Source organism: Zootoca vivipara, chromosome Z, assembly GCF_963506605.1.
Source record: "Zootoca vivipara chromosome Z, rZooViv1.1, whole genome shotgun sequence".
Classification (NCBI taxonomy): domain Eukaryota; kingdom Metazoa; phylum Chordata; class Lepidosauria; order Squamata; family Lacertidae; genus Zootoca; species Zootoca vivipara.
This window is the reverse complement of record NC_083294.1, coordinates 44,572,549-44,642,067: the sequence shown is the minus strand read 5'-3', so window position 1 is coordinate 44,642,067 and position 69,519 is coordinate 44,572,549. Positions and strand designations below refer to the sequence as shown.

The 69,519-nt window shown below is 49.2% G+C and overlaps 4 protein-coding genes across 8 annotated transcripts in view; 2 read left to right on the top strand and 2 right to left on the bottom strand.

Annotated features, from left to right (window-relative positions):
- LOC118084394 (myelin proteolipid protein) overlaps positions 1-8,853 on the top strand; it is an 18,989-nt gene extending 10,136 nt beyond the window's left edge. For 2 of the 3 annotated variants that reach the window (XM_060270117.1, XM_060270116.1), the window contains 5 exons: positions 1,525-1,780; positions 4,917-5,085; positions 6,404-6,477; positions 7,938-8,003; positions 8,286-8,853. In XM_060270117.1, the coding sequence (XP_060126100.1) occupies positions 1,525-1,780; positions 4,917-5,085; positions 6,404-6,477; positions 7,938-8,003; positions 8,286-8,357 (637 nt within the window). In that variant the 3' untranslated portion in view covers positions 8,358-8,853. The remainder of the gene's footprint in view (positions 1-1,524; positions 1,781-4,916; positions 5,086-6,403; positions 6,478-7,937; positions 8,004-8,285) is intronic. The other variant, XM_060270118.1, reaches the window with a different exon arrangement.
- A 5,533-nt stretch (positions 8,854-14,386) lies between these two features.
- LOC118084236 (ribose-phosphate pyrophosphokinase 1) lies at positions 14,387-27,932 on the bottom strand. Of its 2 annotated transcripts, none has more exons than XR_009556993.1 (7): positions 27,588-27,932; positions 25,082-25,265; positions 23,359-23,457; positions 22,083-22,207; positions 19,484-19,657; positions 18,640-18,842; positions 14,387-15,137 (listed from the first exon to the last, which is right to left on the bottom strand). XR_009556993.1 is itself a non-coding variant. In XM_060270115.1 (7 exons), the coding sequence occupies exons 1-7, from the start codon at positions 27,707-27,709 to the stop codon at positions 15,045-15,047; spliced, it is 957 nt and encodes a 318-aa protein (XP_060126098.1). In that variant the 5' UTR covers positions 27,710-27,932; the 3' UTR covers positions 14,387-15,044. The 2 variants fall into 2 exon arrangements, 1 of the variants encoding a protein (XP_060126098.1); XM_060270115.1 differs by having other exon boundaries at positions 18,640-18,799.
- Positions 27,933-31,340: 3,408 nt separating this feature from the next.
- LOC132591542 (FERM and PDZ domain-containing protein 3-like) lies at positions 31,341-52,824 on the bottom strand. The gene is given in 17 exon segments (XM_060270584.1): positions 31,341-33,133; positions 35,147-35,674; positions 35,761-35,797; positions 38,292-38,512; positions 39,272-39,451; positions 43,326-43,460; positions 43,512-43,629; positions 45,044-45,180; positions 45,705-45,824; positions 46,965-47,096; positions 47,718-47,758; positions 47,761-47,824; positions 49,096-49,182; positions 49,290-49,335; positions 49,533-49,635; positions 49,765-50,016; positions 52,761-52,824. Coding segments are annotated over 16 exon segments (3,582 nt in total). The 5' UTR covers positions 49,913-50,016; positions 52,761-52,824; the 3' UTR covers positions 31,341-31,648.
- A 1,912-nt stretch (positions 52,825-54,736) lies between these two features.
- On the top strand, positions 54,737-68,199 carry LOC132591132 (gamma-aminobutyric acid receptor subunit beta-4-like). Of its 2 annotated transcripts, XM_060270290.1 has the most exons (9): positions 54,737-55,626; positions 56,894-56,982; positions 58,479-58,546; positions 60,104-60,324; positions 62,247-62,329; positions 62,999-63,136; positions 63,656-63,808; positions 65,942-66,159; positions 66,755-68,199. In XM_060270290.1, the coding sequence occupies exons 1-9, from the start codon at positions 55,559-55,561 to the stop codon at positions 67,070-67,072; spliced, it is 1,356 nt and encodes a 451-aa protein (XP_060126273.1). In that variant the 5' UTR covers positions 54,737-55,558; the 3' UTR covers positions 67,073-68,199. The 2 variants fall into 2 exon arrangements, with proteins under 2 accessions (XP_060126273.1, XP_060126272.1); XM_060270289.1 differs by lacking the exon at positions 54,737-55,626 and having other exon boundaries at positions 56,593-56,982.
- The last annotated feature ends 1,320 nt before the right edge of the window (positions 68,200-69,519 follow it).

Below are 69,519 nucleotides of genomic sequence, written 5' to 3'. Positions count from 1 at the left end.
CTTAAGATGCCTTCTAAAGGTCTGATAATTGTTATTCTCATTGACCTCTGGTGGGAGGGCATTCCACAGGGTGGGTGCCACTACCGAGAAGGCCCTCTGCCTGGTTCCCTGTAACTTGGCTTCTCATAGCGAGGGAACCGCCAGAAGGCCCTTGGCGCTGGACCTCAGTGTCCGGCAGAACGATGGGGGAGGAGACGCTCCTTCAGTTATACTGGACCAAGGCCGTTTAGGGCTTTCAAGGTCAGCACCAACACTTTGAATTGTGCTCGGAAGCGTACTGGGAGCCAATGTAGGCCTTTCAGGACCGGTGTTATGTGGTCTCAGCGGCCGCTCTCAGTCACCAGTCTAGCTGCCGCATTCTGGATTAGTTGTAGTTTCCGGGTCACCTTCAAAGGTAGCCCCACGTAGAGCGCATTGCAGTAGTCCAAGCGGGAGATAACTAGAGCATGCACCACTCTGGTGAGACAGTCCGCGGGTAGGTAGGGTCTCAGCCTGCGTACCAGACGGAGCTGCCCTGGACACAGAATGGACCTGCGCCTCCATGGACAGCTGTGAGTCCAAAATGACTCCCAGGCTGCGCACCTGGTCCTTCAGGGGCACAGTTACCCCATTCAGAACCAGGGAGTCCTCCACACCTGCCTGCCTCCTGTCCCCCACAAACAGTACTTCTGTCTTGTCAGGATTCACTCTCAATCTGTTAGCCACCATCCATCCTCCAACCGCCTCCAGACACTCACACAGGACCTTCACCGCCTTCACTGGTTCTGATTTGAAAGAGAGGTAGAGCTGGGTATCATCCACCTACTGGTGAACACCCAGCCCAAACCCCCTGATGAGCTCTCCCAGCGGATTCATATAGATGTTAATAAGCATGGGGGAGAGGATGGAACCCTGAGGCACCCCACAAGTGAGAGCCCAGGGGTCTGAACACTCATCCCCCCCACCACTCTCTGAACATGGCCCAGAAGGAAGGAGCAGAACCACTGTATAACTTCAAGACATTCTTCAAGACAACTTCAAGACAACTTCAAGACTTCAAGACATTCAAGACTGTATAACTTCAAGACATCATCTTCAAGACATTCTCATTGCAGTAAACTTCAATGTGTGATTCCACAATTTCAACCACGCATCGTATTCAATATTAGACCCCAAATCTTTTGCCCGTTTTATCATCTTATATTCTGCCATCCTTTTCTCACTGCATGTCCACCTCAAGTTAAACCGCGGCCGTACAATCAGTCTTCTATTGCAGTGTTTCCCAACCTCGTGCCTCCAGCTGTTTTCGGACTACAATTCCCATCATTCCTGACCACTGGTCTTGCTAGCTAGGGATGATGGGAGTTGTAGTCCAAAAACATCTGGAGGCACAAGGTTGGGAAACACTGTTCTATTGGAATAACCTTCTGCAGTCCTTTTCCAACTGTATATCCCTCCTAGCTCTGGTGGGGGTCAGGCTGGATGACCCTCGGGGTGCCCTCGCCGTACCGACGGCCCCCCCTCTCTTCTTTTCTCCCCCCACAGGATCCATGACTTCCAGTACGCCATCTACGGAGTAGCCGGCTTCTTCTTCCTCTTTGGCGCCCTCCTGCTGGCCGAAGGCTTCTACACTACCGGCGCCGTCCGGCAGGTCTTCGGCGACTACCGGGCCACCGTCTGCGGCAAGGGCTTGGGCGCCACGGTAGGCCACAAGGGGAGGGGGCCCCGAGGACACCGGCCCGGTCGCTCCTGGGAGCTGGTGTGTCACTGTGTGGGAAAATGGCTGGGCCATCCCGATAAGGTGATATTCCCCTCTTTCGCACCCGGCGCCCCTGCCCTTCGAACCCGGGGCATGAGACTGCCGACAGTGGGTGGGTGGGGGCGTTAACGAGAGTAGGACCAGGATATATGGAATAGGTCTTGTCCTTCCTTCACTCGCGCTGGTTGGGTCCATACTGAGAAGATGCCAGCAAGGTTGAAACTTTCTGTAAAAAGGTTCCAAAACAGGAAACCTTCCTCCGCTTGATTCTAGGCACAGTAATTGGGAATGGCTACCAGTTCCAGGGTCCGCAGCCAAAAAGGAGGAAATTCCGCCTCGTAAGGAATCCAACAGGGCGCTCTTAACCCCTTCCTGCCCTTAATACCCTTCGGGGCTCCAACCCGGAAGGACGTTCCTTGTGGGGGTGGAAGAGAGGTCGCGGTTTTCATTTTTACGGGACGGGATAGGTGGGTCTGTATTTTAATCAGATCAATATTTGTAGGGTGGAGTAGAAATATTTCATTCAATAAAATATTTGGGTGGTGGAATAGGGGATCCCTATTTTAATCAGATAAATACTGTGTCTGCAGGATGGAAGAGGAGGTCTGTGTTTCCTTGGCAGCAAATTCCACTGTCGAACAGCTCTTACTGTCAGGGGATAAAATATTTGGGTGGTGGAATAGGGGATCCCTATTTTAATCAGATAAATACTGTGTCTGCAGGATGGAAGAGGAGGTCTGTGTTTCCTTGGCAGCAAATTCCACTGTCGAACAGCTCTTACTGTCAGGGGATAAAATATTTGGGTGGTGGAATAGGGGATCCCTATTTTAATCAGATAAATACTGTGTCTGTAGGATGGAAGAGGAGGTCTGTGTTTCCATTTTAGGGGATAGAATAGGACAGAATCATAGAATCATAGAGTTGGAAGAGACCCCAAGGGCCATCCAGTCCAACCCCCTGCCAAGCGGGAAAAACCATCAAAGCATTCTTGACAGATGGCTGTCAAGCCTCTGCTTAAAGACCTCCAAAGAAGGAGACTCCGCCACACTCCTTGGCAGCAAATCCCACTGTCGCACAGCTCTTACTGTCAGGGGATAAAATATTTGGGGGGTGGAATAGGGGGATCCCTGTTTTAATCAGATAAATACTGTGTCTGTAGGATGGAAGAGGAGGTCTGTGTTTCCATTTTAGGGGATAGAATAGGACAGGGGTCAGCAACCTTTTTCAGCTGCGGGCCGAACGAATTCCTATGCCCCACAAATAACCCAGAGATGCATTATAAGTAAAAGGATGCATTCCACTCATGTCAAAACATGCTGATTCCCGGGCCGTCCGCGGGCTGGATTGAGAAGGCGATTGGGCCGCCCGCATCTGGCCTACCCCTGGAATAGGCCTCCATGTTTGCCTGAGAAATACCCAAATATAAGCCGTCCCTCAAAATAGGATTTTAATGGATCATAGGAACCTGGCAATAGGGACTTTTCAAGGTGGGAATATCTGGAGGAAAGGTCTAAGTGGAATGCTGTGGATGTAGCCTATCTTGATTTCAGCAAGGCCTTTGGCAAGGTGCCCCATGATATTCTTGTAAAGAAGCTGGTCAAATGCGGGCTAGACAATGCTACCATTCAATGGATTTGTAAATGGCTGACTGACCGAACCCAAAGGGTGCTCATCAGTGGCTCCTCCTCATCCTGGAGAGTAGTGACTAGTGGGGTGCCACAGGGTTCTGTCTTGGGCCCAGTCTTATCCAACATCTTTATCAATGACTTGGATGATGGGCTTGAGGGCATCCTGAGCAAGTTTGCAGACGACACCAAATTAGGAGGGGTGGCTAATACCCCAGAGGACAGGATCCATACCTGCCAAGTTCTCCCTTTTTTTAAGGGAAATTCCCTTATGCTGAATAGGCTTCCTCGTGAGAAAAGGGAAAACTTGGCAGCTATGGACAGGATCACACTTCAAAATGACCTTCACAGATTAGACAACTGGGCCAAAGCAAACAAGATGAATTTTAACAGGGAGAAATGTAAAGTACTACACTTGGGCCAAAAAAATGAAAGGCAAATACAGGATGGGAGACACCTGGCTTGAGAGCAGTACATGTGAAAAGGATCTAGGAGTCCTGGTAGACCACAAACTTGACATGAGTCAACAGTGTGATGCAACAGCTCAAAAAGCCAATGCAATTCTGGGCTGCATCAATAGGAGTATAGCGTCAAGATCCAGGGAAGTAATAGTACCACTGTATTCTGCTCTGGCCAGACCTCACCTGGAGTCCTGTGTCCAGTTCGGGGCACCACAGTTCAAGAAGGATACTGACAAGCTGGAACGTGTCCAGAGGAGGGCAACCAAAATGGTCAAAGGCCTGGAAACAATGCCTTATGACAGGGGTCCCCAAACTAAGGCCCGGGGCCAGATGAGGCCCAATCGCCTTCTAAAAACAGAATCAGCATTTTTTACATGAGTAGAATGTGTCCTTTTATTTAAAATGCATCTCTGGGTTATTTGTGGGGCATAGGAATTCATATTTTTCTTCAAAATATAGTCCGGCCCCACACAAGGTCTGAGGGACAGTGGACTGGCCCCCTGCTGAATAAGTTTGCTGACCCCTGCCTTATGAGGAACGGCTTAGGGAGCTGGGTATGTTTAGCCTGGAGAAGAGAAGGTTAAGGGGTGATATGATAGCCATGTTCAAATATATAAAAGGATGTCATATAGAGGAGGGAGAAAGGTTGTTTTCTGCTGCTCCAGAGAAGCGGACACGGAGCAATGGATTCAAACTACAAGAAAGAAGATTCCACCTCAACATTAGGAAGAACCTCCTGACAGTAAGAGCTGTTCGACAGTGGAATTTGCTGCCAAGAAGTGTGGTGGAGTCTCCTTCTTTGGAGGTCTTTAAGCAGAGGCTTGACAGGCATATGTCAAGAATGCTTTGATGGTGTTTCCTGCTTGGCAGGGGGGTTGGACTGGATGGCCCTCGTGGTCTCTTGCAACTAGGATTCATAGGAACCTGGGAATAGGGACTTTTCAAGGTCTGCCCCACCCCTTGTGGGAATATCTGGAGGAAAGGTCTAAGTGGCTGGGAGTTCCTCTGGTCCCATAGGTCTCCAGTCTCATGCCCCATCCTCCGGAAGCTCCTGGCCAGTCACTGACTCTTGTCTATTCTCCCTCCTTTCAGTTTGTGGGCATCACCTATGTCCTGACCGTCCTCTGGCTCCTAGTCCTCGCCTGCTCAGCCGTCCCTGTCTATGTCTACTTTACGGCATGGACCACCTGTAACTCCATCGCCAACCCCACCAAGACGGCCGCCGGCATCGGGAACCTCTGCACAGATGCCCGGATGTATGGTGAGGAAGGACCTAGTCTCCTGGGCCACCTTGGGGAGGAATAGCTTCACGAGGGGTCTCCCAGTAGGACCTGGGAGAAGGTTCTTGAGATCTTGGTTGCCCACCAAGCTTGGGAGAAGGATCTCGAGGTCTTGGTCGACCACCAACTTGGGAGAAGGACCTGAGAGAAGGTTCTCAAGGTCCTGATGGAATAGGTAATGGAGAAGGTTCTTGAGGTCTTGTTGGAAACCAAGCTTGGTAGCAGGACCTGAGAGAAGGTTCTCAAGGTCCTAGTGGACCACCAGCTTGGCAGCAGGACCCGGGAGATGGTTTTTGAGGTCTTAGTGGAATCCCAAGTTTGGGAGAAGGATCTCGAGGTCTTGGTTGACCACCAGCTTGGCAGCAGGACCCGGGAGAAGGTTCTTGATGTCCTGATGGAATAGGTAATGGAGAAGGTTCTTGAGATCTTGGTTGCCCACCAAGCTTGGGAGAAGGATCTCGAGGTCTTGGTCGACCACCAACTTGGGAGAAGGACCTGAGAGAAGGTTCTTGAGGTCTTGTTGGAAGCCAAGCTTGGTAGCAGGACCTGAGAGAAGGTTCTCAAGGTCCTAATGGAATAGGTAATGGAGAAGATTCTTGAGGTCTTGTTGGAAACCCAGCTTGTTAGCAGGACTTGAGAGAAGGTTCTCAAGGTCCTAGTGGAACACCAGCTTGGCAGCAGGACCCGGGAGAAGGTTCTTGAGGTCTTAGTGGAACACCAAGCTTGGGAGAAGGATCTTGAGGTCTTGGTTGACCACCAGCTTGGCAGCAGGACCCGGGAGAAGGTTCTTGAGGTCCTGATGGAATAGGTAATGGAGAAGGTTCTTGAGATCTTGGTTGCCAACCAAGCTTGGGAGAAGGATCCTGAGGTCTTGGTTGACCACCAACTTGGGAAAAGGTTCTCAAGGTCCTGATGGACTAGGTAATGGAGAAGGTTCTTGAGGTCTTCTTAGAAGTCAAGCTTGGTAGCAGGACCTGAGAGAAGGTTCTCAAGGTCCTAGTGGACCACCAGCTTGGCATCAGGACCTGTGAGAAGGATCGATCTCAGGAGGCTTGGTATTCCTCCAACATCATGAGTCAACCCAAGGGATTTTCAAGGGGGGGGGAGGTCAGGTCCTGCCTTTAGGGAGAATCCCATGGACCCTGATGGTGGGCTCAGGGTTCTTGGTAGACCACCAGCTTGCTATCAGGATCTGGGAGGAGGTTGACCTCCATCTTCACGTGTCAAGAGAGGCCAAAGAGGTGGGGCGAGGTGGCCCTCCAGCTCTCAACGGTTCTGTGTTTGGGGGCCCTGCCACAGGTGTCCTGCCATGGAACGCGTCCCCGGGAAGAGTGTGTGGCCAGAGCCTTCTCTCCATCTGCAAGACATCCGAGGTGAGTTCTCAGGGGTCAAGACTAGAGGACCTTCATTGTCCTTTCTACTATTCTATGTTCCTACTACTACTACTACTACTACTAATAATAATAATAATAATTTATTATTTATACCCCGTCCATCTGGCTGGGTTTCCCCAGCCACTCTGGGCGGCTTCCAACAGAAAAATAAAACACAATAATCTATTAAACATTAAAAGCCTCCCTGAACAGGGCTGCCTTCAGATGTCTTCTAAAAGTCTGGTAGTTGTTTTCCTCTTTGACATCTGTTGGGAGGGCGTTCCACAGGGCGGGCGCCACCACCGAGAAGGCCCTCTGCCTAGTTCCCTGCAACTTGGCATCTCGCAACGAGGGAACCGCCAGAAGGCCCTCGGTGCTGGACCTCAGTGTCCGGGCAGAACGATGGGGGTGGAGACGCTCCTTCAGGTATACTGGACCAAGGCCATTTAGGGCTTTAAAGGTCAGCACCAACACTTTGAATTGTGCTCAGAAACGTACTGGGAGCCAATGTAGATCTTTCAAGACTAGTATTTTGTGGTCTCGGCGGCCGCTCTCAGTCACCAGTCTAGCTGCTGCATTCTGGATTAGTTGTAGTTTCCGGGTCACCTTCAAAGGTAGCCCCACGTAGAGCGCATTGCAGTAGTCCAAGCGGGAGATAACTAGAGCATGCACCACTCTGGCTAGACAGTCTGCAGGCAGGTAGGGTCTCAGCCTGCGTACCAGATGGAGCTGATAGACAGCTGCCCTGGACACAGAATTGACCTGCGCCTCCATGGACAGCTGTGAGTCCAAAGTGACTCCCCGGCATGGGCGTAGGCAGGGGGGCAGGAGGGGGCAATTGCCCCCCCTAGAAGCAAAAGGCTAAGGGGCACAGCGTGGCAGCCCCAGGATCCCGCTCCCAGCGCAAAGCTCCAGAGGCGCGCGGGGAGCGTAAGCGGAGGAGCGCTAAGCGGGAGCGGGGAACATAAGTGGAGGAGGCAGCCACAGGCTCGCGTTCCCTGCGCGCCTCTGGGGCTTCGCGCTGGGAACGGGAGCCTGGGGCCGCCTCCTCGGAAGACCTGGGAGGCGCGCAGGAGGCAGCCATGGGCTCGCGTTCCCCGCACGCCTCTGGAGCTCCGCTCCCGGCGCGTGGGGCCGCCTCCTCGGAAGAGCTGGGTGGGCGCAGGCCACGTAGCCCCGCCCACATTCCCACTGTGGCCCCTCCCGCCCCTTGCCCCCCCTAATTTTGATCCTGGGTACGCCCCTGCTCCCAGGCTGCGCACCTGGTCCTTCAGGGGCACTGTTACCCCATTCAGGACCAGGGAGTCCTCCACACCTGCCCGCCTCCTGTCCCCCACGAACAGTACTTCTGTCTTGTCAGGATTCAACCTCAATCTGTTAGCCACTATGAGATTCTTCAATGGGTGACCCCTTCTACTCCTCCTCCTCTTCCTCCCCTCCTCCTCCGTCTCATCCTACAGTTCCAGGTGACGTTCCACCTGTTCATCGCGGCCTTCGTGGGAGCGTCAATCACCTTGGTGGCTCTGGTAAGGACAGCTTCCCACAGCTCTTCGTCTCTGGGTGGAGGGTTCGAGCCCCGCGCGGGGCAAAGGACGGGAGGGAGGTCTCTGCGGGAACCCTGGGAAATCGGCAGGACTCCTTCCGATAGTCCATGCTTGATGGTCTCCACAAAGCTGTTGAGATATTGGGCGAACCAGGAGGGAAGGGCAGGAGACCGTTCTCGGTGGCCTTCAAAGCTGCTGAGATGTCACGGGAACCAGGAGGAATGGGTTCGAGCAATTCTGCTTCTCTTTCCCCTTCCTCCACAGGTGACGTTCATTATCGCGGCCACCTACAACTTTGCCGTCTTGAGGCTGATGGGCCGGGGAACGAAATTCTAACCCGGCACCCGCCCGGGGCCTAAAGACTCCCTCCCCATTTCATAATCATAATAATTGTAACAATTGGTCTTATTTGCACCCTGGACTGGTCTTCTAACCGTGAGGCTCTAACCAGGTGGCAGCCGGCCTCCTGTTCTAACTGCCCACCAGCCAATCGGCTCATCCTGATTTGCCGGGGTTGGACTAGGTGACCCCTTGGAGTCCCTTTTCAAATGCAACCATGATTCTATGATCTCACTCGACCCAGCCAGACCCGAAAACGGTATTCCCGGTCCGGGGATTTCGTTGGCGTGGGAAACCGACGTCGGAGAGAGAGAGAGGAGGTCCTGCTTTTCGGAGGAAAAAATCACTCTGGCCCTGGAAGATCCCGAAAAGAAAGTCTTTTTTTTTTGGAAAAAATAATAATGGCAGTTTTATGCTCCAAACGGGGGGAAATTATTCGATGGGATGACGCTATTTTTTTTGTAAGAGGCTAATAAAATCGTATACAGTGGTACCTCGGGTTAAGTACTTAATTGGGAGCGGAAGTCCGTACTTAAACTGAAGCAAACTTTCCCGTTGAAAGTAATGGAAAGTGGATTATTATTATTTTTAATTTTTTAATAATCTTTATTAGATTTAAAATCAATATAAAACAAAACAACCATCTAAAATACAAACAAAATCAATACATAAATAAATAATCATACAATTTCAAACAAAACTTATTCCATCTTCTCCAATATATCATCAGCTTGTCTTATACATCTTCCATTCTGTATTCGCATCTTCTTTTGTGAATCGACTTCCCCTTCTCTTCCATCCTGGCTATTAAATTATTTATCTTCCTACTGCTTCCATTAATTTTCCTCCTGGGAATGCTACAAAATGTTGGTTTCAAATCCAAGTTCTTTTAAATATATTCCAAATTTTCCCCAATTTTCATTAAATTTTTTATTTGAACCGCCCCTAATCGAATTCGTTAATATAGCCAAATCAATTAAATTTGGCTATATTAACAGATTAATTTCTCCTGCCAATCTCTAATGGTGGGTGCTTCCTTGCTTTTCCATAATTTTGCAATTAAAATTCTTGCCGCCGCTACTGAATATAAGAATATCTTTTCATCCTTTTTAACCACTTCCTCTTCAACCATTCCTAATAGGGAAGATTCTGGAGTCTTTTTTATATTGTATTTAAATATTTTCTTTAATTCTTCTAATACTCCGTTCCAGAAAGGTTTTATCTTTGGGCAATGCCACCAGATATGTAGGAACGTACCTACTTCCCTTTCATACCTCCAGCAATGGTTATCTTTAACTTTATAGATTTTATCCATTTTAACCGGCGTCAGATACCACTTGTAGAACATTTTTATTAAGTTTTCCCTAATTGCTTCTGATGCCGTAAATCTCCATGTTACACACCAGAGTTTGAAAGTAATGGAAAGTGGATTAATCCGTTCCAGACGATGAAAAACACCCCCTTAAAACAGCGATTTAACACGGATCTTCCTGTCTAATGAGACCGTTGACCCATAAAACGAAGGCAATAATCGATGCACTGTACTAGAAAATAAACCAGACAGTATTGTAGATATGCTGATTTATTTATTACACGCGCTGCTGATAAGTCATTGGCTCAAGGTCCTCTTCCAAAGCAAGACCTCAGTGCTGGGGAGCAGCACAACATGTTAAGGCTGAGCTACGAGTATCGACCACCCCACCCCACCCCACCCCATGAAGAAAGGGATTTCCCCTCCGACGTGCCCGTTCTCTGCACCTCACTCACCAAAGCTTCATCGAACAAAGATTGACCTTCCTCGGGAAAGGGGTGGGACCCATATGCTGGAAGCTCCTTTCGAGCAAGACTTTTATCCTTTTGAGCAAGTCTTCATCAATGACTTGGATGATGGGCTTGAGGGCATCCTGATCAAGTTTGCAGAGGACACCAAATGGGGAGGGGTGGCTAATACCCCAGAGGACAGGATCCCACTTCAAAATGACCTGAACAAATTAGAGAACTGGGCCAAAGCAAACAACAGAGAGAAATGTAAAGTACTAAAGGTCCAGTGGGGTCCGACTCTGGGGTTGCGGCGCTCATCTCGCTCTATAGGCCGAGGGAGCCGGCATTTGTCCACAGACAGCTTCCGGGTCATGTGGCCAGCATGACAAAGCCGCTTCTGGCGAACCAGAACAGCGCATGGAAACGCCGTTTACCTTCCCGCCGGAGCGGTCCCTATTTATCTATTTGCACTTTGACGTGCTTTCGAACTGCTAGGTGGGCAGAAGCTGGGACCGAGCAACGGGAGCTCACCCCGTTGCAGGGATTCAAACTGCCGACCTTCTGATCGGCAAGCCCTAGACTCTGTGGCTTAACCCACAGTGCCACCTGGGTCCCACTTGGGCAAAAAATAAAAAATTAAAGGCACAAATAAAGGATGGGAGACACCTGGCTTGAGAGCAGTACATGTGAAAAGGATCTAGGAGTCTTGGTAGACCACAAACTTGACATGAGTCAACAGTGTGATGCAGCAGCTAAAAAAAGCCAATGCAATTCTGGGCTGCATCAATAGGAGTATAGCATCTAGATCTAGGGAAGTAATACGGTAGTACCACTGTATTCTGCTCTGGTCAGACCTCACCTGGAGTACTGTGTCCAGTCCTGGGCACCACAGTTCAAGAAGGATACTGACAAGCTGGAACGTGTCCAGAAGAGGGCAACCAAAATGGTCAAAGGCCTGGAAACAATGCCTTATGAGGAACGGCTTAGGGAGGGAGCTGGGTATGTTTAGCCTGGAGAAGAGAAGGTTCAGGGTTGATATGATAGCCATGTTCAAATATATAAAAGGATGTCATCTAGAGGAGGGAGAAAGGTTGTTTTCTGCTGCTCCAGAGAAGCGGACACGGAGCAATGGATTCAAACTACAAGAAAGAAGATTCCACCTCAACAGTTGGAAGAACTTCCTGACAGTAAGAGCTGTTCGGCAGTGGGATTTGCTGCCAAGGAGTGGGGCGGAGTCTCCTTCTTTGGAGGTCTTTAAGCGGAGGCTTGACAGGCATATGTCAGGAAAGCTTTGATGGCGTTTCCTGCTTGGCAGGGGGTTGGACTGGATGGCCCTTGTGGTCTCTTCCGACTCTAGGATTCTATGATTCTAAGACAAGCTGTCAAGAAGTCACCAGAAACCTTCACCCAGAGCACTTGATGGCAGATCACCCAGCAAGGGGTGGGGGAAAGCCCATCTCCCCTACCTATCCACCCTATCTCAACACTCCCACCTTGCTTCTTACATTCTCCCCCTTCCCCAAAACACCAAAGCCCCCCCCCTCTCCTCACCACTTTCACCTAGTGCCCCCTTTTCGGGAAAATTTCCTCCCCTTCGACTCCATTCACCTTAATCAGAGCAGCTATAAGAGCGCTTCTGTGCATGCGCGAAGCACACAGATTGCTTCTGCACATGCGCTTGGGGCGGAACCTGGAAGGAAACACTTCCGGTCCATGCATAGCTGCCAAGTACCTCGTTTTCCCCGGGAAACCCCCGTTTTTACTTACCTTTTCCCAGTGGTCCCCCGAATCACTTCGTCTCCCGTTTTTCTCCATTATTTTCTCCTGCCGGCGGCCATTTTTTTCCTTTCCCATTTGCCCTTCTATGGGCACGAAAAATGGCCGCCGGCGGCTTCAAAAGTTGCATCTACGCATGTCCGGAAGTGCATAGACGTGACTTCCGGTGTCGGCGGCGGCCATTTTTGGTGCCCATCGATGGGCGGAGCGACACCGGAAGTTGCGTCGACGCACTTCCTGACATGCATAGAAGCGACTTTCGAAGCCGGCGGCGGCCATTTTTGGTGCCCATCGAAGGGCAAAGCGACACCGGACGTTACGTCGACACAACTTCCGGTGTCACAGGGCTGCCGGCCCTGGATTCTGCAGTCCGGGGAAGGTAAGGGTCCATGGTGTACTTAAACTGAAAGTACTCAAACTGAGGTATGACTGTACGTTGTGACCAACTCTGGGGTTGCGGCGCTTATCTTGCGTTATTGGCCGAGGGAGCCAGCGTACAGCTTCCGGGTCATGTGGCCTGCATGACAAAGCTGCTTCTGGCGAACCAGAGCAGCGCACGGAAACGCCATTTACCTTCGCGCTGTAGCCGTACCTATTTATCTACTTGCACTTTGAAGTGCTTTCAAACTGCTAGGTTGGCAGGAGCTGGGACCGAGCAACGGGAGCTCACCCCATCGCAGGGATTCGAACCGTCAACCTCGATCGGCAAGCCCTAGGCTCTGTGGTTTAACCCACAGCGCCACCTGCGTCCCACAGTTGTGTGTGTGTAATCACTTTTCTGCGAAACCACTTGACCGATTACGTTCAAATTTTGACGCAACGTCCAAAGCGAATATGAGAGGTGACCATATACAGGTTGCGTAGACAGATGTCACACCTGGGCCACGTAAAAAAAACCCCAAACCCCATGTTCCAGAACTCACAAATCGCCCTCAAGTGCATGCTGGGAGCACAGGAGATGTTGCAGAACAGCGCCCTCTAGCAACAGCTACACTGGTACTGCACCTAGGAAAGCTTCCCTCTCTCCACAGCATCTCAGCTTGCCTTTCCAGACTGGGCCGAGTGGAGGACCAAATATATATATGGACCTTTTACATTACATACTTACATACACACACACACACACACACACACACACACACACACACACACACATTATGTATGTTAAGGTCATTTTGAAGTGTGATCCTGTCCTCTGGGGTATTAGCCACCCCTCCCAATTTGGTGTCGTCTGCAAACTTGCTCAGGATGCCCTCAAGCCCATCATCCAAGTCATTGATAAAGATGTTGAATAAGACTGGGCCCAAGACAGAACCCTGTGGTTCTTCCCACTAGTCACTACTCTCCAGGATGAAGAGGAGCCATTGATGAGCACCCTTTGGGTTCGGTCAGCCAGCCAGTTACAAATCCACTGAATGGTAGCATTTTACCAGCTTCTTTGCAAGAATATCATGGGGCACCTTGTCAAAGGCCTTGCTGAAATCAAGATAGGCTACATCCACAGCATCCCCAAACTTCGGCCCTCCAGATGTTTTGGACTACAATTCCCATCATCCCTGACCACTGGTCCTGTTAGCTAGGGATCATGGGAGTTGTAAGCCAATACATCTGGAGCAGTGTTTCTCAACCAGTGTGCCTCCAGATGTTTTGGGACTACAACTCCCATCATTCCTGACCACTGGTCTTGCTAGCTAGGGATGATGGGAGTTGTAGTCCCAAAACATCTGGAGGCACACTGGTTGAGAAACACTGATCTGGAGGACCGCAGTTTGGGGGTGCCTGGGCTATATCCACAGCGTTCCCTTCATCTACCAGGCTTGTGACTCTGTCAAAAAATGAGATCAGATTAGTCTGACGTGACTTATTTTTCAGAAACCCATGCTAACTTTTAGTGATCACAGCGTTCCTTTCTAGGTGTGCTCACAGACCGTTTGCTTAATGATCTGCTCTAGTAGTAGTAGTTTTATTTCTCCCCCTCCAATCTGGCTGGCTTTCCCCAGAAAATTGCACTGGAGCCCCTTCCGACTCTATCTGACTTCCAGCAAAATATTTTTATACCCGAAGGTCTCATGAATTCATCAAATATAAAAAGCTTCCCTATCTCAAGGAAACTACAACTCCCAGCATGCCGAACTGCGATCCAGCCCCGCCCCCCCAATGAAGAAATAAGAGATTTTGGGCTTTTAAATAAGAGTTTATTATTCATTCGTCAGGACTCGAACCTGGAACTGGAGTGGGGGGGGGGGACAAGAGCTCCAGGAGTCTAATTCCCAACTGGGTGTCAGAGGGCGAAGGGTTGAAATAAACAGAATGTTTTTTCTGAGTGGGGAGAACTGGAGCAGCAATTTCCCCCTCTGAAATGAACAGGACACATCCCATATTAACCCACAGGTTAATATGTGTTTTTTTTCATTTAAAGCGCGCTAGAATTCCCACACCGCCACCTGGGATCTGAGACTAGAATCCGAAAAAATGGGGGTTTTTTTGGGGGGGGGGAATAATGGGGATCGGATGAAATGAATAGACGCGAGGGCGGGGAATCCGAGCTCAAAATTAAGTCTATTTTGAGGGGGTGATAGGAGGCAGAACAAAATGAATGGGGCGTAGGGGAGTCATAGCGTTGCTAGGCGCCTAGAGGGAATTCTACTGCCTGGATCAAAGTTCAAAAGTAAGTGTATTTGGGGGGTGACAGGAGACAGAATGAAATGAATGTGGTGCCACTGGGCACCTGGGAGGAATTCTAGCGCCAACACTAGACGCCCAGATTCGTGAAAAAATGTTTTTTTTCCAGTAAAGGAAACAAGCACAGGGTACGAGAAAAGAGGGATTTGGGGCTGGGAGTCATAGCGTCGAAACCCCAAATCAAGGGGCGGGGAATTGTAACTCCGACACCAAGGTACTGGGTAGCCCCTTTGGAAATGAACAATAAATACTTTTAAATGGGCTTTTAAATTTGGGGAAGTGAAAGGACCAGAGGAACGAGTAGATAAAATGAGCCCCAAATTAGACCCACGCTAGAATTCCCACCCGCCAGGCACCCCAAATCGAAAAAGGGGGAATCGTGGGGTAAAGCCAACTTAGCACTCTGTACATGCACAGAGGACTGGTTTTTCCCCCAAAGGGGAATTCATGCGCCGGGGTCGGGAACTATAGCGGGACGTGGCTGAACAGGTAGGAGACGGATTCGCCGTTGTGCGTGCGGCGGATGGCCTCGGCCAGGATCATGGAGATGTCAATCACCTAGGGGGGAAAGAGAGGGAGAGGCAGGGTTAACTGGGCACCAGGAGTTATAGCGCACAATATGAACGCATATTTGCGTCAGCCCTTGGCCATTAGGGTAGGTCATAAAAAAAAATATTAAACAAATGTTTCCTCCCTTGATCGTATCTCAGGCGTATGGTATAAACATAGTCAAATTTCAAATTTGGGACAAATCGGTTAATATTTAGACCCTGCTCCTACAGATTGACATTTTGCCTCACTAGGAGTGATAAAAAAAACACATAGGAATTTGACTCATTTAATTCTCAGTATGTTAAACTGTGAACTGATAAACATAAATTTTAGGCATTATGTAGAGCAATAATAGTTGCGTACTCTTATTTTCTGCAATATTTATTTAAGAGAAAACATGTTGATAGTTTACATGAAAAACCAAGGGTTTTGAAAAAAATGATATGGAACAATTCAGCAAACAGTGTACTAAAGAAGTAAACGTCAACAATAAAACGCCACTCATATTCGCAAATGGTTGAACGTGCAATGAAGGAGGTTACTAGAGCATCTAGGAGTTATTGGAGAGAAAAGATGTGATGCTACTATCAAAACAACAGTGAATAATCGTTCTAAATTCCCAAAACAAGAGACAAAGAAGGACTTTGCACCAAAACAGACATTTAGTGTAATGCATAAAAGCATATTTTTAGCATGATATAATATGGTGTACATGTACAATGTATATATTGCATAAGGCATGATTTTATTAATTACACAAAATGTAAGCATTTAGTACAGTTTATACCAAATAATTAAGTATAATGTGATCATAGAATCATAGAGTTGGAAGAGACCCCAAGGGCCATCCAGTCCAACCCCCTGCCAAGCAGGAAACACCATCAAAGAATTACTGACATATGGCTGTCAAGCCTCTGCTTAAAGACCTCCAAAGAAGGAGACTCCGCCACACTCCTTGGCAGCAAATTCCACTGTCAAACAGCTCTTACTGTCAGGAAGTTCTTCCTAATGTTTAGGTGGAATCTTCTTTCTTGAAGTTTGAATCCATTGCTCCGTGTCCGCTTCTCTGGAGCAGCAGAAAACAACCTTTCTCCCTCCTCTTTATGACATCCTTTCATATATTTGATCATGGCTATCATATCACCCCTTAACCTTCTCTTCTCCAGGCTAAACATGCCCAACTCCCTAAGCCGTTCCTCATAAGGCATCGTTTCCAGGCCTTTGACCATTTTGGTTGCCCTCTTCTGGACACGTTCCAGCTTGTCAGTCTCCTTCTTGAACTGTGGTGCCCAGAACTGGACACAGTACTCCAGGTGAGGTCTGACCAGAGCAGAATACAGTGGTACTATTACTTCCCTTGATCTAGACGCTATACTCCTATTGATGCAGTCCAGAATTGCATTGGCTTTTTGAGCTGCTGCATCACACTGTTGACTCATGTCAAGTTTGTGGTCTACCAGGATGTTTTGACACAACACATAATATGAGTGGAGTTTTATTGTTGATGTTTACTTGTTTAGTACACCGTTTGCTTAGTTGTTCCATATAATTTTTTCAAAACCCTTGGTTTTTCATGTAAATTATCAACATGTTTTCCCTTAAATAAATATTGCAGAAAATAAGAGTATGCAACTATTATTGCTCTACATAAAACCTAAAATTTATGTCTATTAGTTCACAGTTTAACATACTGAGAATTAAATGAGAAAAATTCCTATGTTTTTATCACTCGTAGTGAGGCAAAATTTCAATCTGTAGGTGCAGGGTCTAAATCAGGGGTTCCCAAACTAAGGCCTGGATGTGGCCCAATCACCATCTAAATCTGGCCCACGGACCGTCCGGGAATCAACATGTTTTTACATGAGTAGAATGTGTCCTTTTATTTAAAATGCACCTCTGGGTTATTTGTGGGACCTGCCTGGTGTTTTTACATGAGTAGAATGTGTCCTTTTATTTAAAATGCACCTCTGGGTTATTTGTGGGGCATAGGAATTTGTTCATTTTTTTTTCCAAAATATAGTCCGGCCCCCCACTAGGTCTGAGGGACTGTGGACCGGCCCCCTGTGGAAAAGTATGTCTAAATATTAACTGATTTGTCTCAAATTTGAAATTTGACCAAGTTTATACCATACGCCTGAGATACAATCAAGGGAGGAAACATTTTCAAAAAAATTTTTTTTATGACCCATCCTATTGGCCACAGCAATAAAACAAGATAATAATAATAATAATAATAATAATAATAATAATAATAATAATAATAATTTATTATTTATACCCCGCCCATCTGGCCGGGTTCCCCCAGCCACTCTGGGCGGCTTCCAACAAAACACCAAAATACAGAAATTCATCAAACATTAAAAGCTTCCCTAATCAGGGCTGCCTTGAGATGCCTTCTAAAGGTCTGGTAATTGTTCTCTTTGACCTCTGGTGGGAGGGCATTCCACAGGGTGGGTGCCACTACCAAGAAAGCCCTCTGCCTGGTTCCCTGTAACTTAACTTCTCGTAGCGAGGGAACCGCCAGAAGGCCCTCGGCGCTGGACCTCAGTGTCCGGGCAGAACGATGGGGGAGGAGACGCTCCTTCAGGTATACTGAACCAAGGCCGTTTAGGGCTTTCAAGGTCAGCACCAACACTTTGAATTGTGCTCGGAAATGTACTGGGAGCCAATGTAGGTCTTTCAGGACCGGTGTTATGTGGTCTCGGCGGCCGCTCCCAGTCACCAGTCTAGCTGCCGCATTCTGGATTAGTTGTAGTTTCCGGGTCACCTTCAAAGGTAGCCCCACGTAGAGCGCATTGCAGTAGTCCAAGCGGGAGATAACTAGAGCATGCACCACTCGGGCGAGACAGTCTGCAGGCAGGTAGGGTCTCATCCTGCGTCCCAGATAGAGCTGCCCTGGACACAGAATTGACCTGCGCCTCCATGGACAGCTGTGAGTCCAAAATGACTCCCAGGCTGTGCACCTGGTCCTTCAGGGGCACAGTTACCCCATTCAGGACCAGGGAGTCCTCCACACCTGCCCGCCTCCTGTCCCCCACAAACAGTACTTCTTTCTTGTCAGGATTCAACCTCAATCTGTTAGCCGCCATCCATCCTCCAACCGCCTCCAAGCACTCACACAGGACCTTCACTGCCTTCACTGGCTCTGATTTGAGATGAATGAATGAATCTTCAGCTGCCAGTCAAGCTTTGAATGAATGAAAGAATCTTGATTTGTGCCAGCCCTCGGCCATCACAATAAGACAACAAGACGATAGGCAAAAAACGGAAATGAAAAGTCACGCGATGCGGCGAGGTGGAGCGAGGAAGGGGACAAATGATCTGGGATGGGCCGGAGAGATGAAAATAACAACAACAACAACAACAACAACTGAGGATATTGATGGACGGTGTGAGAACTATCAGAAACAACAACAACAACAACAACAACTGAGGATATTGATGGACGGTGTGAGAACTATCAGAAACGTGCCAGAGAGGTAATAACAAAAATAAACCCGCCCCCCACCTGGATTTTGGGGCACTGCCTCATCTTCTCCTCCTGCGGGATGGTGTTGGTGACGACGACAGCTTCAAACCCGGCGCCGTTGATCCGGGAGATGGCCGGGCCGGAGAAGATGCCGTGGGTCAGGATGGCATAGACCCGGGTAGCGCCCGCCGAGAGGAGCCTGCGGGGGAAAGCGGGTTGGGCTGGATGACCACAGGGGTTGCCTTCCAAGCAGGGTGGGTAAAAATCAATGATTTTTTTTAAATAATAACAATAGGAATAGTAATAATAGTAATAATCTGGAATTTTTTAAATTTAAATCTGATTTTTTTTCAATTTCATAGAATCATAGAGTTGGAAGAGACCCCAAGGGCCATCCAGTCCAACCCCCTGCCAAGCAGGAAACGCCATCAAAGCATTCCTGACATATGGCTGTCAAGCCTCTGCTTAAAGACCTCCAAAGAAGGAGACTCTACCACACTCCTTGGCAGAAAATTCCACTGCCGAACAGCTCTTACTGTCAGGAAGTTGGCTGACAGCAACGCATGGCCGGGTCAGCTAGTAGAATCATAGAGTTGGAAGAGACCCCAAGGGCCATCCAGTCCAACCCCCTGCCAAGCAGGAAACACCATCAAAGCATTCCTGACATATGCCTGTCAAGCCTCTGCTTAAAGACCTCCAAAGAAGGAGACTCCACCACACTCCTTGGCAGTAAATTCTACTGTTGAGCAGCTCTTACTGCTAATTTAAATCTGATTTGTTAAAACATTTAAATTGGATTTTTTTTATTTCAATAAGGTTTTTTAAAATTTAAATCAGATTGTTAAAATTTAAATTGGATTTCCCCCACTTGAATCAGACTTACTTTTCGGCGGCATGGCAGATTGTCCCGCAGGTGTCGGCCATGTCATCCACCAAGATGGCTGCCCGGTCCTTGACGTCGCCCACCAGAACCATGCGGTCGACCTCGCTGGCCTTCTTGCGCTCCTTGTGGATGAGGGCAAAGTCAACGTTCAGGCGGTCGGCAATGGATGTCACCCTGGGAGAAGTATGTTCTAGGTTGAGATTTCTCGATTTAAAACCCTTTTTTATTATTATAAATCCCTTTTTACGGAAAGGTTCAGCCTTGCTGGCATCCTCCGAAAATTGACGAGCAGAGGAACAGCAGAGTATAAGTAATAAATAATAATAATAATAATAATAATAATAATAATAATAATAATAATAATTAAACCACTGAGCCTAGGGCCTGCCGATCAGAAGGTCGGCGGTTCGAATCCCCACGACGGGGTGAGCTCCCGTTGCTCGGTCCCCGCTCCTGCCAACCTGGTCGTTCGAAAGCACGTCAAAGTACAAGTAGATAAATAGGAACCGCTACAGCGAGAAGGTAAACGGCTCCCTCGGCCAATAATGCGAGATGAGCGCGCAACCCAAGTCGGTCACGACTGGACCTAATGGTCAGGGGTCCCTTTAACTTGACCTTACCTCGGTTTAAGTACACAATTGGTTCCGGAAGTCTGTACTTAACCTGAAGCGTACTTAACCTGAAGCGAACTTTCCCATTGAAAATAATGGAAAGTGGATTAATCCGTTCCAGACGGGTCCACGGAGTAATCAACCTGAAGCGTACTTAACCCGAAGTACAGTGGAACCTCGGTTTACGAACCCCTCGGTTTACGAACTTTTGGTTTACGAACGCCGCGGACCCATCTGGAATGGATTCATTCACTTTCCATTACTTTCAATGGGAAAGTTCGCTTCAGTTTATGAATGCTTCAGTTTATGAACAGACTTCCGGAACCAATTGTGTCCATAAACCGAGGTACCACTGTATGAGTGTAATTGGTTCCGGAATCCGTACTTAACCTGAAGCGTACTTAACCTGAAGCGAACTTTCCCATTGAAAGTAATCGAAAGTGGATTAATCCGTTCCAGACGGGTCCGCAGAGTATTAAACTGAAAGTACTCAAACCGAAGCGTACTTAAACCGAGGTATGTCTGTATATGTGTGTGTTGGTGCGTTTGTGCATTTGGAATTGGGGACAATATACTGTCAAATGGAGGAAGGAGTTGATTGAGAGGGAGTCAGGTGGACAGAAAGACAATCAATTAGATTGCATCCACTACTGGTGGATTTCAATTTGATTTCCCTCCTAATGCTCTTTATTTCCAGGACCAGCTGCATCGATAGGAGCATAGCGTCTAGATCAAGGGAAGTAATAGTACCACTGTATTCTGCTCTGGTCAGACCTCACCTGGAGTACTGTGTCCAGTTCTGGGCACCACAGTTCAAGAAGGATACTGACAAGCTGGAATGTGTCCAGAGGAGGGCAACCCAAATGGTCAAAGGCCTGGAAACGATGCCTTATGAGGAACGGCTTAGGGAGGGAGCTGGGTATGTTTGGCCTGGAGAAGAGAAGGTTAAGGGGTGAAGGAAGAAGATTCCACCTCAACATTAGGAAGAACTTCCTGACAGTAAGAGCTGTTCGACAGTGGAATTTGCTGCCAAGAAGTGTGATGGAGTCTCCTTCTTTGAAGGTCTTTAAGCAGAGGCTTGACAGGCATATGTCAAGAATGCTTTGATGGTGTTTCCTGTTTGGCAGGGGGTTGGACTGGATGGCCCTTGTGGTCTCTTCCAACTCTAGGATTCTATGATTCTATTTAAGTACACATTTGGTTCCAGAAGTCTGTACTTAACCTGAAGCGTACTTAACCTGAAGCGAACTTTCCCATTGAAAGTAATGGAAAGTGGATTGATTGATTTTATTACGGTTCTTGACCAGCACACAGAAATATGCAATACATAAAGCAATAAAAGAAAAACAGTAATAATCTAAAAATAGGCAATAAATATAGGTTTTAACAATTGTTTAAAAGAAAACCGATTAAAAGGAGTGTTACTACTTAGGGAGGTAGACTACAGCAATTAATGTGTCCTTTTTAGCTAGTCCTGAAGATGTTTGGACACTGCTAATTAGATTAGACCGAATTTTTCATGACTCTAGCACAGAATTTGGCTACCTTCGCTGACACATTAGAGTTGGCGTCGGAAAGAAGATGGAAAGTGAATTAATCCGTTCCAAACGGTCCGCGGAGTACTTAAGCTGAAGCGTACTTAACCCGAAGTCTGAGTGTAATTGGTTCTGGAAGTCCGTACTTAACCTGAAGCGTACTTAACCTGAAGCGAACTATCCCATTGAAAGTAATGGAAAGTGGATTAATCAGTTCCAGATGGGCCCGCAGAGTAGTAAACTGAAAGTATTCAAACCGAAGCGGACTTAAACCGAGGTATGACTGCATTACTACTACTATTAGAATGGGAGAATAATAGGCTGGAACAGCTGGGAGAGACCCCGGGGGTCATCCAGTCCAGCCCACGGCAAGACAGGAATCTCAACACAGAATCCCCCAATGGTAGAGCTGGAATGGACCTGCAAGAAATTCTGGGAAATTCTGGGTGTCACCTTTTGGCCCCCCCAGCATCCGGCGAGACGATGGTGCAGTTCTTCCACTCGGCGATGTTCTCCTTGATCCACTTGAGAACAGCCGGCTCGGCATAAAGGTTGTCGACGGGGATGTCAAAGAAGCCCTGGGCCAGGAAAGCAGAAACAGTATAATAATAATAATAATAATAATAATAATAATAATAATAATAATAATAAATTTATACCCCTGTCTATCTGGCTGGGCTTCCCCAGCCACGCTGGGCGCTTCCCAATCATCAACATCATTATTAATCTGATAAAAGCAGCTAGAAAATGTCATAAAAAGCAGACCGTAATAACATGTAATGTAATAATACCGCATTGGCCTGAATATACCATATTTTTCACGCACTTAGTTTTCAGAGGAAGAAAGGGGGAAAGCCCTGCTTTTGGGGGGGGGGATCAGCTCACAGTTGAAAAACTGAGGAAAAGCCCCGTGTTTTTTTAAAGGATCAGCTCAAAGTTGTCGAGTTTACTTTGAAAAGGGGAAAACTCACAGTGCTGCAGCTTCTGATAATCTAATCAGCCAGATAATCCAATCAGCCAGTCACATGTTGCTGGGGAAACAAACAGCAACCCTCTGCAGAATATTCAACAATGGAGGCCTGGGCAAGGGGGCAGGCCAGGAAGGGAGCTAGCCCTTATCTCCCTCCCCGATCTCTTGCAATCAGCTGCTGAGCCGTTTCTTTTCAACACCCCTATTTCCCTTTAGCTCTTTCTAAAGGGGGGGGGAAAGCACGATTTGCTTTTTGCCCCTGGGCAATTTGGCTCCAGGGACCACGCATTCACTCCATAAGATGCACACACACTTGTTGTTTAGGGTTAGGGTTAGTGGTGTCTGACTCTTCGTGACCCCATGGACCATAGCACGCCAGGCACTCCTGTCTTGCACTGCCTCCTGCAGTTTGGTCAAACTCATGTTGGTAGCACACACACACACACACACACCCTTACGTTTTAGGAGGAAAAAGTGTGTTTTATGGAGCGAAAAATACAGTAAGCCTCACTCCCCCCCCCCCCCCGATTCCAACCATGAAAAGTTAAAGGATGGCTTATATTCAGGACAATATGGTACCGTACTGACCTGAACCTAATTCTCACTTCTCCCCTCCCAAAAAGTGCTCACAACATTTCACAACGTTATTATTAAAATTAAAAAAGGACATTATTGACATGAGTGTTGAATCGTCATAATATTCAGAAAGTTCACACATGGTCCTGCGTGCTGGACTAGTCAAGCCCCGGAGGCCCCCACCTGGATCTGAGAGGCGTGGAGGTCCATGGTGATGATGTGGTCGGCGCCGGCCACCGAGAGCATGTTGGCAACGAGCTTGGCAGAGATGGGCGCTCGGCTCTGCAATGCAAAGGGGGCCGTTGAACCGGATGCTGTGCTACGACTCCCAGCACGCCTAACAGACCCGTCTTCAATTCATCCCAGCCTAGCTAGCAAGACTCCAATTCCGATCATACCTAGCGGGAAGGACTCCACTTCCTATTTTGCCTAGCAGCCACGATCCCAGCTACAGGCCTGGGTGAGCGTACTACAACTCCCATGATGCCTTGCTGGCTGGCCTACAGCTCCCATCCTGCCTAGCAGGCAGGACTCCAATTCCCATTCTGCTTAGTGGGCAGCATCCCACCTAGGCTAGCTAGCAAGGATCCAACTCCCATCATGCCTCGCTGGCCGGCCTACAACTCCCAGCTATAATCTTTTTTTTAAAAAAAAGCAATTTATTAAATTTTCCAATAAACACATTAAACAATAACAAAACAATAACAAACACAACACACAATAAACACAATTTTTTGTCTTTTAAACATCTATTCATCTATCTCAATATGCTCCGCCGAGCTTTGACTTCCTTCCCTCCCTCCCCTCATCTGGTTTTCATATCCACTCCTGTCTCGCAGTTCTTTTACACTCTCTACTCAAAGCCATTTCGTAGGATTCATTTCAATCCCGCAAGTGTCTTTAAACTTCTACAGTTCCTCTCAATATAGTCCACAAATTTACTCCAGTCTTTTTGGAACCTTGCCTCTCCCTGGTTTCAGATCCTGCTAGTCAGCCTTGCTAATTCCACATCGTCCATCATTTTCGTCTGTCACTCTTCAATCGTCAGTAACTCCTGAGTTTTCCATTTTGGGGCTAACAAAGTCCTAGCCGCGGTTGTCGCATACATAAATAATACTTGATCTCCTTTTGCAATCTCCTGTCCTATAAGTCATAGAATCCTAGAGTTGGGAGAGACCACAAGGGCCATCCAGTCCAACCCCCTGCCAAGCAGGAAACACCATCAAAGCATTCTTGACATATGCCTGTCAAGCCTCTGCTTAAAGACCTTCAAAGAAGGAGACTCCATCACACTTCTTGGCAGCAAATTCCACTGTCGAACAGCTCTTACTGTCAGGAAGTTTTTCCTAATGTTTAGGTGGAATCTTCTTTCTTGTAAGTCCCAGTAGAAAAGCCTCCGTTTTTTTGGGGAAAGTGTACTTAATTTTTTCCCCCAGTTCATTATATATCATTTCCCAAAATATTTTGATTTTTTCGCATGTCCACCACCCTCCGGGTCCCAGCTATAATCTGGCCTAGCTAGCCAGACTCCAACTTCCAGCACGCCTCGCTCAAAAGACTCCACTTCCCAGAATCTTACCTTCTAAGTCCCGGACTGCAGAATCCGGGACCGGCAGCCGTGTGACACCGGAAGTTGCGTCGACGTAACTTCCGGTGTCACTCCGCCCATCTATGGGCTCCGCCCATCTATGACCACCGGGAAAAGGTAAGTAGAAACTGGGGTTTCCCAGGGAAAACAGGGTACTTGGCAGCTATGCCCAGAATGCCTAGCAGGCCTGTCTCCAATCCACCCCACCTATAACCCAGCCTAGCTAGCAAGACTGGGGCATTGCCGCCCTCAGTTCGGTTCGCCCGGCAACTTCGCCCCCTCCCCCTGCGCCATTAATTCCATCCGCCCCCCAGGAACCTTGTCCTTCTTGTCCTGCCGGGCGTAGGGGAAGCAGGGAATGACAGCTGTCACTCGGCTGGCTGAGGCGATCTTGCAGGCATTGATCATGATGAGCAGCTCCATCAAGTGGTCGTTGATCTCGCCGCAGCCACTCTGGACAATGTAGACATCCTCGCCGCGCACGCTCTCGCCGATCTCCACGCTGCGGGGAGAAAGAATCAAGGATTCTTTTTTAAAGGTTTTTTTTTAAAAAAAAAACTGGTTTATTTATTTAATTAAATTGGAAAAAAAACCAATTTAAATTGGATTTTTAAAATAAAACGCTTTTAAAAGATTTTCTCTTTAAGATACATTCTAGTCCAGGGGTCAGCAAACCTTTTCAGCAGGGGGCCGGTCCACTGTCCCTCAGACCTTGTGGGGGGCCGGACTATATTTTGGGGAAAAAATATGAATGAATTCCTATGCCCCACAAACAACCCAGAGATGCATTTTAAATAAAAGGACACATTCTACTCATGTAAAAACACGCTGATTCCTGGACCGTCCGCGGGCCGGATTTAGAAGGCGATTGGGCCGCATCCGGCCCGCCGGCCTTAGTTTGGGGACCCTGTTCTAGTCCAAAGGCTATTCAGAAGGAAATAAGGATTTATTATTTTGATTGTTACTTTGTATCTAGTTCAGTTGCAGCCTATAATAGTTGTTGTTGTTGTTGTTGTTGTTGTTGTTGTTGTTGTTGTTGTTATGGTTAAGGATAAGAGTTAGGGATAGCAATAGGACTTAGGGATAGGAATTAGGAATAATAATAACAACAATAATAATAAAAAATCGGGAAATAAGTTTTTCATGTGTGCTAAAAGACAGGTTTTTTTAAAAAAAATGGTTGAATCACATCAGTTAACAAACATGGATCCATATGCGATCATGTTATTGTTTTAGTGAAATAAATGGTTTAGATCAGGCACGTCCAACAGGTAGATCGTGATCTTACCGGTAGATCGCTGGACATCTGTGGTAGACCACTGGTAGACCACTGCCCCCCCAAGAAGCTCAACAAGTTTTGCTCCCCTAAAAAACGCTCAACATTTTCCCCTGCACCCCCAAAAAACAGTGCTTTCCTCCTCCCTAAAATGGGCCTTCCACCTTCCTAAAAAAAAGTTCAACATCTTTGACGTGAACCCCAAAAAAGGGGGCAGATCACTGCCAGTCCTTAACTCTGTGAGTAGATCGCAGGTTTAGACCCCTGGTTTAGATTGTTCTTAAGGCAATGATTATTTTTCTCCGCCCAATAAAGTACAGCAGAAAAGTTGTCCAAATAGAAACCGTTCACTTAATAAACCTCAGCATCATTTCGTAATTATCTCTCCGTGTATTTCTAAGAGTAGAACAAAATCAGTCACTTTTGATATAACTGTAAAAACGACTCTGCCCTCTATCTTTGCCAACACCAGGGTCTTTTCCAGGGAGTCCCCTTCTCCTTGTGCCCTCCATCTTTCCCAGCATCAGGGTCTCTTCCAGGGAGTCCCCTTCTCCTTGTGCCCTCCATCTTTCCCAACATCAGGGTCTTTCCCAGGGATTCCCCTTCTCCTTGTGCTCTCCATCTTTCCCAACATCAGAGTCTTTTTCCAGGGAGTCCCCTTCTCCTTGTGCCCTCCATCTTCCCCAACATCAGGGTCTTTTCCAGGGAGTCCCCTTCTCCTTGTGCCCTCCATCTTTCCCAACATCAAGGTCTTTTCCAGGGAGTCCCCTTCTCCTTGTGCCCTCCATCTTTCCCAACATCAACGTCTCTTCCAGGGAGTCCCCTTCTCCTTGTGCCCTCCATCTTTCCGGTGTCACTTTGCCCTTCTAAGGGCAAATCGGAAAGGATGATTCTATGATTCTGAAGGCAGCCCTGTATAGGAAAGTTTAATGTTTGAAATTTTATTCTGTTTTTAGTCCTCTGTTGGGAGCCGCCTAGAGTGGCTGGGGAAACCCAGCCAGATTTTTTGGGGGTATAAATAATAAAATTATAATTATAATTACTACCTTTTCAGTTTCCAGAATGCTGCCCTCTCCTTCACGGAAAACTACAGTTCCCAGACTGCTCCACCATCTCCTTCATGGAAAACAGTTCCCAGAGTCCTGCGCTACGCCCGTCTCTTGCTTGGAGAACTACAGGTGCGGACATGCCCCCAATCCCCTAGACACGCAGCATTACATCCAGCCTGGGGAAATACAGCTCAGACCTGGCATCCCCAAACTTCGGCCCTCCAGATGTTTTGGACTACATTCCCCATCATCCCTGACCACTGGTCCTGTTAGCTAGGGATCATGGGAGTTGTAGGCCAAAACATCTGGAGGGCCGCAGTTTGGGGATGCCTGTTCTAGACCCAATGGCTCCGTCGCCTCGGAAAACTACCCTTCCCAGGCTGCCCCGCGGCCACGCATGCGCCCAAGCTAACACGTCCCTTGCGGGAACCACACCTCCCATTCTTCCCCGCGCGCTCTCTTCAGACCCACTGGCTCGCCGCGCATGCGCACAACCCACCACGTCTCCTGGTTGGAGAACTTCTTCGTGACCACCTTGCCCAGCTCCAGGCCCAGCCGGTCGGCGATCCTCTGCGACAGGTCCTGGTGCGAGGAACCGCTGAAGAGCTTGATGTTGGGCATCCTGCTGGCCAGCGACGCCGCCGGTGAGAACGACGAGCCCGAGCGCGACGTCGAGGCCTCGCGCACCTCCACCCCGGGGTCAGGCCCGCCGCCGGCGGCTCGCCGCTCGCCCTCGGCCGCCTCGCGCCGCTCCAGCAGGCCGAGGAACGCGTCCGGGAGCGCAGGCCGCCCCCGCCGCCTCAGACGACGGAGCCGCACTGCGCCGCCATCTTGGGAGCGGGCCTTTATATCACCTCATGCGGCGCGCGCAGGCGCGGCGCGCCAAAGTCACGCCCCCTAGGAAGAGGGGCGCCTGCGCAGAAGTGGAGGGGGCAACTTTGAAAAGGCGCGCTTGCGCAGAAGCGGAGAGGGGCCCGCTTGGGAAAGGCACGCCTGCGCAGAAGGGCCCGCTTTCGCGAGGATGAAAAGAGAGGCGGTGAAAAGGGCCAGGAGTCGCTGCGTACGCAGAGGGCAAAACGCGCCCCTCCTCCCAAAAAAAGCGCGCCTGCGCATACGGCTCTTTGGAACGGCGTCTCCTCAATGGTCGCCCGGCAACGAGAGACACGCCCCATCAGCGACGCACGCCTGTGCAGAGAGCCTGTTCAGGGGTCTGCAGTGCAAGTGTGCGCTTGCGCCGCCGGAGGAGGCGCGCGATTGGGCCACAAGCGTCGAAGGGCAGAAGCGGCCGCCCTGCGCGGCTTCGAGGGGCCCGATTGCGCACGCGCGGGCTCTTGCAAATCCCTGAGCTTCCATTTCTTGGGGAGACTTTCCTGGGTGATATTTTCCTGGAAAATAACGGAGGAATAAACACCACCGGCGCCTTGATTCTCCCAGCCTTCTATTCTTCTTTTATATTATTCTTCCTTTACATTCCTGAGTTCTACTGCAGGACCCCTGTGGAGCGCCACTGACAGTGAGAAGCAAAAGGAACTTGCAACATCTGATCGAGCCTTGTTTTGTAACCAATTGAGTTATTATTATTAGAATCATAGAATCCTAGAGTTGGAAGAGACCCCAAGGGCCATCCAGTCCAACCCCCTGCCATGCAGGAAACACCACCAAAGCATTCTTGACATATGCCTGTCAAGCCTCTGCTTAAAGATCTCCAAAGAAGGAGACTCCACCACACTTCTTGGCAGCAAATTCGACTGCCGAACAGCTCTTACTGTCAGGAAGTTCTTCCTAATGTTTAGGTGGAAGCTTCTTTCTTGTAGTTTTAATCCATTGCTCCGTGTCCGCTTCTCTGGAGCAGCAGAAAACAACCTTTCTCCCTCCTCTTTATGACATCCTTTTATATATTTGAACATGGCTATCATATCACCCCTTAATCTCCAGGCTAAACTACCCAGCTCCCTAAGCCGTTCCTCATAAGGGATCATTTCCAGGCCTTTGACCATTTTGGTTGCCCTCTTCTGGACACGTTCAAGCTTGTCAGTATCCTTCTTGAACTGTGGTGCCCAGAACTGGACACAGTACTCCAGGTGAGGTCTGACCAGAGCAGAATACAGTGGTAGTATTACTTCCCTACCGGTATGTCCCCACTGTGGGGGATCCAGAATCAGAGGTGTAGCAAGCCAGGTGGTATCCAGTGCGGAATTTTTTCTGTGCCCCCCCCCGCCGCCACACACACACACCACTTTGCCAGGGTGCTGGCAAAGCTACGCCCTCTTGGGAGCCACGTTATTGTTATTATTAAATTCGGGAGCCAAAACCTCCAAATTCCATGGCGTTCCGGATCGGTATTTATATCCCACCCATTTCATAAATAAATAAATCAAGGAAGAATTGTGATTACTTTCAGGTAATCCTCTCAGATGGGCTAGTACAAACAATAAAATGATATTATTACGGGGAATATCGCTGTTGTTATGTTTTTATCTTTATATTATTATTTATTTCTCCCACATTCCATAAAGAAAGGGAGGACTCGTATAAGTTCCGCACTTCAAAATCAACAATATTATTAATATTAATACCAGTTACTAATATTATTTGCTACTGAATATTACTTAATATTATTACTTGAATTGATTGATTAATATTAATTAATAGTCCACATTAATGCCGTTATATATTAATATTAACCAACATTATTATGGATTAATATTAATATCATTGTTTAGGAATAGTTCATATTTTAAATATTATTAATTTTTTTAAGGGGGAGAGATGTCACAAACACAAGATCGATATGAAGATTCGTGTATTGGCATAAATTTGCATATACATTTCACACTTTCTACATAGACAATCTCAGGTCGAATCTACACCGATATAATTTCCATATATCTATACATATATAGTTTTTATTATGTATAATATATACAGACACGTAAAAAAAAGAGGGGGGGTTCTCTGTGTCCAGGGGGAACCCAAAGTCATCCAGCCGAACCCCAGGCAGGGCCAATCATTGTGGTGGGCAGCGTCATCTGACCGTCTCCCGGCTTCCTTATTTCCTTTGCCCCTCCATTTTTCCGTTCTTCCTTCCCTGTTTCCTTCCTTCCTTCCTTCCTTCCTTCCTTCCTTCCTTCTTCCCTCTCTCCCTTTCTCTGTCCTTCTTTCCTTCCTTCTTCACTTCATCCCTCCTTCCTTTTCTCTGTCCTTCCTTCCTTCCATCCTTCCGCCCTCCCTCCCTCCCTTTCTCTGTCCTCCATTCCTTTCTCCCTCCCTCCATTCCCCCCCCCGTTTCCTACCTTTGTTCCTTTGTCCCTCCTTCCTTTTCTCTGTCCTCCCTCCCTCCCTCCCTCCCTCCCTCTCCCATTCATCCCTCTCTCCCATTCTCTGTCCTTCCTTCCTTCCTTCCTTCCTTCTTTCCTTCCTTCCTTCCGCCCTCCCTCCCTTCCTTCCTTCCTTCCCTTTCTCCATTCCACCCCCGTTTCCTACCTTTGTTCCTTTGTCCCTCCTTCCTTTTCTCTGCATAGCTGCCAAGTTTTCCCTTTTCTCGCGAGGAAGCCTATTCAGCATAAGGGAAAATCCCTTTAAAAAAGGGATAACTTGGCAGCTATGTCTCTGTCCTCTCTCCCTCTCTCCCTCCCTCCCTCCCTTTTTTCCTTCATCCCTCTCTTCCATTCATCCCTCTCTCCCATTCTCCTTCCTTCCTTCCTTCCTTCCTTCCTTCCTTCCTTCCTTCCTTCCTTCCCTTTCTCCATTCTTCCTTCCCTGTTTCCTACCTTTGTTCCTTTGTCCCTGCTTCCTTTTCTCTGTCCTCCCTCCTCCCTCTCCCATTCATCCCTCTCTCCCATTCTCTGTCCTTCCTTCCTTCCTTCCGCCCTCCCTTCCCCCTTCCTCCCTCCCTCCCTCCCTCCCTTCCTTCCTTCCCTTTCTCCATTCCACCCCCGTTTCCTACCTTTGTTCCTTTGTCCCTCCTTCCTTTTTTCTGTCCTCTCTCCCTCCCTCCCTCCCTTCTTTCCTTCATCCCTCTCTCCCATTCATGCCTCTCTCTCATTCTGTCCTTCCTTCCTTCCTTCCTTCCTTCCTTCCTTCCTTCCTTCCTTCCTTCCTTTTCTCCATTCTTCCTTCCCCGTTTCCTTCCTCTGTTCCTTTGTCCCTGCTTCCTTTTCTCTGTCCTCCCTCCCTCCCTTCTTTCCTTCATCTCTCTCTCCCATTCTCTGTCCTTCCTTCCTTCCTTCCTTCCTTCCTTCCTTCCTTCCTTCCTTCCCTTTCTCCATCCTTCCTTCCCCATTTCCTTCCTTCCTTATTCCCTTCCTCCCTTCCTCTCTTCCTGACCTTCCTTCCTTCCTTCTTTCCTCCCTCCCTCCCGCCATGGGACAGTCCTGTGCCAACCTCTGCGGTGTCTGGTGTCCCCTGACCGCGCCCCAGCTTTCACATCTGAGGGGTTGGACTACATGACCGCTGGGATCCCGCCGACGAAGCCGAGGGCACCTCAGCCCTCTGCGAGAAAATCCCTGCCCTCTGCCTTCACCAAAGAACAGCCAGCTCGTCACATTTCCCTCAACTTCCTTACTTTGCTTCCAGCGCTGTCAAGAGGCGCGTGGGCTCCTCGCCCGCCTGCCTGGCGGCGGACTCCTCCGCCGCCTTCGCCAGGGCGGCGTAGTTCCTCGCCACCTCCTCCACCTGGGCTAGCAGGGCCCGCCGCTGCGCCTCCTTGCCCGCCGCCGCCGTCTCAGCCAACCGCGCCAGCACCCGGAAACTCCCGGCGACGGCCGGCAGCAACTGCGCCGGGCTTTTCTCCGTGATTGCCACCTGCCGACAGGCGGCCCGCAGCTCCCGGAAGGCCAGCGCCAGCTCCAGCGGGCCGTGGTCCGTCACCGTCGCCCCGTTCCCCGCGGCCGCCGCACATTGCCGCAGGGCACCCAGGAGTCGCTCGGCGTCGAGCCTCACCGCCGAGAACCCCCCAGGGAAGGTGTACTCCCGCCCGCGAAGCTCCCGGATGCGTTCGAGGCCCGATGTCGCCCGCAGGTCAATCTCCTGCGTCCGGGCCGCGGGGTCCGGGATCGGCGGCGCCGAGTAGCACAGCTCGTCGGCCTCGTCGTCACCTCCCCGCGCCGAGAAGCAGGAGCGGACGGAGCAGCAGCCCTCTCCGCCCTGCGCCAGTTGCCGCGGGCACACGTCCTCCGGGAAACATGGTGCCGGGTCGCCCTCTTCCGGGACGGCCCCTTCCCCGCTGGCGCAGCGCCGCAGCTTCTCATAGCGGGGCCCTTCTGCCGCCACACACTCGGTCCCCAGGCAAGAGGCATTCTTTTCCGCATCTCTCGGCTCGGGGCTGGCCGAGCGCACCCGAGGACTTGGGAATCCGTGCGCCGCCCGCTCCGAGCAACTCTCCCTCCCTCGGTAGTCACACCACGACACAGCGGGTGCTGTCAGAATGGGGCTGGCGCCCGGGGCCGGGCAACCGCAGACCCCCGGGCCCGGACCCTTCAGGAGCTGCTCCAGAAACTCCAGTTCGAATTGCTTCACTTTCCGAAGCTGCGCCCGGCGCTCGTCCGTCTCCCGCTTGAGCCGTGACGGGAAGGTGGCCGAGAAGAGCTTCCGAAAACAGAACACTGGCCGGGGTGCCCGGGGCTGCGCCGGTATCTCCAGATCCTCTCGGTGCGGTGCCGCCTCGGGTTCGAGATCTGCCGCTTCCCGGGCCGGGGGAACCGTCGTCTCTCTCCGGATCCTCTCCGTCGGCGCCTGACAGCTCTCCGTCTCCGGGGGACGCTTGAGTTCGGGGTTCAAGGGGCAAGGCTGCACGCTGGGGTTTGGTTTGGCCGGTGATGACCTTCTGGTCTTCACCTGCGAAGCGGGCGCCCCGCAGCCTCGCAGATGGAAAGATAGCTCCTTCCGGGCCAGGAAGCCGTCTGGGCCGACCCGCTGCGCCAGAAAGTAAGTGGCGTTCGGGGAAGCGTTGGCATCGCGACCAGAGTCAGGGTCGAGGGCAGCCAGCACGATGAGACCTGGAGGAAACACAAGGGGCGGGAGCATTAAGGATGTTGGATAATACGACTAATAACAATAAAAGGTAAAGGTAAAGGGACCCCTGCCCGTTAGGTCCAGTCGTGACCGACTCTGGGGTTGCGCGCTCATCTCGCATTATTGGCCGAGGGAGCCGGCGTGCAGCTTCCAGGTCATGTGGCCAGCATGACAAAGCCGCTTCTGGCGAACCAGAGCAGCACATGGAAACACTGTTTACCTTCCCGCTGTAGCGGTTTCTATTCATCTACTTGCACTTTGACGTGTTTTCGAACTGCTAGGTTGGCAGGAGCTGGGACCGAGCGACGGGAGCTCACCCCGTCGCAGGGATTCGAACCGTCGACCTTCTGATCAGCAAGTCCTAGGCTCAGTGGTTTAACCCAGAGCGCCACCTGGGTCCCTAATAATAACTACTAATAATAACCCTATCTCTAACTCCTATCGCTATCTTGAACCCCTACCCCAACCCTAATAATAATAATAAAAGTTATTCTTTCTACTCTGCCCATCTGGCTGGGTTTCCCCAGCCACTCTGGGCAGCTCCCAACAGAAAAATAAAACACAGTAATCTATTAAAAGCCTTAAATGATAATGATGTTGGTAATCCTATAACTAATCCCTGTCCCAGGGGGTGGGCTCGGCGCCTTCGTCAATAGAATCATGGTAAATTGGACGAACTCCCGTCCTGAAAAGATGGATTTCCTTCTGTCCTTCCACCCTTCTTTCTTTCTTTCCATCTATCCTTTCCTCCTTTCTTCTTTCTATCCTCCCATCCTCCTATCCTTCCATCCTTCTTTTTTCCTATCCTTCTATCCTTCATAGAATCATAGAATCCTAGAGTTGGAAGAGACCACAAGGGCCATCCAGTCCAACGCCCCTGCCAAGCAGGAAACACCATCAAAGCATTATTGACATATGCCTGTCAAGCCTCTGCTTAAAGACCTCCAAAGAAGGAGACTCCACCACACTTCTTGGCAGCAAATTCCACTGTCGAACAGCTCTTACTGTCAGGAAGTTCTTTCTAATGTTGAGGTGGAATCTTCTTTCTTGTAGTTTGAATCCATTGCTCCGTGTCCGCTTCTCTGGAGCAGCAGGAAACAACCTTTCACCCTCCTCTATATGACATCCTTTTATATATTTGAACATGGCTATCATATCACCCCTTAACCTTCTCTTCTCCAGGCTAAACATACCCAGTTCCCTACGCCGTTCCTCATAAGGCATCGTTTCCAGGCCTTTGACCATTTTTCTTGCCCTCCTCTGGACATGTTCCAGCTTGTCAGTATGCTTCTTGAACTGTGGTGCCCAGAACTGGACACAGTACTCCAGGTGAGGTCTGACCAGAGCAGAATACAGTGGTACTATTACTTCCCTGGATCTTGACGCTATACTCCTATTGATGCAGCCCAGAATTGCATTGGCTTTTTGAGCTGTTGCATCACACTGTTGACTCATGTCAAGTTTGTGGTCTACCAGGACTCCTAGATCCTTTTCAACATGTACTGCTCTCAAGCCAGGTGTCTCCCATCCTGTATTTGCCTTTCATTTTTTTGGCCCAAGTGTAGTACTTTACATTTCTCCCTGTTAAAATTCATCTTGTTTGCTTTGGCCCAGTTGTCTAATCTGTTCAGGTCATTTTGAAGTGTGATCCTGTCCTCTGGGTATTAGCCACCCCTCCCAATTTGGTGTCATCTGCAAACCTGCTCAGGATGCCCTCAAGCCCACCATCCAAGTGATTGATAAAGATGTTGAATAAGACTGGGCCCAAGACAGAACCCTGTGGCACCCCACTAGTCACTTCTCTCCAGGATGAAGAGGAGCCATTGATGAGCACCCTTTGGGTTCGGTCAGTCAGCCAGTTACAAATCCACTAAATGGTAGCATTGTCTAGCCCACATTTGACCAGCTTCTTTACAAGAATATCATGGGGCACCTTGTCAAAGGCCTTGCTGAAATCAAGATAGGTAATGATTATCAATGATGATAATCCTATACCTAATCTCTATCCCAGGGGGTGGGCTCGGCGCCTTCTTCAATACCTGTGGCCGGGGACGTCGGCCCATCCTCCGCCTCCGCTAGGGCTTCCAGGGCCTGCAGGGTGGAGACCAGCGCCTCATCGAGATCCCGGGCTCGTTCCTGGACCGCCTGGGACCCTGGCGGCACCGCCTCAACAAAGGTCACTGGCAGCTGGCCCCCAGTTTCCTTGTTTGGCGCCCTCCGCCGGTGCCGGGGGTCGTCCTCGTCGGAGCTGTTGTCCCCAAAGCCGGGCGGCGGCGCTGCAATAGCCAGGGCGGTGCCGGGGTCATCCTCGTCGCCTTCGCTGCCCGGCGGCGGCAGCGCCATCAAGTCCAGGCCGGCGCGACCGAGGCTCCGTCCAGGGCCGTCCACCGAGCGGGCTCGGGCACGCCTGGCGCCGCAGCAGCCCTCACCCTCGGCACCCGGAGTTTCAGCACCGGGTCCGACTTGGTCCTGGGCCGGGTTTCCCCGTCGCAGAAGATCCGGTTCTGGTTGAGGTCGGGGCGGCGGCAGCGGCGGGGCAGCTCCAGCGGCGTAGCGCGGCGGTTGCCGGCGGCGCTACGGTTCCCAGCCTCCTTCTCTCGGCCTGGAAAAGGAGAGAGAGAGAGAGCGGAGGGTGAGGATGGTTGACCGTATAGTCCAACCCCCTGGACCCGGGATGGAAGGAAGCCGTCCTGGGGCCTGTATCGAACCCGGAACCTCCCGCATGTCTGTAGGGCATTCGTATTTTCTGCACATAAATGTATTTTTATTACATAGCTGCCAAGTACCCCGTTTTCCCGGGAAACTCCCGTTTTTACTTACCTTTTCCCAGTGGTCCCCCGTATCACTTCGTCTCCCGTTTTTCTCCGTTATTTTCTCCTGCCGGCGGCCATTTTTTTCTGATTTGCACTTCTATGGGCACCAAAAATCTTCTATGGGCTTCAAAAGTCGCATCTACGCATGCCCGGAAGTGCATAGACGCAACTTCCGGTGTCAGCGGCGGCCATTTTTGGTGCCCATAGATGGGCCGAGCGACACCGGAAGTTGCGTCGACACAACGTCCGGTGTCACAGGGCTGCCGGTCCCGGATTCTGCAGTCCGGGACTTGGAAGGTAAGTATTATTATTATTATTATTATTATTATTATTATTATTGATGTCTCTATTCTCAGCGGAGAAAAGGAAAAGCATGATTGCAGCTTTTTTTGTTGTTATTTAGGATATGCTTATTTTCATCGGAGAAATATAAGATGATGATGACGATTTAGATTGTCGCTTTTTAATTGTCGTTGCGGTTAGGGACCCAGGCTTCCCTCAATCTGGGATTTTATCCCCTCTGGAGAGATTAGGCATCTCAGCTGGTTGGAATTTTCTGAGCTTTGAAATGTACAGTGGTGCCTCGCTAGACGAATTCAATTCGTTCCACGCGGGTCTTTTCTTATAACGAAAAATCCATCTAGTGAATCCCATAGGAATGCATTGAAATTTTTTTTGAATTTCTTTTTTGCCCATAGGAACACATTCATTGAATTTCAATGCATTCCTATGGGAAACCACGATTCACTAGACAAATTTTTCGTAAAATGAATTCATCTAGCGAGGCAAGCTCCGCTCGAAAAATCCTTTCGTTAAGCGGAAATTTCGTTAAGCAGGGCATTTGTTAAGCGAGGCACCACACTACCTCTCTTGGTCATGGGAGGCAGTATATAAATTTTAATTCTAATAATAATAATAATAATAGTATTCATATTAATGTTTAAATAATATAATTCAAATGATGTATCTGGGACCTCCTGGATGTATGCCGGTAGATAGGTAAAGGTAAAGGGACCCCTGACCATTAGGTCCAGTCGTGACCGACTCTGGGGTTGCGCGCTCATCTCGCATTATTGGCCGAGGGAGCCGGCGTATAGCTTCCAGATCATGTGGCCAGCATGACAAAGCCGCTTCTGGCAAACCAGAGCAGCACATGGAAACGCCGTTTACCTTCCCGCTGTAGCGGTTCCTATTTATCTACTTGCATTTTGACGTGCTTTCGAACTGCTAGGTTGGCAGGAGCAGGGACCGAGCAACGGGAGCTCACCCCGCCACAGGGATTCGAACCGCCAACCTTCTGATCAGCAAGCCCTAGGCTCAGTGGTTTAACCACAGCGCCACCTGGGTCCCATGCCGGTAGATACATTCAATTAATTAAAAATAAAATAAAATAATAATTAAAAAAAAAAAAGTAGCATAGCAAAACATAGCATGTTGTTGTTGTTTAGTCGTGTCCGACTCTTCGTGACCCCATGGACCAGAGCACGCAGGCACTCCTGTCATGCACTGCCTCCCGCAGTTTGGTCAAACTCATGTTCGTAGCTTCGAGAACACTGTCCAACCATCTCGTCCTCTGTCGTCCCCTTCTCCTTTCCCAACATCAGGGTCTTTTCCAGGGAGTCTCCTTCTCCTTGTGCCCTCCATCTTTCCCAACATCAGGGTCTTTTCCAGGCCAGGGAGTCCCCTTCTCCTTGTGCCCTCCATCTTTCCCAACATCAGGGTCTTTCCCAAGGATTCTTCTCTTCTCATGAGGTGGCCAAAGTATTGGAGCCTCAGCTTCACGATCTGTCCTTCCAGGGAGCACTCAGGGCTGATGTCCTTAAGAATGGATAGGTTTGATCTTCTTGCAGTCCATGGGACTCTCAAGAGTCTCCTCCAGCACCAGAATTCAAAAGCACCATTTTTTTGGCATAGCACAGCATAGCATAGCATAGCATAGCATAGCATAGCATAGCATAGCATAGCATAGCATAGCATAGCATAGCATAGCATAGCATAACATAACATAACATAGTTACAGGTAGGTAGCGGTGTTGGTCTGAGTCGAAACAAAATAAAAAAATTCCTTCAGTAGCACCTTAAAGACCAACTAATTTTTTATTTTGGTATGAGCTTTCGTGTCCATGCACACTTCATCAGATGCCATAACATAACATAACATCAAGAAGAACAATTTTCTCAGTGAAAAAATGTAAAATCATTACTGTTGTTTTGTTGTTGCTGTTGTTATTTAGGATATGCCTATTTTCACAGGAGAAATTCTTATTCTTATTCTTATTTAGAATGGATTGTCCCTTTTTTCATTGGAGAAATGTAAGAGTAAATTTAATAATAATAATAATAATAATAATAATAATAATAATAATAATAATAGGGACCCAGGCTGGCTTCCTTCAATTCGGGATTTCATCCCCTCCAGAAAAACCCGGCATTTCGTCTGCTTGGAATTTCCCTTCCTTGGGAACGTACCTGCCTTGGTCGTGGGAGGCAGTGCGACGGGGAAAAGTGTCCTCCTGGAGTCGGCCAGCAGGTGGCAGTAGCCGGAAATGAGGCCAGCGAAATTGGTAGCTTCTGGCCACTCCATCAGAAGCACCAGCGGCTGGGGAGAAAAGTAGTATTGGAATCATAAAATCATAAAATATTTATCTCTATTTTTATTACATTGGAATAATAGGATTATACAATATTCTAGTCTGTTACTATGTTCTTATTATTCTCATCATAATAAAACCCAAATATTATTTAAATAAAAATCTGATTTAAATGGGGGGGGAATCTGATTTGTGAAGAAAAATAATTAAAATCCTATTTAAATCTGAATCTGAATTAAATCAAATAATCCAATATAAATTGAAAGAATCATATTTTAAAATGTGCTTTAAATTAAAAACCTGATCTAAATCCAAAAGTCTGTTTCTTTGAATGAAAAAATCTGATTTAAATAGAAGATTTTTTACTAAATAAAAAAATGCGATTTAAATCAAAAACCAAATTTAAAAATTAAAAATCTGATTTAAGTGAAGAAAAATAATTAAGATCCTATTTAAATCTGAATCTGGATTAAATCAAATAATCCAATATAAATTGAAAGAATCATATTTTAAAATGTGCTTTAAATTAAAAACCTGATCTAAATCCAAAAGTCTGTTTCTTGGAATGAAAAAATCTGATTTAAATAGAAGATTTTTTTTTTACTTTTTGATTTAAATCAAAAACCAAATTTAAAAATTTAAAATCTGATTTAAATCAAAAACCTGATTTAAAAATTTAAAAATCTGATCATTTTTTTTGAAAATATATATATATATATATCTCCGAGCAACAGAATGGCCCCCAGGCGGCTCTCCAGCCTGCCCACCTTGGCGTCCACAATGGCGGTCTCCACCCTTGCCACGCCTGGGTTCTCCCGGAAGAGTTGGACCCTGCTGATCTGGCTGAATTCGCATAAGACAGTGGTCAGGTTGGTGCGGAGGTCGATGACGTGGCTCACGCCGTGGCGGGGGCCGACCAGGAGGGTGGGGGCCGCGTCTTGGCCATCCTACGAGAGTCAGAGTAGTCAAAGCTGGACCGGGAAGCCAGAATATGGACCCGGAAGTGAACCAGAGACCAGAGCTCAGAACCGAAATCCAAGCCTAGCCGAACTGAACTGGACTGGACTGGACTGAACTGAACTGAACTGAATCAGGAACCGGAAAAAAGTACGTTTCCGTGCACAATTCAAAGTGTTAGTGCTGACCTTGAAAGCCCTAAATGGCCTCAGTCCAGTTCAGTTCACTTCAGTTTTTATTACAGCAAAAGCCAGCAATACAGAATAACATAATTCCAAACGAAAGAAAATCATCAGCTATAACAACACCATAAATAAAACAATGCCTCGGTCCAGGATACAGTGGCGCCTCGCTTAACGAATGCCCTGCTTAACGAGATTTCTGCTTGACAAAAGGATTTTTCGAGCGGAGGCTGCCTCGCTAGACAAATGCGTTTTGCGAAAAATTCGCCGAGCGAATCACGGTTTCCCATAGGAAGGCATTGAAATTCAATTAATGTGTTCCTATGGGGGGGTGGAGGTTGTTTTCTGCTGCTCCAGAGAAGCGGACACGGAGCAATGGATTCAAACTACAAGAAAGAAGATTCCACCTCAACATTAGGAAGAACTTCCTGACAGTAAGAGCTGTTCGGCAGTGGAATTTGCTGCCAAGAAGTGTGGTGGAGTCTCCTTCTTTGGAGGTCTTTAAGCAGAGGCTTGACGGGCATATGTCAAGAATGCTTTGATGGTGTTTCCTGCTTAGCAGGGGGTTGGACTGGATGGCCCTTGTGGTCTCTTCCAACTCAATGACTCTATGATTCTAATTTTATTATTTATAACCCCCCCCCCACTCTAGGCGGCTCCCAACAAAGGACATTAAACTTTACAGGGCTGCCTTCAGATGTCTTCTAAAAGTCAGATAGTTGTTTATTTCCTTGACATCTGAAGGGAGGGCATTCCACAGGGTGGGTGCCACCACCAAGAAGGCCCTCTGCCTAGTTCCCTGCAACTTGGCTTCTTGTAGCGAGGGAACCGCCAGAAGGCCCTCGGTGCTGGACCTCAGTGTCCGGGCAGAACGATGGGGGTGGAGACGCTCCTTCAGGTATACTGGACCGAGGCCATTTAGGGCTTTAAAGGTCAGCACCAAAACTTTGAACTGTGCTCGGAAATGTACTGGGAGCCAATGTAGATCTTTCAAGACTAGTATTATGTGGTCTTGGCGGCCGCTCCCAGTCACCCGTCCAGCTGCCGCATTCTGGATTAGTTGACCTTTAAAGCCCTAAATTGCCTCGGTCCAGTATACAGTGTCGCCTCGCTTAACGAATGCCCCGCTTAACGAGATTTCCGCTTAACAAAAGGATTTTTACAGCGGAGGTTGCCTCGCTAGACGGATTCGTTTTATGAAAAATTCGTCTAGCGAATCGCGGTTTCCCATAGGAATGCATTGAAATTCAATTAATGCGTTCCTATGGGCAAAAAAAATAATCCCAAAAAAATCCAATGCATTCCTATGGGATTCGCTAGACAGATTTTCCGTTATAAGAAAAGACCCGTGGAACGAATTTAATTTGTCTAGCGAGGCAACCACTGGACCTGAAGGAGCGTCTCCACCCCGGACACCGGGGTCCCTCTCCCGAGGGCCTTCTGGCGGTTCCCTCCCTGCGAGAAGAGAGGTTATAGTCAGAGGGCCTTCTCGGTTGTGGCGCCCGCCCTGTGATCTCAAGGAAATAAGCAGCTATCCTATTTTTAAAAGACATCTGAAGGCAGCCCTGTTTAGAAAAGCTTTTAAGATTTAATGCTGTATTGACTAGAGGTCTGTCTTGTCACGTTGCGTGGGATCAATTCCAATCCGTTACCTCCGAGGATGTGGACAGGCTGCTTGGACGAGTGAAACCAACCACCTGTCTCCTTGATCCTTGCCCATCCTGGCTTATAAATGTGAGCCGGGAATGGGAGCCTTCCCAGACCCGCTGAAAGAGGCGGTTATTAAACCACTTCTTAAAAAACCGTCTTTAGATGCGGCCCATATGGCCAACTATCGCCCAGTCTCAAATCTTCCATTCCTGGGCAAGGTGATTGATTGAGCAAGGGGTTGCTGAACAACTCCAGGCACGCCTGGAAGAAGCGGACCATTTGGATCCCTTCCAGTCGGGATTCAGGCCTCATCATGGGACTGAAACTGCCTTGGTCGCACTGGTCGATGATCTCCGGAGAGCTAGGGACAAAAGGTGAGAGCTGTTTCCTAGTTCTGCTGGATCTCTCAGCGGCTTTTGACACCATCGACCATAACCTCCTTCTGGACCGTCTAGAGCAGTGGTCCTCAACCCCCAGGCCACGGACCGGTACCGGTCCGTGGATCAATTGGTACCGGGCCGCCCAAGGAACATTTAAATACAATTAAATTAAAATTTTTAAATCAAAACAATCTAAATAAAATATAAATAATCAACGTCCCCCCCTCAGCGGGCCGCGGTAAAATTATCAAACGTTGACTGGTCCGCGGAGATAAAAAGGTTGGGGAGCACTGGTCTAGAGCACTTGGGAGCTGGGGGCACTGTCATACAGTGGTTCCGCTCCTTCTTCCTGGGCCGTGTTCAGAAAGTGGTGGTGGGGGATGAGTGTTCAGACCCCTGGGCTCTCACTTGTGGGGTGCCTCAGGGTTCTGTCCTCTCCCCCATGCTTTTTAACATCTATATGCAGCCGCTGGGAGAGATCATCAGGGGGTTTGGGCTGGGTGTTCATCAGTATGCGGATGATACCCAGCTCTACCTCTCTTTCAAATCAGAACCAGTGAAGGCGGTGAAGGTCCTGTGTGAGTGTCTGGAGGCGGTTGGAGGATGGATGGCGGCTAACAGGTTGAGGTTGAATCCTGACAAGACAGAAGTACTGTTTGTGGGGGACAGGAGGCAGGCAGGTGTGGAGGATTCCCTGGTCCTGAATGGGGTAACTGTGCCCCTGAAAGACCAGGTGCGCAGCCTGGGAGTCACTTTGGACTCACAGCTGTCCATGGAGATGCAGGTCTATTCTGTGTCCAGGGCAGCTGTCTATCAGCTCCATCTGGTACGCAGGCTGAGACCCTACCTGCCTGCAGATTGTCTCGCCAGAGTGGTGTATGCTCTGGTTATCTCCTGCTTGGACTATTGCAATGCGCTCTACATGGGGCTACCTTTGAAGGTGACCCGGAAACTACAACTAATCCAGAATGCAGCAGCTAGACTGGTGACTGGGAGCAGCCGCCGAGACCACATAACACCGGTCTTGAAAGATCTCCATTGGCTCCCAGTACGTTTCCGAGCACAGTTCAAAGTGTTGGTGCTGACTTTTAAAGCCCTAAACGGCCTCGGTCCAGTATACCTGAAAGAGCATCTCCACCCCCATCGTTCTGAGGTCCAGTACCGAGGGCCTTCTGGCAGTTCCCTCGCTGCGAGAAGCCAAGTTGCAGGGAACCAGGCAGAGGGCCTTCTCGGTGGTGGCTCCCGCCCTGTGGAATGCCCTCCCATCAGATGTCAAAGAGAAAAACAGCTACCAGATTTTTAGAAGACTTATGAAGGCAGCCCTGTTTAGGGAGGCTTTTAATGTTTAATAGATTATTTTATTTCATTTTTCTGTTGGAAGCCGCCCAGTGGCTGGGGAGGCCCAGCCGGATGGGTGGGGTACAACTAATAAATTATTATTATATAAAGCCCAGAACCTAGAACCGGAATCCAGAAACTGGAAACCAGAAACCCGAGCTAACCGAACTGAATTGGAAACAGAAGCAGGAACTGGAAACCGGAAACCGGAAACCCAGAATATGAGCCTGGGAATCAGAAAACAGAACCCCTGGCACCAGAATCTGAGCCCTGAATCGGAAATAGAAAACGAAGCAGAACCTAGAACCCCCTACCATCCCGACGGTCTGGAAGATGACACCAGAGAAGGTGGGCAGCCGGTCGAGGAGACGCAGGTACTGGAGCTTGGCCCGGGTGGGGGAGACCTGCGAGGAGAGAATCGGGGCCCCTTGGGGTCATCCAGCCTGACCCTGAGCTCGAGGTGGGGGTTAGGGTCCCACCCCAGGGGTTAAGAGTCCCACCTGGGAGCTGCGCCGCTGGTGAGCCTTCAACTGCTGCGAGAGCGACCGGCGCAGGTGCTTGTCCTTGGTGGCCAGCAACAGAGAGGGAGGCAAGAAGGGCTCCAGACCCCACTCCTTCCTGGGGAGAAAGAGGAAACGCAGGCACTCCAACTTCCTTCCATCCTTCCTGCCTACCTTCCTACCTACCTTTCTCTGTCCTTCCTCCCTCCCTTTGTTCTTTCTCCATTGTTTCCCTCCTTCCTTTCTCTGTCCTTCCCTCCCTTTTTCTGTTTTTCCTTCCTTGTTTTCCTTGTTGCCTTTCCTCTTCCTCCCTCCCTCCCTCCCTTTCTCCGTTCTTCCTTCTGTTTCCTTCCTTCTTTCTTTCCTTTGACCCCCCTCCCTTTCTCTGTCCTCCCTCCCTCCCTCCCTTTCTCCTTCCTTCCTTCCAGTTCCTCCCTTCCTCCTTCCTTTCTTTGTCCTTCCTTCCTCCTTTCCTTTGTCCCTCCCTCCCTTTGTTCTTCCTTCCCTGATTCCTTCCTTTCTTCATTCCTTCATTCCTCCCTCCCTTTCTCTACCCTCCCTCCCTCCCTTTGTTCTTTCTCCATTGTTTCCCTTCTTCCTTTCTCTGTCCTTCCCTCCCTTTTTCTGTTTTTCCTTCCTTGTTTTCCTTGTTGCCTTTTCTCTCCCTCCCTCCCTCCCTTTCTCTGTCCTTCCTTCCTTCTTTCCTTTGTCCCTCCCTCCCTTTGTTCTTCCTTCCTTTGTTCATTCCTTCATCCCTCCCTCCCTTTCTTTATCCTCCCTCCCTCCCCTTGTTCTTTCTTCATTGTTTCCCTCCTTCCTTTCTCTGTCCTTCCCTCCCTTTTTCTGTTTTTCCTCCCTCCCTCCCTCCCTTTCTCCATTCTTCCTTCCGTTTCCTTCCTTCTTTCTTTCAAAGGGAGGGAGGGACAAAGGAAAGAAGGAAGGAAGGACAGAGAAAGGGAGGGAGGGTCGAAGGAAAGAAAGAAGGAAGGAAACAGAAGAACAGAGAAAGGGAGGGAGGGAGGGAGGGAGGGAGGGAGGGAGGGAGGGAGGGAGGGAGGAAGGAAGGAAGGAAGGAAGGAAGGGGAAAGGCAACAAGGAAAACAAGGAAGGAAAAACAGAAAAAGGGAGGGAAGGACAGAGAAAGGAAGGAGGAAAACAATGAAGAAAAACAAAGGGAGGGAGGGTAGAGAAAGGGAGGGAGGAATGAAGGAATGAACAAAGGAAGGAATCAGGGAAGGAAGAACAAAGGGAGGGAGGGACAAAGGAAAGAAGGAAGGAAGGACAGAGAAAGGAAGGAGGAAGGGAGGAAATGGAAGGAAGGAAGGACAGAGAAAGGGAGGGAGGGTCGAAGGAAAGAAACAGAAGGAAGAACAGAGAAAGGGAGGGAGGGAGGGAGGAAATGGGGAAGGAAGAATGGAGAAAGGGAGGGAGGGAAGGAAACAAAGAAGGAAGAACAGAGAAAGGGAGTGAGGGTGCAGGAACAAGGTTTGGTCCGTTTGACCTTCAGGGTTCCCCCCCCAGAACTCACTCACTCGACGTTTCTGAGTGCCACCTTGTGGCCGGGACAGGTGGCCGAGACGGTGATGTAGATGTGGAGCGCCGTCAGGACCAGGAGTGACTGTGGATCGGGATCGGCGCCAAACCGCTCCCGGATGACGTCGTTGCGGCTCTGGAGAGGGAAGGAGAAGCATCGCCTAGTGGTTACAGCGAGGGGGCTGGGAAGCGGCACCTAGTGGTTTGTGAGTTGTAAGCATTGCCTAGTGGTTAGAGCCATACCTACCAAGTTGCTGTCGGAGAAATAATTGACCGGACCGGGAGTAGCAGACCGGAAGTCGCACTGCAGCCATTTTGGAACTGGGCGGAGCATGCTCAGAAGTGACTTTTGATGCTGCTTTGCCCAGTTCCAAAATGGCTGCTGCGCCAGAATAAACCGGGGGGAAAAAATTCTGTTTTTTCAGCTAGGAACAGTGGGAAAACGGGGATTTCCCGGGGAATACGGGAGACTTGGCAGCTACCAGTATGGTTAGAGCAAGTGACTAAGAAGACTAGTGTGCTGGAACTAGTGCTTACCCACAGAAATAATATAATAAATTTATACCCACCCTTTTGAGGGGCAACGAGGACCACTAGGTGGAGCAGGGAGGATTGGGACCCTCTAGCCACACATTCACACACACACACACCCCCACTGACCTGGATGTAGAGGTATTCAAAGGCAGCGGCGTCTTGCCGCAACAGCTCGGCAGGGTCTTTGGGGTAGAAGCTGACCCGGAAAAGGCACCTCATGCCTTGGTAGTGGGTCCGTTGAACGACCTGGGGGGAGGAAGGAGAGCTCTGACAAGGGGGGTGGGCTAGATGACCCCCTGGGGTCCCTTTCCCCCATCCATCCTTGTGGGATTTGGGAGAAAGAGAGGAAGGATGAAGAAAGGAGGAGGGAGGGAGCAAGGAAAGTTTGTGTGTGAGAGAGAGGAGAGAGAGAGAGAGATTGAGAGAAGGAAGGAAGGAAGGAAGGAAGGAAGGAAAGGGAGGGAGGGATGAAGGAAGGAAAGAAGGAGGGAAAGAAGGAAGGAAGGAAGGTGAAAGGGAGGAAGGAAAGGGTGAAAGAGGGAGAGAGAGAGGGAGAAAGAGAGTGACAAGGAAGGAAGGAAGGAAGGAAGGAAGGTAGGTAGGGGTGAAAGAGGGAGAGAGGGAGCGAGAGAGGGAGAGAAGGAAGTAAAGAGAGGGAGAGAGGAAGGAAGGAAGGAAGGAAGGAAGGAAGGAAGGAAGGAAGGAAGGAAGGAAGGAAGGAAGGAAGGAAGGAGAGGGAGAGAGGGACAAAGGAAGGAAAGAAGGAGGAGGGAAGGAAGGAAAAAGAGGGAGAGAGGGATGAAGGAAGGAAAGAAGGAGGGAAAGAAGGAAGGAAGGAAGGAGAAAAGGGAGGAAGGGTGGGGGGAGGAAAGTGTGTGTGTGTGTGTGTGTGTGTGTGTGTGAGAGAGAGAGAGAGAGAGAGAGAGAGGAGAGAGAGAGAGAGAGAGAGAAGGAAGGAAGGAAGGAAGGAAGGAAGGAAGGAAGGAAGGAAGGAAGGAAGGGGTGAAAGAGGGGGAGAGAGAGGGAGAAAGAGAGTGACAAGGAAGGAAGGATGGAAGGAAGGAAGGGGAGAAAGAGAGAGGGAGAGAAGGAATGAAGGAAGTAAAGAGAGGAAGGAAGGAAGGAAGGAAGGAAGGAAGGAAGGAAGGAAGGAAGGAAGGAAGGAAGGGGAGAGAGAGAGGGAGAGAAGGGAGGAAGTAAAGAGAGGGAGAGAGGAAGGAAGGAAGGAAGGAAGGAAGGAAGGAGAGGGAGAGAGGGACAAAGGAAGGAAAGAAGGAGGGAGGGAAGGAAGCAAGGAAGAAGGAAAGAGAAAGGGAGGGAGGATTTCAGAGCTCTGGTAGAGGGGTTGGACTAGATGACCTCCTCTGTGGCTCCCTCCCAACTCACATGGGCCAAAGGCTGCTTCTCCTGGAGGAGGAGAAACTGGTGGCTCCGCTCGGGGCTGCGGTATTCCAAGACGAGGGAAAAATGCTCGATCCGCCGCAGGGAAAGGCGATCCTGGAGGGTTGACATCACGTCCTGGTAGGGGTGAGAGAGGAGCATTTTTTTAATTTATTTTTTTACAGAAAGGTTCAGCCTTGTTGGCACCCCCCCCCCCCCCTTAATATTGACAATCGGAGGAAGCTTTCCTTTTTGGAGAATCATTTTGACTGCTCTATTCAAAAAGACTGATTTTGGTTCTACTCTTAGAAATACATAGACCGATAATTATCAAACGATGTTGAGGTTTAATAAGTTAACGGTTTCTATTTGGGCAACTGTTTTGCTCTGCCGGAAGGAGAAAAAGATTCATTTCCTTAAGAACAACTACTGTATTTAACTCAAAACAATAACGTGATAGCATATGTATCCATGTGGTAAAACAATTTTTTAAAAAGGACTGTGTCCTTATTTATTGATGTTTTAAGCATTACGATGTATCAAGAATTAGGAATGTAACTTAAATACGGTAGAATGAAATACAGTAAATAAAAAAAATAGAATGTAACTTAAATACATTCCTTTGGACTAGAATGTAATTTATGATAGAAAATCTCTAGAAATATTCCCCCCCCCGGAAGCATTTTACAACGTCACTAACCACTAGGCGTTGCTTCCTAGCCCCTGGCTCTAACCACTAGACCCTGCTTCCCTTCCTACCTTGACGGTGGTGCGGCTATCAAAAGTGAAGGACTTGACCTGCCGTTTTCGAGGAAAACCTTCAGGACGTTGGGGATGAGGAGCAAGGCTTCCTTCTTCAGCATCTCCTGAAAAGCAAAGGCTGCAGACTAATAATAATAATAATAATAATAATAAACAACTACCCGACTTTGAGAAGACATCTGAAGGTAGCCCTGGTAGGCAAGTTTTAAGGTTTGATGTTTTATTCTGTTTTTATTCTGTTTTTAATCACCCAGCTGGATGGACCAGGTATAAATAGAAATAAATTATTATTAGAATCATAGAATCATAGAGTTGGAAGAGACCACAAGGGCCATCCAGTCCAACCCCCTGCGAGCAGGAAACACCATCAAAGCATTCTTGACATATGCTGTCAAGCCTCTGCTTAAAGACCTCCAAAGAAGGAGACTCTGCCACACTCCTTGGCAGCAAATCCCACTGCCGAACAGCTCTTACTGTCAGGAAGTTCTCCTAATGTTGAGGTGGAATCTTCTTTCTTGTAGTTTGAATCCATTGCTCCGTGTCCGCTTCTCTGGAGCAGCAGAAAACAACCTTTCTCCCTCCTCTATATGCATCTTTTAATATATTTGAACATGGCTGTCATATAACCCCTTAACCTTCTCTTCTCCAGGCTAAACATACCCAGTTCCCTAAGCCGTTCCTCATAAGGCATCGTTTCCAGGCCTTTGACCATTTTGGTTGCCCTCTTCTGGACACGTTCCAGCTTGTCAGTCTCCTTCTTGAACTGTGGTGCCCAGAACTGGACACAGTACTCCAGGTGAGGTCTGACCAGAGCAGAATACAGTGGTACTATTACTTCCCTTGATCTAGACGCTATACTCCTATTGATGCAGCCCAGAATTGCATTGGCTTTTTGAGCTGCTGCATCACACTGTTGACTCATGTCAAGTCTGTGGTCTACCAAGACTCCTAGATCCTTTTCACATGTACTGCTCTCAATCCAGGTGTCACCCATCCTGTATTTGTGCCTTTCATCCCCCCCCCCCAAAGTGTAGTACTTTACATTTCTCCCTGTTAAAATTCATATTGTTTGCTTTGGCCCAGTTGTCTAATCTGTTAAGGTCATTTTGAAGTGTGATCCTGTCCTCTGGGGTATTAGCCACCCCTCCCAATTTGGTGTCCTCAAGCCCATCATCCAAGTCATTGATAAAGATGTTGAATAAGACTGGGGTATTAGCGATTATTATTATTATTATTATTATTATTATTATTATTATTATTATTATTATTTACTTATACCTCGCCCACCTGGCCGGGCCTCCCCAGCCACTCTGTGCGGCACATTAGCTCTCTCCAACAATCCCAAAGAGGTGTTCCAGAACTTTCCAGAACTCACCGGCTCCGGCTCCGAGAAGCGCACCTTGGCGGGGTTGGACCTCAGCCTGGCCTTCTTCGCGGCACTGATGAAGGCTGACTTGGGCGACTGGAAGGGGAGAAGGGAAAAAATGGATCTTGTGGGAGATCTCAGCTGGAAAAGCAGATTCCCGACTTGCCGGGGGTGTTGAGATGGATGACCCCCCGGGATCTCACCTGATGGGTTTGCAGCACGGTGAAGACGGCAGACTCCTTGGTGCTTCTGCGGTGGAAAGGAACAAAGAAGACGTTTAGGGCTTCCTTGAGATTCCTGCCTCTCCGGGGGGTTGGACTGGATGACCCTCAGGGGGCCCCAGCTCCAGAAAGAATCCAGGGATTTGTAGAGGAAGCAGGAAGCGCAGCTCTTAAATTTCAGAAGGGTCACCCGGCGTGTCTCGAACCCGCTTCCTTCTTCCTCACCTCACAATTTCGATGAATCTCTCGCGGGCGACATCGCTCACGTCTTCGTCGCCAATGGCCCAGATCTGATCCCCGGGAAAGAGTTTGTCCTCCGAGGGTCCGCCTGCCAAAGGAAGGGGCAGCTGGTGTCTGTCGGGAGGGGGGGGGGAGAGAGACCCTCAGGATCATCTAGTCCAACCCCCTTCCAACTCGACGACGATCTGACGCAGAGATTCGTCTCCGGAATCCTCACCTGCCACCACCGAACGCACCACCACCGGCCTCTCGCCGCCGGCCACAAAGCCAAAGCCTCCGTCTGGGTGGCGCAGGATCGTCACCTGTCGGAAGGAGTCGGAAGGCGGCGGGCCCCATTCCATAGCACCCCAGCTTTCCTTTGGCATCGCATCTCCAGCGGCAGGAAGAGAGAGGATTCCAGGGTGCAGGGAGGGAAGAATCCTTTCCTCGGGTCAGGATCCTAATGGCATGCCAGCAAGCTTGCACCTTTCTGTAAAAAAGGGATTTGATGATTCTAGAAAAAGAAAACCTAACCCCTATCCCTAACCCCTAACTCAGGGGTCAGCAAACTTTATCAGCAGGTCCACGGTCCCTCAGACCTTGTGGGGGGCCGGACTATATTTTGGAAAAAAAATATGAACGAATTCCTATGCCCCACAAATAACCCAGAGATCCATTTAAAATAAAAGGACACATTCTACTCATGTAAAAACATGCTGATTCCAGGACTGTCCGCAGGCCGGATTAGAAGGCGATTGGGCCGCATCCGGGCCCCGGGCCTTAGTTTGGGGTCCCCTGCCCTAACCTCTAACCCCTAACCCCTATCCTTAACCCCTACCCCTAACCCCCAACCTCATCCCTAACCCCCAACCCCTGTTCCTAACTCCTATCCCTATCCCTAACTCTTAACCCCAACCGTACCCCTAACCCCCAACCCCTATCCTCAACTCCTAGCCCTAACTCCTAACCCCAACCCTACCCCTAATCCCCATCCCCTATCCTTAACCCCTAGCCCTAACCCCTAGCCCTAGCCCTAACTCTTATCCCTATCCCTATCAGCGCCGTCTTAAGTGCTCCCGGCGCCGTGGTGTGCCGGATCCTCGGGCGCCCTCCCGCCCCGTTCCGGCGCCCTCCCACCCCATTTCCCAGCACGGTGGGCGGGGTGGGCGGGTGGGTCATTGGGACACAACTTTTCCACAAAAGGCCGCCCAAATAATGCAAACATAAATGTCCAGGTAAGGCTCTTTGAACATTCAAAATAGAGCTCAAAGATTGCTTTTTAAAAATTGTAATTAATAGCATTTCAGCCGCTGTTTGCAGTCGGCCCTTGGGATCCAGGAAAATCCCGGCAGCAGCAGGGCCCTGATCCTGTCTCAGAGGAGGAGACCCCCTACTCACTGTGAATGGCCTCCTCTTTTCTCCTGTCAGAAAGAGGGGGTGGGAGGAGAGGGGGAGGAGGGAGGGAAGAATTCAGGAGCTGCGTGATCCGAATATGAAAAGAATTGGCTGCTGGCCTGGTCTGAGAGAAAGGGATGGGAAGAGAAAGAGGAGAGGGATAGAGGAAGGGAGATGAGAGAGAGAGAGAGAGAGAGAGAGAGAGAGAGAGAGAGAGAGAGAGAGAAGGAAGAATCCAGGGAGGGAGAGAAGAGAGGGATAGAGGAAGGGAGATATGAGAGAGAGAGAGAGAGAGAGAGAGGGAGGGAGGGAGGGAGGGAGAGAGAGAGAGAGAGAGAGAGAGAGAGAGAGAGAGAGAGAGAGAGAGAGAGAGAGAGAGAGAGAGAGTCAGAGAGTCCAGGGAGAGAGAGAAGAGAGGGATGGAGGAAGGGAGATTTGAGAGAGGAATGGAAAGCCAGAGAAAGAAAGTAGAAAGAGAGGAGGAGGAGGAGGAGGAGGAGGAGGAGGAGGAGGAGGAGGAGAAGAAGAAGAAGAAGAAGAAGAAGAAGAAGAAGAAGAAGAAGAAGAAGAAGAAGAAGAAGAAGAAGAAGAAGAAGAAGAAGAAGAAGAAGTCCAGGGAGGAAGAGGGAGGGAAAGAGAGAAGAGAGGGATAGAGGAAGGGAGATTTGAGAGAGGAATGGAGAGCCAGAGAAAGAAAGAAAGAAAGAAGAGAGAGAGAGAGAGAGAGAGAGAGAGAGAGAGAGAGAGAGAGAGAGAGAGAGAGAGAGAGAGAGAGAGAGATGATGATGATGGAGGGAGAGAAGGAGAAAGAAAGAGAGGAGAAAGGGGGAAGATGGGGAAGGTGGGGAAGAGAGAGAAGGAGTCCAGGGAGGGGGGGGAGGGAAAGACAGAAAGAGGGGGGGAAGAGAGATAAAGGAAGATTTGAGAGAGGAATGGAGAGGAAGAGGAAGGAAGGAAGGAAGGAAGGTGATGGGGAAGGTGAGAAACAGGGAGGCCTGAAATTCATCTGGCATCGACATGACCTGTTTTTGACATCCTAACAACAACAACAACAACAACAACAACAACAACAACAACAACAACACAGTAATAATAGTTCCTCTGACCTACCAATCTTGTAACTCCATCAGTGGTCCATTCCCACCCTATGATTATTCTCCCCTTCTTTCCTCCCCCCCCCCATCTCTCCTCTCCTCTAATTTCATCCCTCTCTCCTTCGATACCTTCCTCTCTCCTTCCTAGGAGGTCGGGTGGAGATTCCTGGAAACGGACCATTCGCGGAGACAGCGATCATAAGAGAGCGTGGTTCCCCCAAACCCCGAGGTCCTTTTCACACGTGCTATGGCCAGCGGGTCAGACTGGATGACCCCTGGCTCCCTTCCCAGCCGACCATTCCATTCGCCGCGCAATCGCTGGTGCCGGGAAAAGGCTCGAAATGGACTTACCCGCTTGGTGCGTGGGTCGTTTTAAGGAGGACTTTGGGGGGCATCCTGTCCCCCATCTGCCCCAATGGGGGTCCCCACGCCCCATATTCGCCCCACAACCGTCGCCATCCGTCGCCACCCAAAAGCACCAGGCAAGATGGGGCGTCGGGACCGTTGCACCCCCTTTTGGGAAGGCTAGGAGGGGAACCAGAGGTATTTGCCCGCTTGGGGGGGGACACCTGCCCCCCCAAACTGCCCCCTTCGTCGGGGCCGCGCATCCTTCGAGAAAAGGGGGGCAGGAAGAGGGATGGAGCCGTTTTGGGGGGCATTAGGAGAACATGGGAGCCCCTCGACCTGCTCCGTCGGGAACCCCCTCCCCAGTTGTGTTTTTTTTTCAGGGGGTCGCGGTCCTTACCGGAACTCAATGCGGCCCCCCGAAACCGGCCCGGCAAGACGAAGAGGGACAGCTCCGGCCGCGCCTGCGCACTCGCGGCGCTGGTTGTCACTGCAGCAGACGGGAAGGGAGGGGGGAAGCGAAGAGGGGAGGGGCGCCCCAAAGGTCATCCAGACAGACCCCCCGCCCTGCTAGGGGGGGAAACGGAGCACAGGATCCTAAGAATGGGGCAGCTAGAAGGGATCCCTAAAAGTCATCCAGTCTGACCCCCCGCAATGCAGGGGTTTGGAATGGAGGAACTAGAAGGGATCTCTCCTAAAAGGCATGGATCTAGAATGGGGCAGCTAGAAGGGAGCCTCAAAGGTCATCCAGTCTGACCCCCCGGTTGTATATTAATAATATGATGATGAGATTCCTGCCTTGCTGGGGGTCAGACTAGATGAAACCGGAACTAGTCAGATTTTTTCCCTATCAATCTTTTTTTTGGGGGGGGGTGCTTGTGGAAATGGAAGGTTTAGGTCCTCGCTGGAAAGGAGCAAAGCACTGTGGGAGAATCCCTGGAATGCGCGGTTGCTTAGCAACGGACCACCGAGGCAGTAGAGGATGCTCTTTTTCCCCCGTCTGGAGGAACAGAGGGGAAATGGAGGAGCGAACAGAGAATCCTAGAAGGGCCAGGCTGGAAGGGTACCCCGGGGGTCATCCAGTCGGACCTCGAGCAAGGCAGGCAGGAACCTCAAGAGGAACCTTATTATTATTATTATTATACCACCCAATACCCGGGAAATAATCCCCCCTCTTTCTCTCAAGTCTCCATTCCTCTCTCTCTCTCTTTCCCCATCCCTCTCTTCTCTCTCTCTCTTCTTTTTCTCCTCTTTCTTTCTTTCTTTCTTTCTTTCTCCTCCTCTACGTTCTCTCTCTTCTTCTCCTCTTTCTTTCCCCTTCCCTCTTTCCCCCCATCCCTCTCTTCTCTCTCATCCCTCCTCTTTCTTTTTTTCTCCTCCTCTCTATTTCCCCATCCCTGACAGTAAGAGCTGTTCGACAGTGGGATTTGCTGCCAAGGAGTGTGGTGGAGTGAGTCTCCTTCTTGGGAGGTCTTGAAGCAGAGGCTTGACAGGCATCTGTCAAGAATACTTTGATGGTGTTTCCTGCTTGGCAGGGGGTTGGACTGGATGGCCCTTGGGGTCTCTTCCAACTCTATGATTCTATGATTCTCTATTATTCTCTCTCATAGAGAATCATAGAATCATAGAGTTGGAAGAGACCCCAAGGGCCATCCAGTCCAACCCCCTGCCAAGCAGGAAACATCTTCTCCCTCATCTCCCCCCCTTTCTCCTCTTTCTTTCTCCACTCTCTCTCTCCCCCCCCTCTTCTCTTTCTGTCTCCCCGCGCCCCCCTCCCCTTGGGATTCTTTCTGCGCTTTGGAGACGATTTCCCTTTATTTTGCAGGGAAATTTGCTATTTTTCCCCTTCCGGATTCTCATTTCCTTCATTTTTGGGGTTCTCCCTCCCCCCCAAAAAACTGCTCTTCCTATCACGTGATTCCTTCTCCCTCCCTCCCTCCCTCCCTCCCTCCCTCCCTCCTCCTCTCGGAAAGGCGGAGCGCAGCAGCATCCTCTGCAGCGGCCGCCGGGCCAAACAGAGGCGAGGGCCTCCCTGCGCGCCCCCCCCGGAGCGGATCCCACCCCCTCCCCGGCGCCCCCCCCCCGGAGCGCGGATTTCGAGGCCTGCGCGCCCTTTTCCCCCTCCCCGAAAACGCGCATTTTTACGCATCCAGGCGGATCCGGTGGCGACCCCCGCCCGACGCCACCCTCCGGGAGCGCATCGTCCACCGGCGCCCCCCAAGCGCGGCCATCTATTCCCCACTCCCAAAAGGCATCTGCGGATTGGGCCCGAGTAAGGATCTCGCGGCCTGGCTGCGCCCCCCCCCCCAGAACCCCATTTCGCGGCCGGAGGGATCCAAGGATCCGGTCTCGTCCTCCTCCCCCCTCCCCCCCCCCGAGACCGGATTCCACCTTTTCCTTCGGGAGCGCAACTTCCACCTTTATCGGATCCGTCCCTGGTCTGCGCCCCCCCCCCACCACGAAAGCGCATTTTCTCACGCAGCGGCGCGCAGCCTCTCCTCCTGTAACGGGCGCATCTCCTCTCCAAAAGCGGGATCCTCTCTCCTTGGCGCATTTCCACGGTGGCCGCGCAGCTTTCTCCTCCTCGGATCCGTCCCTGGTGGTCCCGCCATCCTCACCTGCGCGTTCCCCCACCTTCGGGCGCAGCCTTTCCCCCAGCGCATCTTTCTCGCGGGCAGGAGCGTCTCCACTCGACACTTGCGCCCTCGAGAGCGCATTTCCAGCCTTTCCCTTGGCCTGCGCGCCCGACGGCGCATTTTCCCTCCTGACCGTCTCCAAAAAAGCGCATTTTCTGCATTGGGGCTCAGCCTTTCTTCGTTTGTCCAGACAGTCTCCTCGCCTACGCCCCCCAAAAAGCGCATTCCCCAACATTGGGGCGCAGCGTCTCCGATTGCGGCCTCCGGAGCGCAACTCCCGCGCCCCGTCGCCCTCTCCTGAAGCACCTTTTCCACGTGCGCCCGCTGGCCGGAGACTCCCGTTGGCTCCTCTGCGCGCAACCGGAGCGCATTTCTTCTCCCGTCCGTTTTGCGCCATGGCGAGGCTGCTGCCAGAGGGACCCTGCGCCGGCGCCTGCTGAGCGCCGCTCTTCGATTCGGATTCCCATTCGCTTCAGGTGAATCGGCCGGCCCCACCGCTGTCCCCCTTTCGGGGGTGCTGACCCCCCCTCCCCACCCCACCCCGACCTCACACCCCTCGGAAATGCGGGGACTGCGCGGCGGCGCATGGGCTGCGCTCTGTCTTCTCTCCTGCTGCTGTTGGGCGCACAGGTAGGTTGGGGGGGGCTCCCCTGGGTTTTTTGTGGGGGGTGGGAAACGTATCAGGATTCTCCCCTGGGGTTTGGGGCGGCGGACAGAGAGCGGGGGCTCCCCTGGGGGTTTTGCGAGGCGGACAGGGAGCGGAGGACCAAGCTGTGGGGTTTTTTTTAGGGGTGCCCAGGAAGTTTAACCTAAGAGGGGGTTTTGGGGGGCGGACAGGTAGCGAAAGATCCCCTAGGGGTTTTTTGGGGGGCGGACAGGTAGTGGGGGGGCTCACCTGTGGGGGGAGGGTTAGGGGGCACACAGGTACTAGGCGAACTTGAGAGGGGGTCTCGCCCTGGGGTTTGGGGGGACCAACAATATAGTGGGGGTTCACCTGCGCGGGGCAGTCTCGAGCAGGTCGGCCGCCCTGGCGCTCAGGGGCAGAGATGGCTCCGGCGCCCCCGCCCTCGCAGGGGCCAGCAAACTTTTTCAGCAGGGTCCACTGTCCCTCAGGCCTTGGGGGGGGGCAGACTATATTTTGAAAATATATATGAATGAATTCCTATGCCCCCACAAATAACCCAGAGATGCATTTTAAATAAAAGGACACATTCTACTCATGTCAAAAACACCAGACAGGCCCCACAAATAACCCAGAGATGCATTTTAAATAAAAAACACACATTCTACTCATGAAAAACATGTTGATTTCCGGACCGTCCGAGGGCCGGATTTAGAAGTTGATTGGGCCGCATCTGGTCCCCGGGCCTTAGTTTGGGGACCCCTGGGTTAACCTATGGGGGGTCACCTGGGTTTTTAAGGGAGTGCACAGGTAGGTTAACTTGCAGGGGGCTCACTTGTGGGGGGGGTTTCGGGGTCCCCTAGCTGCCCCCAACTAATAGGGGAGAGACCCCTCCAATTGCCACGTATATATTATATTGGGGGGCAAGTTTAAAGGAGGCCGTGAGAAGCATGATGCCCCCCCAATATCTCAAACACTCCAATTTTCTATGAACCCCACAATATTTTATTTCAGCTGGACATGATATGAAGGGTCCCCCAAGTTTATCAGGGCTCTCAATATCTTCTCCCAGCTGGGAACCCCCCAATTTTATTCTAGCTGGGTACCCCAATATAATAGATTCGGGGGCAGGTTTAAATGATGCCATGCGGGGCCCCCCATGTTTTAATCCAGCTGGGCACCCCAATATACAAAGCACCTCCAAATGGGCTTTGTATATGGGGTGGGGCTCAATGGGTACCCCCAATATTTTATCTCAGCTGCTTTGTCTTCCAGCCCCTCCACTGGCAACATCTCGGTGGTCAAGGACATTGTGGACAAGCTCCTCAAAGGCTACGATGTCCGCCTGCGGCCCGATTTCGGAGGTAAGACAGCACGACCTAAAGGTTAGAGCATGACTCCAACCAGTAATACGCCGGGGTCATGAATTAATAAATGATGACCTATTATCCACTTTTCTTATTTCCTTCTTAACCGATGGTTCAGTTTTATTTCGGAGGTAAGGGAGTGCCACCTAAAAGAGCATAAATCTGATGGATGATAAGTTAGATAATTAATCATAATAAGTTAGGTCATAAATTAATAAATGATTATTTATCATCCCCTTCTATTATTATTCTCTTATAATCTATTGTTCGATTGGCTGTTATTCCTTCTTGACTTTTAGCCTTTCATTATTATTTATTCTCTAAAGTTATGATTTATTTGTTTACAATTTAATTCTGTAATTTCATGGTGTCATTTACTGCTTCCTTTATCCTTATGATTTATTTTCTAAAGTTATGATTTATTGTTTACAATTTAATTCTTAATCGATGGTTCGGTTTTATTTCGGAGGTAAGGCAGTGCCACCTAAAATAGCATAAATCTGATTGATAATAAATGAGATAATTAATCATAAATAATAAGTTAGGTCATAAGTTAATAAATGATTATTCATCATCCCCTTTTATTATTATTTTCTTATAATCTATTGTTCGATTTGCTGTTATTCCTTCTTGACTTTTAGCCTTTCATTATTATTTATTCTCTAAAGTTATGATTTTTGTTTACAATTTAATTCTTTAATTTTATGGTGTTATTTACTGCTTAAAGGTAAAGGTAAAGGGACCCCTGACCATTAGGTCCAGTCGTGACCGACTCTGGGGTTGCGCGCTCATCTCGCATTATTGGCTGAGGGAGCCGGCGTATAGCTTCCAGGTCATGTGGCCAGCATGACAAAGCCGCTTCTGGCAAACCAGAGCAGCACATGGAAACGCCGTTTACCTTCCTGCTATAGCGGTTCCTATTTATCTACTTGCATTTTGACGTGCTTTCGAACTGCTAGGTTGGCAGGAGCTGGGACCGAGCAATGGGAGCTCACCCCGTCACAGGGATTCGAACCGCCGACCTTCTGATCAGCAAGTCCTAGGCTCAGTGGTTTAACCCACAGCGCCACCTGGGCCCCTTATTTACTGCTTAGTTTATCCTTATGATTTATTTTCTAAAGTTATGATTTATTGTTTACAATTTAATTCTTTAATTTTATGGTGTTATTTACCGCTTAGTTCACCCTGATGATTTATTTCCTAAATTTATGATTTATTGTTTATAATTTTATTCTTTTAATTTTATGGCATTGTTATTTATGATTTTATCTGATTATTTCCTGATTGTTTATTATCTCATCTTCCCACTGAGGGACTGATTTGATGGTTCCATCACGTGATCATTTTATCACGTCCACAAATTAACCAATTATGAGTTTCATGAGCAATTAATAATTTTATGACTTTTTAATAATAATACAATATAATATCTGTTGTTGTTTTGTTGGTGTTGTTTTGTTGTTTGTTTGTTTGTTTGTTTGTTGTTATTTCAGGGAACCCGGTGGTGGTGGGGATGAGTATTCACATCTCAAGCATAGACCAGATTTCTGAAGTCAACATGGTAAGTTGGACAAACTCCCATCCCGGATTCGAATCCTGCAGGCAAAGATGGATTTCCTTCTGTCCTTCCACCCTTCTTTCTTTCCTTCTATCGTTTCCTGCTATCCTCTCCTCCTTTCTTCTTTCTATCCTCCTATCTTTTTAAAAATATATATATAATTTTTATTAAATTTTATATAGAAAAAAATGGAGAAAACACAACAGGAGGAAAAAAAAGGGGGGGGAAGAAAAAAAGATTTAAAAAGGATACAAAAATGCCAAATACATAAGAGACAATGTATATCCCCTCTTACTTCTTATAACATCTTCACTTAGAATCATAGAGTTGGAAGAGACCACAAGGGCCATCCAGTCCAACCCCCTGCCAATGGGATCATGCGCCTATATTTAGATTAGATTTCGTGCCAGAGACAACATTGCAGAAACAAGTTAGGCATGAACACATTGGTTCTCCTTAGCTGCCCTTAGGAGGGAATGCTCTGTGAGGCCCCCTGCTTGCTTGCTTCTCTTGTTCTGAGCTTGCGGGCCTGACCCTGTAGCTGTGAGAGCTTCAGAGAGGAATGGCATAGAATACTAGAGTTGGAAGAAACCACAAGGGCCATCCAGTCCAACCTCTTTCAGCCCCCCACCTGCTTCCTTCTCCCCCTCTCTCACTGGGGTAACAACCTTTTTATTTTCCCCCTTTTCCTCCTATCCTCCTATCCTTCCAGCCTTCTTTTTTCCTATCCTTCTCTCCTTCAATTTTCTCCCTCCCTCTCTCTCTCTCCCTCTCCCCCCCCCCCGGCCAGGACTATACCATCCCCACATATTTCCAGCAGACCTGGAGGGAGGAGTGGCTCGCCTAGGGCGACCACCCTCTCCGCCTTCTCTCCTATCCTTCCATCCTTCTTTCCTCCTACCCTCCTATCCTTCAATTTCTCTGCTGCTCCAGAGAAGCGGACACGGAGCAATGGATTCAAACTACAAGAAAGAAGATTCCACCTCAACATTAGGAAGAACTTCCTGACAGTAAGAGCTGTTCGGCAGTGGGATTTGCTGCCAAGGAGTGTGGTGGAGTCTCCTTCTTTGGAGGTCTTTAAGCAGAGGCTTGACAGGCATATGTCAAGAATGCTTTGATGGTGTTTCCTGCTTGGCAGGGGATTGGACTGGATGGCCCTTGGGGTCTCTTCCAACTCTAGGATTCTATGAAACTACAAGAAAGAAGATTCCACCTAAACATTAGGAAGAACTTCCTGACAGTAAGAGCTGTTCGGCAGTGGAATTTGCTGCCAAGGAGTGTGGTGGAGTGAGTCTCCTTCTTTGGAGGTCCTTAAGCAGAGGCTTGACAGGCATATGTCAAGAATGCTTGGATGGTGTTCCCTGCTTGGCAGGGGGTTGGACTGGATGGCCCTTGGGGTCTCTTCCAACTCTAGGATTCTATGATTCTATACCATCCCCATGTATTTCCAGCAGGCCTAGGGCGACCTGCCTCTCCACCTTCTCTCCTATCCTCCTATCCTTCCATCCTTCTCCTCTCCTCCTATCCTTCAATCTCTCTCTTTCTTTTCTCCTCCCCCAGGACTATACCATCACCATGTACTTCCAGCAGAGCTGGAGGGACAAGCGGCTCGCCTACGGCGATCTGCCATTCAACCTGACGCTTGACAACCGAGTGGCCGACCAGCTCTGGCTCCCGGACACCTACTTCCTGAACGACAAAAAGTCCTTCTTGCATGGCGTCACTGTCAAGAACCGCATGATCCGCTTGCACCCAGACGGCACCGTCCTCTACGGCCTGAGGTGGGTGGATATTAATGATATCAATCAAGAACCGATTCGCTCTGGCCGGTATGTTAATGCAAATATGGTAAATTAAGAAGGTTAAGGGGTGATGTGATAGCCATGTTCAAATATTTAAAAGGATGTCATATAGAGGAGGGAGAAAGGTTGTTTTCTGCTGCTCCAGAGAAGCGGACACGGAGCAATGGATTCAAACTACAAGAAAGAAGATTCCACCTCAACATTAGGAAGAACTTCCTGACAGTAAGAGCTGTTCGACAGTGGAATTTGCTGCCAAGGAGTATGGTGGAGTCTCCTTCTTTGGAGGTCTTTAAGCAGAGGCTTGACTGCCATATGTCAAGAATGCTTTGATGGTGTTTCCTGCTTGGCAGGGGGTTGGACTGGATGGCCCTTGTGGTCTCTTCCAACTCTACGATTCTATGATTCTATCTAATTATTGGGTGGTTTTGTTCTCACCTAGTGATCACCATTAACTGAGTGATAATCAGTTTTTTATTGGGCGTGTTGATAATGACAAGGCGATTATTAACAGACGGGTCATTATTAATGGACGGATCATGATCAATGACGGCTTTCATCACGGTTAAATATTATCAATTTCAATACATATTGATAATCCATTAAAAGGAGCCATCAGATTATTATCAATTTATTTGTTTGTTGTTGGTGGTGTTGTTTAGTTGTTTGGTCATGTCCGACTCTTCGTGACCCCATGGACCATAGCACGCCAGGCACTCCTGTCTTCCACTGCCTCCCGCAGTTTGGTTAAACTCATGTTGGTAGCTTCGAGAACACTGTCCAACCATCTCGTCCTCTGTCGTCCCCTTCTCCTTGTGCCCTCCATCTTTCCCAACGTCAGGGTCTTTTCCAGGGAGTCCCCTTCTCCTTGTGCCCTCCATCTTTCCCAACATCAGGGTCTTTTCCAGGGAGTCTTCTCTTCTCATGAGGTGGCCAAAGTATTGCAGCCTCAGCTTCAGGATCTGTCCTTCCAGTGAGCACTCAGGGCTGATTTCCTTCAGAATGGATAGGTTTGATCTTCTTGCAGTCCATGGGACTCTCAAGAGTCTCCTCCAGCACCAGAATTCAAAAGCATCAATTCTTCGGCGATCAGCCTTCTTTATGGTCCAGCTCTCACTTCCATACATCACTACTGGGAAAACCATAGCTTGAACTATACGGACCTTTGTCGGCAAGGTGATGTCTCTGCTTTTTAAGATGCTGTCTAGGTTTGTCATTGCTTTTCTCCCGAGAAGCAAGCGTCTTTTAATTTTGTGACTGCTGTCACCATCTGCAGTGATCAAGGAGCCCAAGAAAGTAAAATCTCTCACTGCCTCCATTTCTTCCCCTTCTATTTGCCAGGAGGTGATGGGACCAGTGGCCATGATCTTGGTTTTTTTGATGTTGAGCTTCAGACCATATTTTGTGCTCTCCTCTTTCACCCTCATTAAAGGGTTCTTTAATTCCTCCTCACTTTCTGCCATCAAGGTTGTGTCATCTGCATATCTGAGGTTGTTGATATTTCTTCCAGCAATCTTAATTCCGGCTTGGGATTCATCTAGTCCAGCCTTTCGCATGATGAATTCTGCATATAAGTTAAATAAGCAGGGAGACAATATACAACCTTGTTGTACTCCTTTCCCAATTTTGAACCAAAAAATTGGGAAAGGAGTACGACACGGTTGTATATCTATTTATACTTATCAATTGATACATATTAATAGTCCATAAAAATAACTGTACACTTATCAGTAGGCAAAATGAGAGAAATATTTGCAGATTCAGACATTGGACCAGGAAGATCATTCAAATAGGGGTCGAAACCCCCCCCCCCAAAATCAATATATAGCATTCCCAGCATCCATCAATCAGGGATTCCCATAACAGATCCCGGGAATCCACTCTCTCTCTCTCTCTCTCTGCAGGATCACGACAACCGCTGCCTGTATGATGGATCTCCGGAGATACCCATTGGATCAGCAGAATTGCACCCTGGAAATTGAGAGCTGTGCGTATCATTCAATTCAATTCAAATTAAATGATTGCTTGTGAATCAATGAATAATTAAAAGTATTATCCAGGAAAAATCCAGGGATAACTTTAAGGCAGGAATGATTTTAAGCCAGGATTCATTTGAAACAGGAATAAGCATAAAATAAAATGTAATGAAATAATTCTTTGTTATTAAGAATAAATAATTAAAAGAAATTTATCCAGGGAATAAATTTAAAGCAGGAATAATTTTAAACCAGATTTATTTTGAACCAGGAATCATTTTAAGGAAGGAATAAAATAAAACAATTCCTAGTTTGTCACAGAAAAGTATTATACAGGGATAATTTTAAGGCAGGGATAATTTTAAACCGGGGTTAATTTTAAACCAGGAGGATTTTAATTGTGGAATAATGTTAATCTGGGAATCATGTTAAAACAGGAATACTTTTCAACGAGGATTAATTTTAACCCAGGATTAATTTTCAAGCAGGATTCATTTTAATACGGGAATAATTCTCATCTGGGAATTAATTTTAACCCAGGATTAATTTTAACCCAAGATTAATTTTAACCCAGGATTAATTGTAACCCAGGATTAATTTTAACCCAGGATTAATTTGAAGATGGGAATAGTTTTCAACCAGGAATCATTCTCATTCTTTCTTCTTTTATTCCCTCTCAGACGGCTACACCGTCGATGACATTGTCTTCTTCTGGCAAGGAAACTCTTCGGCCGTGACGGGAATGGAGGTCTTGGAGTTGCCCCAATTTACCATCATTGAGCAGAAGCTGGTCACCCGTGAGGTGGTCTTCACCACTGGTGGGTTCCCCCTTTGGGGTCATCTATTCTAACCCCCCTGGCTGAAATCCTGGGGTTGTCAGGCACAGGGCGGGAGACCATGGTCCTCCAGTTCACCCTTTGCCATAGCTGCCAATTCTCCCGTTTTCCCCGGGAAATCCCCGTTTTTCCAGCTGTTCCTAGCTGAAAAAAGCAGATGTTTTCCCCCGGTTTATTCTGGCGCGGCAGCCATTTTGGAACTGGGTGGAGCATGCTCAGAAGCGACTTTTGATGCTGCTCTGCCCAATTCCAAAATGGCTGCAATGCGACTTCTGGCGTGGTGGCCATTTTGGAACTGGGCAAAGCAGCATCCAAAGTCCCTTCTGAGCATGCTCCGCCCAGTTCCAAAATGGCAGCAGCGCTACTTGCGGTCTGCTTCTTCCGGCCCGGTCCCTTATTTCTCTGACAGCAACTTGGCAGCTATGCCCCTTGCTGAAGATACCGCATTCATCAGGATCCTGGGGTCCTGTCTGGCTTGACTCTCTCTTATTTCTCCAACAGGGTCCTACCTCCGCCTGTCCCTCAGCTTCCGCATCAAGAGGAACATCGGCTACTTCATCCTGCAGACCTACATGCCCTCCATCCTCATCACCATTCTCTCCTGGGTCTCCTTCTGGATCAACTACGATGCTTCGGCTGCCCGGGTGGCCCTAGGTGAGGAGATCCTGAGATCTTGCTCCAGGGTCCTGCTACCAAGGGTCCATGTGATCCTCCCTGACCTTTAGTCTCTCTTGAAACCCATTGGGTTGGACTCAGGTGAGTATGAGGACCACCAAAGCACCTGAGAACCTCCTCTCCTTCTATTGGTGGACCTCTATCTTCAGTAAGAGCTGTTCGACAGTGGAATTTGCTGCCAAGGAGTGTGGTGGAGTCTCCTTCTTTGGAGGTCTTTAAGCGGAGGCTTGACAGCCATATGTCAAGAATGCTTTGATGGTGTTTCCTGCTTGGCAGGGGGTTGGACTGGATGGCCCTTGTGGTCTCTTCCAACTCTATGATTCTATGATTCTATTGGTCCATCTGATTTTCCTTCAAGGCAGGACCTGACCTTGATTCCATTTGGTGAAGTGGCGCCCAGTTGTCCAACACATTAAGGCCACCTGGAATCCAGATTCAGTATGGAATCATTGGATTTCCATGGATGTTTTGATATATCCGTCTTCAATCACAATATTGTTTGACTGCCAGGATGAATAATAGAATCATAGAGTTGGAAGAGACCACAAGGGCCAAGCAGGAAACGCCATCAAAGCATTCCTGACAGATGGCTGACAGCAACGTGTGTCCGGGTCAGCTAGTAGAGTCACAGAATCATAGAGTTGGAAGAGACCACAAGGGCCATCCAGTCCAACCCCCTGCCAAGCAGGAAACACCATCAAAGCATTCTTGACATATGCCTGTCAAGCCTCTGCTTAAAGACCTTCAAAGAAGGAGACTCCACCACAGTCCTTGGCAGCAAATTCCACTGTCGAACAGCTCTTACTGTCAGGAAGTTCTTCCTAATGTTTAGGTGGAAGCTTCTTTCTTGTAGTTTGAATCCATTGCTCTGTGTCCGCTTCTCTGGAGCAGCAGAAAACAACCTTTCTCCCTCCTCTATATGACATCCTTTTATATATTTGAACCTGGCTATCATACCACCCCTTAACCTTATCTTCTCCAGGCTAAACATACCCAGCTCCCTAAGCCGTTCCTCATAAGGCATTCTTTGCAGGCCTTTGACCATTTTGCTTGCCCTCCTCTGGACACGTCCCAGCTTGTCAGTATCCTTCTTGAACTGTGGTGCCCCGAACTGGACACAGTACTCCAGGTGAGGTCTGACCAGAGCAGAATACAGTGGTACTATTACTTCCCTTGATCTAGACGCTATACTCCTATTGATGCAGCCCAAAATTGCATTGGCTTTTTGAGCTACTGCATCACACTGTTGACTCATGTCAAGTTTGTGATCTACCAGGACTCCTAGATCCTTTTCACATGTACTGCTCTCAAGCCAGGTGTCACCCATTCTGTATCTGTGCCTTTCATTTTTTTTTTGCCCAAGTGTAGTACCTTACATTTCTCCTTGTTAAAATTCATCTTGTTTGCTTTGGCCCAGTTGTCTAATCTATGAAGGCCATTTTGTGTGTGATCCTGCCCTCTGGGGTATTAGCCACCGCTCCCAATTTGGTGTCGTCTGCAAACTTGCTCAGGATGCCCTCAAGCCCATCATCCAAGTCATTGATAAAGATGTTGAATAAGACTGGGCCCAAGACAGAACCCTGTGGCACCCCACTAGTCACTACTCTCCAGGATGAGGAGGAGCCATTGATGAGCACCCTTTGGGTTCGGTCAGTAAGCCAGTTACAAATCCACTGAATAGTAGCATTGTCTAGTCCACATTTTACCAGCTTCTTTACAAGGAAATCATGGGGCACCTTGTCAAAGGCCTTGCTGAAATCAAGATAGGCTATATCCACAGCATTCCCTTCATCTTGTAATTCAGCTTGTAATTCTGTCGAAAAATGAGATCAGATTAGTCCGACATGACTTATTTTTCAGAAACCCATGCTGACTTTTAGTCATCACAGGATGAAAATATTTGATTTCAATAGGTGTTCTATAAATCCGTCTTCTAGAATGATATTGATTGATTTCAGAGTATGAAAACGTTCAATTTCAAGATATCAGTCCCATCCTTGGATATTACGAAAATATTTTGATCGTTGATCTCGACAGGGATTTGAATGATGGCGCCTTCCCCGTGCTATAATTCCCAGCCAGTCAACTAACCCTGTTTCTTCTCTCACCCAGGGGTGACTACCGTCCTCACCATGACGACCATCAACACCCACCTCCGGGAGACGCTGCCCAAGATCCCGTACGTCAAAGCGATTGACGTCTACCTAATGGGCTGCTTCGTCTTCGTCTTCCTGGCACTGCTGGAATACGCCCTGGTGAACTACATTTTCTTTGGGCGAGGGCCCCGCCAGCAGAAGAGACGTGCCCGGCGCCTGGAGCCCCGGACTCAGGTGTGAGATTCCTGCCTAAAAAGTGGATTCCTGCCTAAAAAGCGGGGTGGGGATCATAGCTGCCAAGTACCCCGTTTTCCCCGGGAAACCCCCGTTTTTACTTACCTTTTCCCAGTGGTCCCCCGTATCACTTCGTCTCCCGTTTTTCTCCGTTATTATCTCCTGCCGGCGGCCATTTTTTTCCTTTCCGGTTTGCCCTTCTACGGACACCAAAAAAGGCCGCCACCAGCTTCAAAAGTCGCATCTACGCATGTCCGGAAGTGCATAGACGCGACTTCCGGTGTCGGCGGTAGCCTTTTTTGGTGCCCATAGATGGGCGGAGCGACACCGGAAGTTGCGTCGACGCACTTCCTGACATGCGTACAAGCGACTTTCGAAGCCGCCGCCGGCCATTTTTGGTGCTCGTAGAAGGGCAAAGCGACACCGGAAGTTACGTCAACGCAACCTCTGGTGTCGCGCGGCTGCCGGTCCCGGATTCTGCAGTCCGGGACTTGGAAGGTAAGGTGGGGATGGGTGTACCTTAAGGTCCTGGATTCGAGGCCGAGATCCCCGCGGGTTGGGATACATGAACCTGAACGCCCTTCTCTCCTTCCAGCCCGACCCGTACAGCAACCTCCTCCTAGCTGGCGTCTCTGACAGCAACTGCCCGCTCTTCTCCACGTCGCCCTCGCCGGACCCGCGCCCCTGCGGCCTGCGCAGGTTTGACTCTTCAGGCACCGCCCTGCACTCCCGGAAGGCGCCCGCCTGCCGCACCACCCAGTCCAACTGCCGCCTGCGCCGGAGGTCGTCCAAGCTGAAACTGAAGATCCCCGACCTGGCCGACGTCAGTACCATTGACAAGTGGTCCCGGGTTCTATTCCCCATCACCTTCGGCTTCTTCAACCTCCTCTACTGGTTGTACTACGTCAACTGACATCCGACAGGGAGAGCACCCAGTGTCGGGTTCAGGTCCTGCCCACACTCCTACCCCAGCCTTGCCTCCTCTCTGCTTCCCATTCATCCTGTCTCCTCACGGTCCCTTCCTCTTCCCTTAAGAGTCACTTCCTGTACACTCTCAGGCACTTCCTGTTCCCTTACGGCCCCTTCCTGTTTTACCCCTGTCCCTTCCTGTTCCCTTCAGTTCACCTCCTCTTTGCTCTCAGGCACTTCCTGTTCCCCCACAGCCCCCCCCCACAATTCCTCTTTGCTCTCAGGCACTTCCTGTTCCTCCACAGTCCCTTTTACTCTCCCTCAGAGCCCCCTTCCTGTTCTCTCACAGCCACTTCCTGTTCCCTCTGAGGGACTTCCTGTTCCCTCACAATCCCTTTCATCTCCTTCACAATGCAGTCCCTTCTTATTCTCTCTCTGTCCCTTCCTGTTCCCTTAAAAGTTCCTTCCTGTTCTCTCACAGCCACTTCCTGTTCCCTCTGAGGGACTTCCTGTTCCCTCACAATCCCTTTCATCTCCTTCACAATACAGTCCCTTCTTATTCTCTCTCTGTCCCTTCCTGTTCCCTTAAAAGTTCCTTCCTGTTCTTTCACGGCACCTTTCTGTCCCCCTCCCCTCCCCACTTCCTGTCCCCTTGGAGCCACTTCCTGTTCCCAAACCAGCCATGGAGAACCCACCGTTTTGAGTAACGGGAAACGAGGAACAAGCCACGCCTCCCAACTTCCAGTACTTTCTCTTCCTCCTGCTCCTTGGACCGGCCGGGCTTCCTTCCCGCCGGCCACTTCCCTTCTGTTGCTTCTGCCATTACAGGTTCCGGCTGACGGACTTTTCGGAACCAACTTGAACCGAGTTTACAGTTTTCTACCTAGCGACCGACCGACCAACAGGATCTCTCCGTTCTCACGTTTGGGGTTTTACCCCCCCTGTTGTTCTGGGAGGGATTTGAGGAAAGAGGGATTTGCTCCTGAGCGTGTGCAGAGTTCCCTTTTTTTCTAAGCAATGTACATGAACCTTAAAAAAACACATTTTGGAAACTGTTCGATATCCGTTGGTCGGGAATCTTTCTTGTCTTTGCCCCCCCCCTTATAAAATCGGAGAATTTCACTTTAAATATACGGCCTTGGAAGAAAAACAACCACCGGTGTCCGTTTCTTTCCTTTCGAAAACGGGGCTGTGGGGATATGTCTTATTATACAAAAACATCATATCTAGATATTAACTAGATCTAATTTACATGTATATGATAGACACACATATTTAGACATGATTGATATATTATTATATTATTGATATATACTTGTATTCAATAATATAAGAATTATATATATATATATATATATATATATATATATATATATATATATATATATTCGGCAGAAAAAAGGCAACCACTATGCAGTGAAATGTTGTTGTCGATATCATTATCTAATATTTCTATATATGTTATTTTTACATACCATTTATATTTATAATCATTTTCCATGAACCGCCCTGAGGCCTCCGTATACAGTGGTGCCTCGCTAGACGAATTTAATTCGTTCCACGGGTCTTTTCTTATAGCGAAAAATTCGTCTAGCGAATCCCATAGGAATGCATTGATTATTATTATTATTTTGCCCCTAGGAACGCATTAATTGAATTTCAATGCATTCCTATGGGAAACCGCGATTCGCTAGACGAATTTTTCGTATAATGGATTCGTCTAGTGAGGCAACCTCCGCTCGAAAAATCCCTTCGTTAAGCGGAAATTTCATTAAGCAGGGCATTCGTTAAGCAAGGCACCATTGTATATACTAGCTGTTCCCGGCCACACATTGCTGTGGCTCAAATGGGAAAGCAACTCCCTCACCCACGTGCCTTGTGGAAAATCCCCCCGCCCCGTCTCGACCCATTCGCCCTCCCCAAACCCAAGGGCGCCCCCATTCCCCACCCCTGCCGCATGATGTCACGACACCCCTCTCTCTGGGCCTCCCGCCGCGTGACGTTATAATTCTCCCGTGTGACGTCATTCACCACCCCAACCCCCCCTCTTTCCCCCTTGCATACCCCATGCGTATCTTGGCTTACCTTCCAAGTCCCGGACTGCAGAATCCGGGACCGGCAGCCGTGTGACACCGGAAGTTGCGTTGACGTAACTCCCGGTGTCGCTTTGACCTTCTATGGGCACCAAAAATGGCCGACTCCGGAAGTCGTGTCTATGCACTTCCGGACATGCGTAGATGCGACTTTTGAAGCCGGCGGCAGCCATTTTCGGTGCCCATAGAAGGGCAAATTGGAAAGGAAAAAAATGGCCGCTGGCAGGAGAAAGTAACGGAGAAAAACGAGAGGCGAAGTGACCACCGGGAAAAGGTAAGTAAAAACGGGGGTTTCCCGGGGAAAACGGGGTACTTGGCACCTATGGCATCTTGGGGAGGGCCTGGCCGGTTCCCACGG

Coding starts and splice junctions, on each gene's coding strand:
- LOC118084236 (XM_060270115.1), bottom strand. CDS start 27,709: ATGCCCAACATCAAGCTCTTCAGCGGTTCCTCGCACCAGGACCTGTCG. Junction 18,800..19,483: donor ATCTGCCATGCCGCCGAAAA/GTAAGTCTGATT, acceptor TTTCCCCCGCAG/GCTCCTCTCGGCGGGCGCTA. Junction 15,138..18,639: donor GGCAGTGCCCCAAAATCCAG/GTGGGGGGCGGG, acceptor TTTCCCCCCTAG/GTGATTGACATCTCCATGAT.
- LOC132591132 (XM_060270289.1), top strand. CDS start 56,823: ATGGGCTTTGTATATGGGGTGGGGCTCAATGGGTACCCCCAATATTTT. Junction 60,325..62,246: donor ACCGTCCTCTACGGCCTGAG/GTGGGTGGATAT, acceptor CTCTCTCTGCAG/GATCACGACAACCGCTGCCT. Junction 63,137..63,655: donor TGAGGTGGTCTTCACCACTG/GTGGGTTCCCCC, acceptor TTTCTCCAACAG/GGTCCTACCTCCGCCTGTCC.